The sequence below is a fragment of the Numenius arquata genome, chromosome 7, assembly GCF_964106895.1.
Source record: "Numenius arquata chromosome 7, bNumArq3.hap1.1, whole genome shotgun sequence".
Classification (NCBI taxonomy): domain Eukaryota; kingdom Metazoa; phylum Chordata; class Aves; order Charadriiformes; family Scolopacidae; genus Numenius; species Numenius arquata.
Window position 1 is genome coordinate 1975511 of NC_133582.1, and position 72089 is coordinate 2047599.

At 40.0% G+C, this 72089-nt stretch overlaps 1 pseudogene; it reads left to right on the plus strand.

Annotated features, from left to right (window-relative positions):
- Positions 1-69941: 69941 nt before the first annotated feature.
- LOC141466959 (U5 spliceosomal RNA) lies at positions 69942-70009 on the plus strand (annotated as a pseudogene).
- The last annotated feature ends 2080 nt before the right edge of the window (positions 70010-72089 follow it).

Genomic DNA, 72089 nt, shown 5'->3' on the forward strand with positions numbered 1-72089 from the left:
TGCTTGAGTGCAATTGGGAAATGATTCAGCTGAAGCCTAGCAAACTCTTTTTGAATTTTTTTTTCCTTCTTTTCTTTTTTTTTTTTTTTTTTCCTAATATCTCACTCTGTTGTGTGCAGGTTTGATAATAATTGAATTTCAAATAAAACTGCTAAGCACTTTCCTGGCCCTGAGGCTTTTCTCTTGCTACACCTCCTCCAGGTCATGTATTCTTTAAAACAAAAGTGGATTTGTTGTGAATCACTCCTATGGCTCATAAACTGCTTAAAAATGCAATAGCACTATGACTCGAGGGGGAAAAGGCAAAAGAATCCATTACGGGAGATTGTACTGACCTATGTAAATAGTAGAGTTGGGAGAAACCCCTTTGAATTCCCTATGAAAGCACATATCCCAGAAAAGCAAGAAACCTAGTTAAAATTCACACAGTCCTACCTATGGAAATCAAGAGATGGCTTCAAGAGAAGAGGGAATCCAGCTTTGCTATTGATTGACTGGAAAGGGAGCAGCTTTTTCTCTAGAAAAGGAGGCTACTTAAAGCAGACTCTCAAGTGAACCTACTTGCCAGAGTCTCTCAGATACTCTGAGAAAGCTGGATCATATCAGAAAGGACCTGGATCCAGCTGGTATGGTAAAGCTTCTCTAGGAGTGATGCAAAGATGTTGTAGGAGTCAAATGTAAAAAATCCTACATTTACAGCAAGGCAAAACTCTGGGGTGGTCATATTAAAGCACACTCTGCTATGAAAAGTACCCTTCAACTAGAGAGAGGGGACACAGGCTTTAGCACTTCTGCAGGACAGCAGCAGAATGATGGAAAGGCAGCCTGGGGTTGGCACTAAAGGGAAAGCCACAGCAAGCTTCGTATTTCCATCCCACCAGAGAGCTGCCAGAAATTCTTCTGTGTGAAACAGTGATGCATGGAGGAAGTAATCAGGTAAGAGTGGTGGAACCAGGGGGAAAGAACCCCAACAAATCTTAAAGTAAAATATATGATTTGACCTCACCTGATGACACTGGTTCTGGAATGAAGAGCGATCTAGAATATAGGAATCCTCTAAGGCCAAAATCAGATTCTTTCTAGTTTAACGTTGCTGAGAGCAGGATACATTTCATCAAGGAGAGAGGACTGACACAAGCTAAGAGGGTTTTTTACCATTTGAAAGTTTTTAAGGACAAAGCTGATATGGCCCATAGAGAATGATATGATAACAAGTGATGTGAAACATAAAGCAAGCTTGACTTCCTCCACAGCAGCAGAAGCTGTGACAAAAGGTAAGCAAAAAAAACTAGATTGTTATATTTATCCCCTTTGCTATTTTCTTTTCCATTACTGCCTCATTTACAGCTTTGAAGAGCTCGTATCTTGTAGTTTCTAAGATCAAAATGATTGTCTAATAAATGTAGAGCCAAAGATGACACCATTTCATTAAGCGTTGAGTGGCTGCTTCTTGGAGTGGTGGGGACTTCTCATTGTATTCTGATGGGCTGTCATTTGATGTACAGCAACAAAGGTTAAAAAAGGTCACCTTCATTTCATGTAGAAAAGGAGAGGGGTGGGTGATGACTGAATTTATGCAGGTAATTAACAGGGTAGCAAGATGACTTGTCAATGTCCCTTCAATGCCACCAGGAGTTTTTCCTCACATTCTCTTAAACTTGACATATATTGTAATATTCAAATAGTTTCATTTTCTAACTGTAGAAATGAGGGGACTTTGCTAAGTCTTGCAACGATGACAAGGAAGCGATGACAATCAGCACTAAAACCAGCAGTCAGGAACCAAATGCCATCCTGGGGATGCTGTGAGCATCAGTTTCTAGCCATGTTGACATGTGTTCCCTGTCTGATGTCCAGACTGATTTTTCTAACTATGTAATATATTGTGCCAGCATAAGCTGAAATCACTTCGGGTTGCTATTTTTGCCCTTCTCGTACTACTGTGAAGAAGACCAATGCTGTCTGAAATTGAATGCTTTCTAAAAATTGAAATTGATGAATTGATGCTTTCTAAAATTTTCTAAGAGGAAGCCACAAACTAAGTGCAATTAAGTAGACGCTGTGATTTATCCCAGGGTGAAAGAGGGTGATCAGAGGGCTGGAGCACTTCTCCTATGAAGACAGGCTGAGAGTTGGTGGTGTTCAGCCTGGAGAAGAGAAGGCTCTGGGGAGACCATAGAGCCCCTTCCAGTCCCTAAAGGGGCTCCAGGAGAGATGGGGAGGGACTCTTGATCAGGGAAAGGAGCCATAGGACGAGGGGGAAGGGTTTGACACTGAAAGAGGGGAGATTGAGATGAGATCTGGGGAAGAAATTCTTTGCTGTGAGGGTGGTGAGACCCTGGCCCAGGCTGCCCAGAGAAGCTGTGGCTGCCCCATCCCTGGAGAGGTTCAAGGCCAGGCTGGATGGGGCTTGGAGCAACCTGGTCTGGTGGGAGGTGTCCCTGCCCAGGGCAGGGGGTTGGAACTGGATGATCTTTAAGGTCCCTTCCAACCCAAACCATTCTATGATTCTGTAATTCTATGAAAGCTGGCTGACAACCTGCTCAGTCCCTGTTTCGGTGAGCCATCCACTTCATTCACATCCACCTGCTACCTATTCTCTTTCCATTAGCAAAGCCTGTTGAGTCACATCAGAGAACCAGGCTAACAACATTTCAAGACACGTTGTTCAGTCATCATTTTGTGACTCTTACACACAAGGTTTGTGCCAATTTTGATCTATATTCAAAGTCATAAGTAATTACACGGACTATAATTGCTCAACATGACAGCAGTTGATGCTGGCCAGGACTGTGGGCATGTTGCAGTTCTGTACAAGATTTTTTAACTAATATCTGAGCTTTTATAGTTGCTTCCCATGGAAGCTTACATTCCTCTAGAGCTGAAATTAAACTGAATTTTATGTTTAAAAATTAAAAAAAAGGAACATTAGGAAAGAACATTAGGAAAGAATTTTTCACAGAATGAGTGGTCGGGCATTGGAACAGGCTGCCCAGGGAGGTGGTTGAGTCACCATCCCTGGATGTGTTTAAGAGACGTTTAGATGTGGTGTTGGGGGATATGATATAGGGAAGAACTTTGTAGTGTAGGGTAGATGGTTGGACTTGATGATCCCAAGGGTCTCTTCCAACCTGGATGATTCTATGATTCATGCTAAATAGAGGTCATTTTTGGTGCTGCAGGGCCATATGGAACCATGCCAGCCTCTATGTCCCCACGGTGCTGCTGTCACTGTCAGAAACAGCTGCTATACAAATTTTGTGTAGGAAGATGTTTCTCATGTTTTCTTCTGGTTTATTTGCCTGACACTAAAATTCTGTCACTCTATGCATTTTTTAAAAAAAAATCCTTTGAAAAACCTATTTCTAGACAAAGAAAATGTAATAAGTCTAATTACTTGGTGCTTCAGTGATGAATTTTATGCAGTCCTACACAGAAAATTTTTATCTTAAGTTGGTAAAGAACTTTAAGACATCGAGGAATTTTTCTATATTGGAAATGGCAATAGCAACAATTGGTCTTACTGAATAAAGAGATTATTGAATAGGGCAGAGCTTCTTGCTTGGCATTCTTCAAGGACTCATCTTGCTACAGATCTTATCAAAAGTTTTCTTTAACATCCCAGTACAAAAATTAGGAATATGATGATGACTGATAATGACAAAAACTTGAAGCACTGTTTATAGTGGTGAACTGAATCCTCATAGTTATGATACTTGTAGGAATGGATGGAAAAGAAAGTTGTGCGATGATCATGAAAGGGCCTAATAAGAATTTGCATTAAAATTAGGGAGTTCATCAGCTTGAACTGATGAAGAGTCCAATGATGTTATTCCATCCAGGATGTCTATGAGTGGCTAAGATGACAAGATGGTAGAAAAGCCAAAGTGATCCTAAGACAGATAATTTCTGGGCAATAATTATATTGCTCCACTCAGCCTTGTAAGATCTCATGGAGAATGCTATAAACAAGACAAACTCTGGGTCAAGAAAATATCTACTAAGATAGCAAGGAACAAAGATTCTATCGAGCATGAAGAGATTAAAAGAGCTTCTCTTGTTTCACTTCGCAAAAAGCTGTCCCAAAGTGGATATGATTGCTCTTTGTGAAAGCAGTGTAGTGTAAACACCAAGAAAAAAAAGAGAATTATTTAAACTGAAAGGCAGTACTACCACCAAAACACCAGATATTAGAAAACTATTTATAATTTTATACTAAACTTTATATCAACATATTTAAATTATGTGAACAAAAAAAGGTAGAAGCAAATCAATCAGTTTCACAGTAGTGCTGGATGAGATTCTGGGAATGATTACATGATTTATATTAGATATATATATGATTATATAATATATTCTATATATATGATGAATGCTATAATAAGGGATGAGACTTTAAGTGTTTTATATTAAGGTATATTAAGGTTAAGGTATATATATACACCTATATACCATAGATACCTAATCTTTAATAGTCTAGTTAGTACAATTTAAGCACACAGTAAAATCTTATTGTGCCTTTAATACATGAACTCGCTCAATGGTGTTGCAGTAAGCAAGTGTCAGAAACTGGTGTAATGTTCTATTTGTCTACTTGACACATGCTCATTTTGAATGTATGATTTGATTGTGTTCTCACATGAGTGAAAGGAAAATAAAGCCACAACGTATCAAAAAAAAAACCCAGCAAGGATTTTTTGACTGTAGAGCAGAATTGGAAAATTGACTACACTTTAAATATTGTGGTTTCTCTCTGTTCTCTCTTTTTCTCGGTACTTATTGTAGCTACTGGGGCGTACTGAAAGATCTTCTGCAAGATTATTGAAAGGAGTAATTTTATGTGTCAAGCCAGGTGAAACCTGAAGAAAACCATTGACGCATTGATTCCTCCAGCGCCGTGTGCGGCCCTTTAATTTTTCAAGCATCTAATCATTTTTCTGAGTAGGTTTCTGTTTGTTTGTTTGCTTGTTTGTTTGGTTTGAATCCTTATAGCCAGTGAACTATGCAGCTTCTGAACAACTAACTTCAAGGCTGCCAAACCAGTGAATCATTAATGTTTTCATGTGAGACACTCAGATGTGTGATTGTTAGTGCATAATGGTGTTGACAAACCTGTCCTCCAGCCCTGCGTCCAGCTGGTACAGAATAGCTGGTGTCTGAGTTACCAATCATCAGCAACCTCTCTGAAAAGACAGAATGACCCAAACTGCATATTAAAAGAGGTCCCCAGCCTGTGCTAACCTTTCAGCTATGCGTAGGAATTGTTTGCGATAGAAAAGAATTTGGTTTGGCCCCAAGATGGCCAGGGACTCTTCTATCAACTTGAATGGTGGAAGTGCCCTGGACTCGGTCTCGGCTGTGGTTAAAGTATTGGTACAGCCAGAGCCTCACAGTCCTGTTTGAATCAGGCTTTTCGTGTCCCACACAAGTTATCAAGTGGTGGTTGATTTAAGTGATTCTTATGTTCCTGATTGCACTACAGCTAAATTTAAAGGATCTCCTTAAGCAGTCTTTAAGAAGTGCTTGCCTTAGCCCCAACGCAGCCTCAAGGCTCGTTTTCAACTAAGACCACTCTGTTTCATATTAATGACTTTAAATTTTTTATAGTAGCTGGTTCACTGAAGCCTCACGTCTTCAGTTGCTAATTGTTACACCATGTTTACTGGAGTAATTGATTGCAAAATATGCCTTGATTGCCACTGCTGACTCTACCGTATTCCGCAATGCTGCAGTGCTTGAAACGTAGTCTTCTGATTTGGATAAGGGTATATTTTTCTTAGGCTGAATTTAACTCTGGTATATACCAGTATAAATAAGCAGCTGCACTGATTTCACTGCAGCAGTAACACTGAAACAAAGAAAAGAATGCGCACAGCGTGTGTGCTGCATGAGATTGCGGCACTAACAAAACATAGCGTGCACTTATATAAATTAACCAAGTGGTAAATAGTACAAAGTGACACCATCAATGCGGTTCCTCTCTTGGTTTGTGTCAGAAATCCCCTCCCAGGTAGAACTCGAGTTACACTCTTGTCCCTAAATTCATTGCGCATACAACTAAATCTCTTCCCCTTCACCCCCTTCGCTTCACTGACAACTGGATTACTTCCCCTTCCTCCCCACAGGTATGTCATCCTGGCCATCTGCCTCCATCCACCACGGCTGTGATTCCCCCTTTGATGGAAGAAGGTCTGGCGAGGGATTGTTGGGAGCCTTAGCTCCTGAAATGGAAATGTTCACCTCATGAAATCTCCAATTTGTGAGTATTTATAGCAACCTTCACCTTCTGAAAATCACATGCTGGATAGGCATGTGATTAATAATGCAATAATACAAATCACAATGCAAATTAAATTCAGGAAATAAGATAGCAGATGGTAAACTATTTCTTTCTTCGGCAGACTGGCGTTCTGTACTTGCAGGACATCATAGTTCACATCTCTATTATCAATATATTTAAATACATTTGCAATGACTTTTGATATTTTAAATATAGTTGCCCACTTTTAACAAACAACAGATGCATAGAATTGCAATAGAATGCAAAAAATATGCAATAGAATTATCTATTACCTTTATATGATGTATATATGAATATTCAGAGGATTAAAAATAATTTTTCTTAGGAGCTACTGGTGCGGCATGATTCCATACATCACTTTAAACTGACTCAGAATGTATCTTGAACTGTCAACCCCCCATTTTTATGCAATTCACCAATTAAATAACATAAAAATTACTTAAATTCTTTCCTCCTCTCCCCAAACCTATAAATCCCTGTTGTGTTCCAGTTCTGTGAACATGCCCAACGATGGAATGAATCTTATCCAGAAATTTCAAATATGGCAATTACCAAGAGTGTACAGTGACTGCACTGCAAGCCTTAACAGGTCTTCAGAATATTGCCTGTAATAGGGATTTGTAATATTTTGTTTGACTAGATTACTGCAATCACTGTGTGCGGATAGCTGTTGTCAGAAATGGAAGGAAAATTAGTAGCCTTAATTTAAGGTGGAGAGGAAAGCATGGTTTGCTTTGCTTCAAATTGCTTTAAACGTTACCTGCGGGATGGCCATTTTTCTCAATGATAAATGCAGCACCGATAACCGATTTAGAGAAGTGTGTCACTGCACCTACATACTGCAGAGACACTTGGATGATGCAAGAGAGTCTTTCTGCATTAGACATTTCTCATGTCCTCGAAAGAGAGAGAGTTTTAGAACAGGCTGTTCTTTCACACGTCAGCATTTTTGATGGGCTCCTGCTGCAAACAAATGAGAAGTAGTTTTTTAATTGTATCGCATGCTGATTATTAAGACTTTGACCTGATCTGCAGAGGGTCCAGGTGACCAGTGACCAGGTAGCTGAAGACTTTAGGTAGTATGAAAGCTACGCTGATTATTAAAAATTTTCTTTAACTGAAAGCTATGATCATTAGTAAAAATTCTGTGTCACAGAAAACTACGCTAAATGCTAGAAATCACAGAAAACAATAAGCTGTCTTGATAATTTAAAATTTTATGTAATAATAAAGCTCTAATTATATTGGACTCGATGATCCCAAGGGTCTTTTCCAACCTGAATGATTCTATGATTCTATAACTACAACCCTGTGGCCAGTCCTCATTTTACCAAGGATCCCATAGCCACTTCCAAATGCATCTTTTTCATGCCACTGTGGGAAATTTCCTCAGCCCTCATCTGTACCCTTTCCTTGCTTGCTCAACTGAAGGATAAAGATTGCTGAACTGCTGTCAAATTTATCTGCACCAACTCTTTCTGTCCAGCCTGGCTTCCACACAATTCATTTAATTGAAATGGTCTTTTTCTAAATTTTGCAATGACCTTCTAGCTAAGCTCAGTCTTCCAGCCACCTTTGGTACAACACTCTCCTAGTTTAGGACTCAATACTCTTTCCAACGGTTTCTTTGGAAGGATGGCTACGGAAAGATGGAAGAGATGTTACCAGTAATTTTAATTGAGCAGAAAAAAACACAGCATTTTGGAGTGTCTCTGTTCATGCCAGAACAGGCAGCTCGTGCTAATATTTGTGTCCTGGAAACTAGTCATTCAGAAATCTGGTGGGTATTTTTTCTTGTGTCATAGTACGGTAGGAAGGCAACAAATATTATCCAACCTAGAGATTCAGCAAGTTTTTCTTGTCTCTTCTGAGCCCTCAGAATGAACGTCTCATGAATGAAAATCTCATTTGGGTTTTAATGCTGTTATAGGCTTCCTTTTAAATTGCTCATGAAGGGTACTCATTGCTACTGAATCATTAAAGTGGACTTTTTATTAACAATTGTGTCAGGTCACTGGTTTTGCATCAGAAGCTCTTCTCCGGCAACGTCAATGCTACATCTTTCATAACAACAAAGTATTCAGAACAGAGTGGGTTTTTGTGTCCAGGATGAAGGTTAGGCACATGCAGAGATGGATGGCAGCTTCCTGGTTTTCTTCTTTGTACTACCGAAAAAACTGCAGCATCCTTTGTATATTCAGAATTTTCAAAGTATTTCTATATAGCTTTACATATCTACACTGTGCAGTTCAGTTGGAAAAGGAAAAAAAAAAAAGCTTTATTAATACTTTATTATCTGGCCTCAGTATAAAATTGAGGCAAAACCCCTTGATTCCTTAGAGTTAAGATATTGTATGTCAGAAGCGCACAAAAAACCCCCCCTTTAACCTGTGGAGCAAGAGCTCTTCTCTGAGACTGGCAAGGCAAAAAGATCATGTGCTGTATAAGAGAAATTCAATAAAGCAGTCAACTACTCCTTTGTTCATATAATCCCCAAATGCTTCTAGACGGATAATCCGTCATTATTCCCTGCTGCCAGTAGAGAATTCTTTGCCGTAGTAGCCTATGGTGGCCTTCATCTCACCCACTGCTGTAGACACGTTCGTCTGAGCTGGGTGCTGTAAGGCCTGTTTGTAGTCAGCAGAGAGAAATGTGCTTTAAAACCCATTTCATCTGATGTATTTTAGGCGAGATAAAATCAATCATTCTTTCAAATAACTTATTTATAAAGGGAGCATCAGGCAACTAGCGCAGATGTAGCCATGGCAGATATTTCATCAGATAAATCCCATCGCTAGCTACGTTATGCCATACTTAATTGTTTTTTCATATGTGTAGAACTCTAAGTAGACCTGTGTGGCTACAAAAACATCAATTTCATGGAATTTCAGCTGTGAAAGCTGCCTTTATATTTAAAAGTGAAATGTCCTACATAACTGGTACCTGAAAATTTCCTTCCTTGCAATAATCAGGTGTATAGCTCCAAACCAGCCAGAACACTTTGTTACTTAAAATTACATGATTGACACTTAGTTCACTGTTTCTCATTCATGAAACTTCTTATTTTGAGGGAATATTTTTTATTTTGTCTTTCACTTTTTTCTTTCTTTTTTTCTTTTTTTTTTTTTTTTTTTTTTTTTTAAACAGAGTTCCACAAATCTACAGCTTTACCATAAATGGCAGCACCACAGAGGTAAGGCTGCCCATCTTTTGTTATTAACTGGAGGTCTTTTTGCTACCTTGAGGCTGTGCACAATAAGGGAAAACTTTCAGGCATGGCACAGAGGAGAAATTTCCATCCTGCTGAAGTTCTACACAAATATAAGCAGTAATAATGTGGTGAAAAGCCACTAATAAATACTGCAGGAAGTGTGTATACTTTGTTCTAATGATCCACACAAGAACAGAAACAGGATTATTTTTTTTTTAACATAACAGATTTTGGTGATCAATCAAAATATTGATTCCACCCTAGGATTAAGGTGATCTCTACTGTGGATCACTGAATCGGTGGACACGGTTTCAGTTCAATGAATACAACATATTGCTGTGTTCTTGTCAAGCTCTTCTGCATTTCTCTTTCTTTATAAAACAATTACAGACATTTTGGACTTTACACTTAATTTTCTCCTTGTTTTTACAGTAATTTTCTGCATTAAAAATCCACATGACTATGGTAATTAAGAAAATGCATTGCCTTTGATTAAATAATATTAAGTATTCATTACCTATTGAAAGTCCTTTTTATTTACTACCGACTAATATTAACACATAGAAAATTTATATGTTGTGCTCTGAATCTTTTGAAATTATATGGTTTTGTTTTCGTTACTGAGGGAGAGATCAATTTAGAACAATTTGTGCCTGGGAGAGTAAAATGCAAAGAAGTCAGATACTAATGAGCCTCCCTTTTCAGGCTCTGAGGCTACCTGAGAAGCAGCCTAAGCTAAGTGGAGACCTAAAGAGCAGCAGAAGAGGTGGAGTGGAAGACTCCATGGGTCAGGGAGCTGCCTTCCCTGTGCATCTTGGCTTTTACTCAGGTTAAGGATGTTGTTTCTATTACTCAACTTGCTTGGAAGGAAAACAAAGCAAAAGTGTTTATGCCGTCATTAGCAGGTAGGGTTATCCAATGCTGCATCCATGAATAATTTAATGTGATGAGTTGGGTCAGGCAACAATGGACCCAACCAAGCAGCTGGGGTTTGTGGAGCCCAGTAGCTCAATTTGGCCATCTCCAGAGGAGCCAAACCACTTAAAAATGGGTTTAACTTTCAGTATTCAAAGACTATTTCTGGAGTTTATGACTGGTCTTAAGTTGGATGAGGCACCTAAGAGAGGTTGTGTTTCCAAACAGACTGTGGAATTGCCACTGAGTACTGGATTCATGCCGTGTCTCAGTCACTCGAGGTCTGTAATGCAGCCGATGGAGGGAGAGGCACCTCCTGGTCCTGACTTAGACCTTCACTGGGCACTCCCAAGTCCCAGTTATTTTCTATTCCAGTGTTTTCCATTATTTCAGTACAAAGGGAGACCAGAGTGACTTGGCTTCTAGTTGAAGTTAGTCAGGATGAATCCTGGACCAAATAAATTATTTGGCTTACTATATAAATGTGTATTTTATGTTTCATTGAATTTTGAGGGAAACTGCTATAAAAGGATTTTTTCTTAATAATATGAGGTATAGTGTAATGAATGAAACATAATCCTGAAGAATTGCTTAGAATATGGCCATTTGTCTTCTGGCAGCAGCCCCTGGGCCTTGGTGATGGCTGCAGGATGTCCTTATTACTGTTCGGTGGGAAGATGTTGGCAGGCAAGAAGGCTCATGCTGGTAAGACAGACAGCCATAATTTAAAATAGCCTTTCAAAACATCTGACACATATGCATGTGTATGTGTTTTCAAGTCTATAAACAATCGTGACACTGGTAGTATTTCTGTATTTATTCCTTAAAGAGCGTACTTTCTGACTGCAGATGCAGAATTCTTGTTTCTATTCTGTTATAAAATTAATGAGCATTTTTATATATCTGTTTTATCTTCTCAGGGTAATTATCATGTCATGCTGCTGCATATAGGCTTAGCACAGCATGCTTCAGATAGCAACATATGGAAAAAACAGTGTGGATAAATACAAAGATATCTGTTTTTTTGGCATCAGTTTCCAAATGGATACAAGCAGGGGTTTTGGTTTTTTTGGCATAATCTCCCCTTTATCACTATGCAGTTTTTTTTGTTTTGTTTTGATTTTTTTCTGGAGTCCTGTCTTGCTTTAATTATTGTGTTCTGGAAACTCTGTAACTCTTCTGGCATGAATTACACAGGCATAAGGTTTCCACAGATGTATCACAATGTCAGAATAAATTTCTCTATACAAATAATTACACCACTTTTGTACTGCTTTTCACCTGCATCAGCTTCTCTGTTAATCTTTGCACCCTTTGTTTCCCTGGCATCATTTTGACAGATTGTTTTCTCTCTCTTAAAATGCTTATAGGCAGTCAGGTGCAGCTCCTCACAACTAGCTGGTGGCAGGTTCAAATATTAGGAGCCACATGCATCTTACAGCTGTCTTGGCTTGCTGCTTCCTTGACCCTCTTATCCTATGAGGAGAAGGAGTTGATCAAAATATTTTATTTTGACAAAAATGCTATGATCTCTGACAATTCAAAGTGTCATGTTACAGTATTCCATACAAATAAATCAAATTTTAAAAATCATTTTGTAAAGGAAATGACAAAATATTTTGACAGTGTCTAAACATTTCCCCCTTTTCTCTCCAGAATGAAATTTCAGCAGAATCTACAGGATTTCATTATTTGATACAATTACATTTCTCAGTGGAAAAGTGTTCCAACTAATCTTTTTTTTCCAGCTAACTCTAACCCAAACTGAAGAGAAATCTGTGAAAAGCCAAGTTCTACCAGTAAAAGACATGAAAAATTAACTCATTATCCAACTTGTAAATAAACAGGAGGAGCTGCCAAGGACATCTGAAGCTACTTCATACTCAGGGCTGTGTCAGAAACCCAGAAAGAAAAAGTTGCCTCACTACTCATGCAGAAATCCATCCTGATGTTGCTGCAGAAGATGTCTCTTCGTGTCCTTATTAAACCCTTTGGTGCTCAAGTTCCCTGGATTCTCCTTCCTGCCCTTCTTGAAGGTTGGAGTGATTGCTTTCTTCCAGCCCTTAGGAACCCCTCCAAATTTCTATGACCTTTTGAAGGTAATTGAAAGTGCCATTGCAACCAGGCAGCTTCCTCAGCATTTACGGGTCTGTCTCATTGGGTCCCCTGGACTTGTGTGCAGTTTAAATGTTCACTAACCTGATTCTCCTCCACCTTCCTTGTTGCAGACCTTCCCACTGTTCTCAAGGACCTGGGATCACTGAAGGCTGGTATTACCTTCTAATATATCTGCAAGGAGTGGGGTAAGGAAGCCATTGAGTACCTCAGCCTTGCTCATGTCATTTGTCACCAGTTCTCCTACCCCATTCAGCATCAGGTTCACATTTCCCTAGATTTCCTTTTGCTGTAATTATACCTTCAGAAGCCCCTCTCTCCAGATTTGACTCTTGGTAGGCTTTGGCTTTCCTACTTACACATGGAGAGAATGTCTTTGTACTTCTCCAGAGTCACCTCTCTCTGCTTCTACCTCTACTGTCAGGAGTTCCTTGTTCATCTCCTGTTACCTTTGCTTGATTTCCTGCGCTTCAGGATGGGCCACTCTTGAACTTGGAGGAGGTGATCTTTGAAAATCAACCAGCTCTCCTGGACCTCTCTTGTCACTGGGATAATAACCCATGGGATTCTTCCAAGAACGTCCCGGAAGCATTGCCATTAATACAAGGTATGAGGCTGAGTCAGACACAAAATGCCTGTGGCAGTATTCAGAAATTAGCATACTACGTAGGATTCCTTTAAAAGTTGTTAGCTTGAAAAGGAAGTTATTATGAATACATAATTAAACACTCAAGAGACAATATGGTAGCTAAGATTATCAGAAGAATCTTAATGCTGCATCTTACAAACGTATTTTCTGATAAATATTCACACAGCAAATATATCACCTCAAATCAGGTGTTTCTATGTCTTAGGTATCCTAAAATTATGCAGCTTGGCATTCCACTTTAATGTGTGTAAACCGTGTGGAAGTCAGCAGTGTCAAATGTACAGAGTAAGGTTCCTATGAACTGTCCCACACATTCTTTAAGAGGCTGTGGAAAAAAAAATGAGTCAAATTATACTGGAGACTGTTAAAATAATGCAGACAAATGAAGGGCACAGAGAATGCAACAAAGCTGATCTGTGGGTTTGGAACCACTTCCAGACAGGAAAAGACTAAGTGTGGTTAGAGGGCTTGGCTTGGAAGAGGAGGAAAATATGACAGCAGCCCATAAAATCACAAAACCTATGGCGGTACTGCATCTGATGGTGATTGCTGGTTTTTGTAATCCAAGAGTTAGGGAGCACCCTCTGAGATTGCCAAGGAGAAGGAAGCAGTTTGCAAGCAATGCATAATTCCATCGTGAAACTGGTGCTTAAGGTTTTGGACCAGTAGCTATCAAGGACCCCAAAAGTAAAATTGCATGGAAGAAGGAGAAGGCAAACTGAGAGAGAACATGTCTGTTAATTAGCCTCCAGACGTACTGCTTTGCCTCAGGCACCCATGGATTTCCTCATATCAAGGAAAAGATCACTTCATATTTCTCCCAGTTCCTTCACCCCCTCCCAAAAACCTCTGCTCTTGGACACAGTAAGAGGGAGGAATCCAGGTCGCTATGGCCTTTGTCTGAGCCAACGAACACAAGATGGACACTCATAACTTTACAAAATCCAGGTAGACTATCTAATAGCTGTTATTCTGGAATGAGAGTGCTGGAACATTATTAGAGGGAGAGAAATACTTTTGGTAATTGTGTCTTTAAAAAAGACTATAACCTTCAAGCTACACACTGGAGAACAGATGCTTAAATAAAGATAGGTCCTGCTTTTGCCTTGATGCGACAGGTGACAGATCTATTGACAAAAAGAGACCTTGATCCAAGGAAATGATGCTCCTTTAGACTTGTTTTCGGTCAGTAGTTAAGACATTAGAGAAAATTTAATTTTCTAGGAAAAGAAAATTAGTTAAATCTAATTTGTTTCAACCTCAGTAAAATGCCTGATCCGATTGCTGCAAGGAAAATTATCAGGTTTTCTTAAGAAAGAGAAGCTAGAGGTTAGCAGAATAATTGCAGACTCAGGTTTTCACACAGAATACCAGATGAGCTCATACCGGTTACTGATGCCACAAACTTAAGAAGCGTTGTCACTTCAAAAGAACGCTGGGCTAGAATTCATGAGGAAACGGGTGACCTTGGGAAGTGAGGGAACCGAAGCAGCAAAGTACTCAGTAGTGCAAAACAGGACTCTGTGTAGAAATCCTAAGCCCCTAAAGATGAAACTTGATTTGTTTATGAAATTAGTTATTTGGTATGTTGCCTGCAATAGCTTGTAGTAAGACTGAGGCCTGGTTTGGCACTCCTAAAGCGGTCCTTTCCCTATTTACAGGCTCTGTTTAACCAGCACAGTCTCAAGAATGGATAAATAAAGCTACTAAACGCTGGAGAGCCTTACGTTGGTGTTTTAGAGGAGGACTCATTTCTACAGGTGCACATGAAAGCTCTGTGAGTTTACATTCAAGGTAGTGCTGTAGTTTCTACAGCAAAGGAACATGTAATAGCAACCACCTTGGGCTGGAAAAAGGCCAAATGTTTAGTCCAGGCTGAACTAACCATTTAGGTTTTGGACTATTTGATGGTGGTGTGATTGTCCACAGGCCAGCCTCTGCAGGGAAATGAGACAGAAAAAGGTGGTTTAGTGTTGACTCCAATGGTATCCTTTTATACTGGGTATCTCTGCTGGGTGGAGTTCTTGCTTATTTAAGTTCTGCAACTGGATACAGCACAAGGGTTTATGGGCTCATGGATGTTTCTTCACGCCTTTTTTCACTGGTAGAAGGAAGAAAACCAGCTGTGAGGGCTGTGGGGGACATGCTGGTTGCAGTCGAAGATGTCTTGGGAGGATGCGGTGATGGCCACCCAGAGGATGACAGTTGCACCAGGGTCACCCGATGGAGGTCAGAGGCTTTTGTGGCTTTCCAGATTTTGGCTTTGGTCTTATATCGTTTGATTTGAAGCAGCATTTCTGGGCAATAAGCATATGCAGTTTTGGGTCCAGCTGGCAGGTTTCTGTAACACGAACACAGCCAGTGCTGTTTGCGGTCCCAACACTCCAACTCCTCATTTTGTTTTTTTTTTTACTCATTTGGCTTCTGCGGACCCAGCTGGAAACTCATCTCACCGTGTCCTGACGTGCCTCTGTCACTGCGTTTCACACTGCATGGCCTCTGCTCTCAGTTCTGCTGCTTCAAACATCTGGACTCATAAGGAAATAATACCATTTTCTCCTGGAAGCTTTCTTCATTACCCAAGTATCAATTAATATCATGGTCATGCTGTAGAGGATCGCAAGTTTCTTTTAATGTTCAGTTCAAAGATGAAACTTACTCTTCTTTCCTATAACACAGAACATTTTTTACATAAGACGGTGGCAGGGAACACTTGTCCAGACATAGCCTAATTTCCTTTCTCCTTGAGAAATATTTGGGCATGAACATAAAATTGTCATTACTTTCTATTTTGCTATCTGTTTCTTTTATCTTCAGTCTGCTTGAGGTTACAAACTCCAAATGAAAGCATTGCTGAATTAATATGCTCTTCACTGCTATTTTTTTTTCTGCAGCTAATTTCTCACATGGCATACAAAAAAGGGTGAACATTTAGGTTTGGGTGAACAGAAAAATGTATGCAGAGATGGTAAATATCTTCATACATACTCCTGGACACTTTTCCATGTGATTTTAAAAGCTGGGAACTTGCATTGACTTTAAACCCTAGTATCGTGTCTACTTACCTTGTTTAAAGACACATCCGTTGCTTCAGCTGGACACTGCAACACCACATGGTGAAGATGCTCCCCTGCTCCTGGTCCTTCTGGAGCGTGGCTCCTGTGTGATCACTTGGGGCTACCTATCTTGGCATCACCCTACATAATCCCTGGGTTCTCTGCCCAGAGCATCACTCTGTCCATCGCACAGTGTTTGCATCTTTGCTTTGGTTCCTTCCTCTGGCTTCCTTCTGCACATGGGTAGGGACCATCCCTGCTCCTTTCATAACCAGGAGGGGATTTATTGATTTACATGCATTGCTCTACAGAAGCAGATATTTCTTTTTATTCTGCCGTAAAAGTCATTCATGTACAGGGATGAAATATGATCTTAATCTTTATTCAGGCCGAGCTCGAAATCACAATAGATTCGTTATTATCCTTTTCAGAAAGCCACGGCTGAGGAGGAGTGGCAGCACTGACTTATGGATCACGTTTCCCAGACTGAAATGGTATTCCCGAGAGTGAGGGTCTGTGGGTTAGTATGGTTTTGATGATGCTACAGTCACACATTCTCAATCTGTACTGGAGTTTCTGATCTTCATGCTCTTCTCAGACATATTTCACAACCTAGCAGAATGATCAGGTCCCAGGAACACATCAGAGCCGCAGAGAGAAATGAGAGCCCTGTCCTTTAAAGCAGTATCAGTCAGTAGAATAAATCTTATGTACACTGTGGTGCTGAAACACCTTTATTTTAACCTCTTTCTGCAATTTAATTCTGTGGAAAGAGGTATCAGGCTCTGTGAAGCTATTAACCCTTCCAAGGACAGACTAGAGTCTTAGAACACATTATTATGGTTGTAAACAAGGAAATCCTTTGCCCCCTTCCCCTCATTCTGGGACTCTGAAGCTGGGCATAAAGAAAAAGACCTAAAGGATCAGGGGACCCATGTTGGGAGAGGGAGGATCTCACTGTCATTCTTCAGGAGCCAACCAAATTTGGATCATAAACTTCTGAACTGAATCAAAGTAGGATTTTCCGAACTGGTAGCCTACGTTCTGCCAACCACAGACCTTTTCTGTAAATTTTGCTACTTAGATGTGGTATTATTAATGAGAAAATATTTATTTTAGTGTTTTCACTCTGGATTTCTTCAGGTGCTTCTCTGGGTGCAGCATCTTTGGCTCCCACTTGTTCTGCTGTACTCAGATAAGTGTCACATTAACCTTCAGAAATGTACCTGCTGACCGTGCGCTAAGAGCAGTTCTGATGCTACTGCACGCTCCGGCTTGTTTATCAAGCCCTTTAACTCTCAGAAGCTGATCTTGTGTCAGATCATCTGCAGTTGATTGAAAAGACTATCCGACATGAAAATAAGAAGAAAACACCCCATTCTTTTCCTACTGACGTCTGCTGGGTGTTTTATATCTTTGAAGGACTTTACAGGGCAGTTCACAGGATAGTTTCTTCTGTGTGTAACATGGAAGAAAAGGTATCTTGGTGTTCCTTTCTTTGCTTCTTCTTAAAATTGAATGTTCCCCTCCCTTTCTTTTTGTAGTGTTAAAAATCACCCAGACCTTTTCAATTCTTTCTGCCCTGAACTGAAATCACAAAGATCCAACTGATGAGGAAATCTCCAATGGGAGTGTGGGTTTTGGTACAAGCACTGTTCACAAGGAGGGGGTTTAGGACCCCCTGGTATAGCAATTAGTGCTGTAGATTCACTTGACAGAAGCTCCATTAATTTACAGAGAAAAGTCTTTCTGTAGAGAACTTGAGAAAGAATTCTTCCTTCACTGGAGGTGAGAGAGAAGTAAGGTTTCACGTTAAAAAAAATAATAAATCAAAATCAGTGCAAAAAGCAGACTCAGCTTTGGCTACTGTTCAATGCATTTTCAGGCTGATGAGCATCGTGTACCTACCCAGCCTATCCTTCCAACCCTTGAAACAAAGGAAACTGGATTTAAAATAGGCTAGTAAATAGTGATATGCCTCATTTGCACTTTTCAGGTGGTCAAACAGCTTTCTTTGTGCATACAGACTCTAGGATGGACAGTCCTATGGGTGACCACCAAAGTCAAAACCGGTACACAGCTTCCTCCTGCTGCATGTAGCGAAAGGGCTGCTGTATATTAGCCTCTGAAATGGATTTCATAAAGCAAGTTCAGAATGTTAGCTGGAAGCATGAATGCCCTTAAATCAAAGTTTCCTGAACTCATGCTTTCTGAAGCATCAAATGATGAGAAAATTACAACAGAGAAGGACAGGTAATAAAACAACTGTTCCCTCAAAATCCAGGTCAGGGCCTTATGTTAATTCTGTATTCACCAACCTATTTTTGTAACAATAACTTTCACAAAACTGGATGGAGAAGAGTGATTAAATAGCACATTTGGCCCTGAAATATTATTTCTTGGTGTTATAACTTGAAAAAGGACAACTGCAAATGGCAATTGTGGTATAGTTACTGTGCAATAAATTCTGCTGCTGTGTCAGCAGCTGCTGGGCAGGGAGAGGCGAGGAGAGTGAGCTGAGCCTCCAGCTCATTCACACAGCCTGATTATACACGAGCTTTAATCCAGCTCTCGTTCCACTTCATATTTCCATCTCCATTCAGTTTCCAGTGGAGTGTTCCTGTGTTCTTGAGAAAAAAAAAAAGAAGGCATGATTAGGTAGGAGAACGAAACATGTTCGGTTACGGAAAGCAGCATCATCTCTCCCCTAAATCTGATTAGTTATTGTTCCTTTAAGCAGCACTAACTACGCTCACGTGTTTTGCAGTCCCAGCCATAATGCACAGGCACTGGCCAGACGCCAGCGCAGCAGCCAGCTGATGCCACGTGTAGAGGACAGAGCCTGAAAAGGCTCCAGGGCAGAGCCTCTGGGGAGGCTGAAGCTTTGGCCCATGTTTTCCAGGAATGCTCTTTCTGAGCTTTCTCAATGGCCCTGCTCCCTGCCAGCTCACGCGCATTCTGTCGGCCAGTCGGTGCAGCGTGGGAAAGGAGCCTAAACGTTTGCATCTTAAAATCTGTGGTGTCCGGATTAATTCATTTGATCAGCACGATTTTGTACAATAGAGGAATGGAAGCATAACCACGATTATGCCTACCTTGTGCTGATTTTACACAAGTTTCTGTATGCTCAATTCATTTTTTCTGAACAGGCTGTGTATGCCATGGCAGACACCTTTGGGATTTTGATTCAACACTGCTCTTTGTGAATGTTTCACTTTTTACATGTTGCACTGTGTTAATCATCACCAGTAACACAAAACTCAGAGGACAAGGATAGAAAGGACAAAAGACACTCCCTAAGGACAATCTCCTCCTGTATGTGAGTTTGGAGAGAGCCTTTAAAGGCAGTCAGCTCCACAGGAAGCCTCTTCCTCTGACAACAAGAAACCAGGGGTCTGAAGCTTTGGTGTTCCTCAATCAATTGCCTTAGGAGAGCTTCATTGGGCTAAGAGGTGAAGTGTAGAACAGCAACCACTGGGAGAGAGATCAAGTACACCAGACTGCAGGAGTTATGGGCCAGCTGGAATCATCTAAGGTTTTCCCAACTCCTCAGGGAGCCACCAGGAGTCCTAAAAAAAGGCTTCTCCCTCCCCAGGGAGACCTGAGAGCAGAACTGAGTATGACAGGGACATACATTTGCTGCTTTTGAGTCTCACCATACATTTTGGCTTCAACAGGTGAGGATGGACCTGTGAAGAGACAGATCATAGAGTCATAGAATGGTTTGGGTTGGAAGGTACTTTAAAGATCATCCAGTCCCACCCCCTGCCCTGGGCAGGGACACCTCCCACCAGACCAGGTTGCTCCAAGCCCCATCCAGCCTGGCCTTGAACCCCTCCAGGGATGGGGCAGCCACAGCTTCTCTGGGCAACCTGGGCCAGGCTCTCACCACCCTCACAGCAAAGAATTTCTTCCCCAGATCTCATCTAAATCTCCCCTCTTTCTGTTTAAAAATATTATGCCTCATCCTATGGCTCCCCTCCCTGATCAAGAGTCCCTCCCCATCTCTCCTGGAACCCTTTTAGGGACTGGAAGGGCCTCTAAGGTCTCCCCAGAGCTTCTCCTCTCCGGGCTGAACACCCCCAACTCTCTCAGCCTGTCTCAGATGGGGGACTCTTCTAGTGGATACTAGCATATAAAAAAAAGGAGTCATGGGACCATAAAGGATATTGCAGAGCTGTCAAATAATAGGTATTATCGTGGTTTTGAGGTATATTATCTAAGATGTCAAAGATTTTGTTGATGTTGTTTCTTCTTAAAGTTTAATTTCTTTTTTTGTTTGGCGTTGCATTGCTGTCTGCTTACATCATTAAACCACTGGCGTGGTGTCCAGTCTGGCAGTCTTCTATCGGATGTCTGATGCAAACTGGAGGCTGCCTAATATTCATTATTGGTAATTGCCAAAAGCAAATGGTGGCACAGGTAAGCTGCTTTTGTAGAACTTACGTAAAATACTCAAGCACAGAAATGAAATTACATGTGTGATTTTTTGGGGTGTAAATATTTGTAGTGCTCAAAAATATTCTTTGTGGGAAATTCATAAGTATGAGATTGCCTGACAAATCTCTGCCCAGGGGTTATTTTAGTATGCATTAATTCCTACAGAAAGTGAATCATGAACAGATAGACTGTATTTTGAAATTTTGGTCCAGGGCCTTTAAAAACAAATGTGTAAGTCACAAATGTAAATAGTTTGTATCTGTATAAACTTCGAAACAAATATTTTGTGTTATGTGCATAAATATGAGCATCATGTATGCAAACTAAACTCAAGTATGGGCATCTCTAAAAATGAACTTAAGCAATATAGGGATAAGGACAGTTTGTTGCAGTCATCAAATCAGTTAATAAACTAAAAAATGTGCTGTGAGCATCGCTAAAGTCAGAGTAGATATCATTCTACCCCAAATGGGCATATATGCAGCATGAGAAAGTTCATAAAAATCCAGCTTTCACTTGTCCTAAATTTATTCATTACTTATTTAGTAATGCCATATTACCAGTAGGGAATGAACAAAACTAAGAAAAGTGAGGATTAAATAGACAGGAATATTTGGTTATTTAATTGAGAAAGAAGCATGTCGTGATAGTTCTCTTCTGAAATAAGCTGCCAGTGAACACCAGTGTGTCACAACACACCACAGATTGATTTCAGCTCAGACAGCCTCAGACACAGTGATTAGCACAGATGATAGTTAATGCTGCAATTTGCATACCGTGGATTAATGCCTAACCTGGGTGATTACCATAACTAAGCCGTGCCCCTGTCTCCTCCATTCCTTCTCCTGCAGATATTCAGGCACCACTTCAAACTGGTCCCCAGTGGGCGATACTCATTGCCACAATCAGCAGCACCAAATGAAGTGCTAGATCCAAAAGCAAAGAATCAGCACTAGTTTTATGAATTTAGCATTCAAATCAAGCAGTTTAAGTTGTCAATGTCTGAACTGAAAACACTCTGTAATTATCTATATATCCATGTGAAACTTGCTGCTCTTGCAAAACAGCTAGAGACGTTAAACCAGTGAACATTAGTAATTTGAAAGCCACTACCCAACCTCAGGTTTTGCAGTAATTAACTTTAATTCTGGCAGGGAGAGAGGCAATATTCTTGAGTTCCTTTAAGACTTAAAAAAGTTCAGGTTTGATTCTTATCATTTTCTTGTGGAAGAACTGTGGAAATACACGTTATAAGAAAACCAAAGCAAATTTGAAGGTAGCATCACTGGTAAAGGAATTTTAATGATGGTGTACCATCCACATATTTGATTGAAAAATGTATTTTGAAGATTTTTCACTTTTTTTTTACTGGTTGTAGTGATAGGTGATAACTGCTACGTATGAAAAACCTAACAGATTATTGAACTTTGAAGATCTCAGCCTGAAAATATTCAGTATTTTAAGTAGCTATCTTAATATTTTTTGTGAGGTTTGGAGAGATTTGTTTAAGGGTTTTCTGGTTACATATGGAGTTCTGGAACTGTGATTTTGGGATGTGTGTGTGTTTTGTCGTTACAATCAGTGACCAGGATCTATAACGTCTATCATCCTAGAATTTCTATCTGTGTTCCAAAGAACCTGTAGTAATTTACATACCAGGAAAATTATGGGTCCAGGTGTATGGCTACCAATATTCAAAGATCCTACAGCCCTTTCTGGGCTCTTTACATGTTACAAGCCCCTGAGTCTTTTCAATATGACTGTCCTCTTGTTGAAACTAAATATTTACACTTTAAATGTTACCTCTGAAATGTACCGTATTTTCAGAGGCATCATATATTCCAGAAAGGTATTCTTCAGATAACACCATTTCTTTCCGCAACATTTTACTTTGGAGTAGGGAGTCTCGAAAGGACAAGAAAGCAACAAAACGTTGATATTTGTGTTCAGCTGACCTTGGCGCAGGATATCTATATCTATATATAATCTATTTCGGGGATTACAGCCCACACTTGAGCTCTTCTTTTAGAAGTCAGAGGCAACATCTCCTCTTCTTGTGACTTTCATTGTGATAAGAGCAGTGTTTAGAATGACTTTCTGTATGTGTGCAGTAGAAGTCTTGATGCAGACCTGACACAAGATTGTTGGTTTTATCTGATAAACCGTGGACCATTCTTGCTCAGCGGTGCTGCTGCCAGAGGAGCTCCTTGAAACTCCTGGATCTTTTTTTCTTTGGAAAGGCTGTGCTCAATACATCTACCACACATCTCTCTTGTCACTGCCAATTTACAGCTTGTAAATTCCTGTTTCAGCCTTCTCGCTCATTGTATCTGAGAGTTCAGGGAGCTCTAGCAAAGACGGCAGAGAGAGAAAAAAAAGAGCTTGCTCTCTGTATCCTGTACAACACTGAGTGAGCAGAGAAGCAATGAAATGTCCCTGTTTATAGACCGCCTGACTTCAGAGAACCTTGCACATTCTTTTGCAGCCACTCTAAGGAAGTTCTTCATACCTAGAGAGAGGCAATTCAAAAGAAAAAACACCCAAGCTCTCCATTGCCTGAAACAGTTTTCCTTACGAAGCATCACTGCTTCTTTCAAATCCATAGTTTCTAACCCATAGCAAAAGTGAAAGAAAATGAGGTTTAATTTAAAATGTATAATTTTTTTTTTCCTTATCTGATGTGGGTATTGGAATAATTGTCCTTTTGCAACAACAAAAAGTTGAAGCTATGAGCCTCTGTTTTCACTTTGAAGATACTGTTTCCCTTTCTCTGAAGGAAAAAAACAAACTTCAAGGGTCCTTCAATGATTATATGAAGAAATGCTGTTTAATTTTGCACGCAGTGTAATCACAGAGCATCAGCCAGTACTAAATAGACATGGATTGAAATGAGAACTTTGGAAGACTTGACTCTGTTGGCTGCTGTAGCTTGGAGGAGTTGGCCTTGGTTTGGAAGATAACCTGCTATTGTCACAATGTCTGGAGCTGGAATAGAGCTGACTCATATTGCAAGATTTAAATTGATTTTGGAAAATATTACAGAGGTATGGTTTATTCTGTCAAAAATGATTGCACAGAGAGAAGCTGCTGACTCTGTAATGTAATGTATGCTCTTCTCTTCCTTTCTTTCTTTGATAACAGACTCTTAGCGGTTTTCCTAACCAGCATTTTCTTCTCAAATTGTCTTCTGCTGTAAGGAGGATTGTATCCTGCACTCCAACTCACAGATTTATGACACTTAGGAAAAGCAGAATGCTCAGAAAAGTTTGAGAGCTGTTCATTTACTTGTTTACTTATTTATTTTTGGTGCTCGGTAATTAAGCCTGCCATGATTAGTTTTAATATGATGGATTGCAAAGATAAGAGTGCAGCACGCTTTGTGATGACCATTCATTTCACTTGCAAATGCAGCACAGATCCTCCTTATTGTCTGTGGTGCACTTTCACAAACATAACAATATGTTTACAGAATGCAGAAATAATCTGGAGCCTGTAGAAGTGGGATCAAGTCTGGTGTGAACTATGCAGGCTATTCTTTCCTGGTTTACCTCATTTTTGAAACCAGAGCCGTAACTATGACAGAAGCTGGTTCTTTTGCCCCCGTGTTTCCATGATTCAGCTCTCATCAGTAAGATCAGGAAATAACCTAGGCTGACTCTTCTTCCCAAAGAGGTCTGTCTTCCCATATCTTCATTTATTTTTTTTAATGTCAATCTGTGCACATTTTCTTCTGTAGAACGTTGTCTCGGTTGCATCTAAACAGGTTGTGTTCTGCCTTGCAGTGACTCTCATGTTCTTCTTTGAAAAACAAAACAAACCAAAACAAACCAAAACAAACATGGTAATCTCAAATCATCAGTTAAATAAGGTTGATGGAATTGAGCTTCTTCAGAGCAACTTGGACAGCAGTTCCTAAACTGTTATCTTCAGTGACGATCACTCAGGGGTCAGGGTATAAGACTCTGTATCCAGTTAATTAAACACTGAACAGTCAGGTTGAATTAAGTAACTTAAATATACTGATTTTCTATTTTGCTCTACTCGCATTCACCTCAGCAGAGTTCTTAAACCTTTTCTGCAGACTGAACCACAAGTCATTAAGGATCATTTTAAGGACACCCTCTCCCTTTGTAAGACTATATGGACTACTTTTACATTCCAATCATCATCACAGTATATCCCTGGGGCAATTAGTTTACTTCCATAAAATAAATGTGATTTAATATTAGGAAAGGAGAAGACATGCCACACTGGCCGATCAGCCCAAGTAACTTGATAATTTTTATACTGACTTGGTAGTTTGAAACTCATATTCAAGGTCATATTCAGAGAGAAGTTTCATACTCAAGCTCCTTTTCAGCAAAATATCACTGATTATTAAGTATTGGAGTTACCATTCAGAAACCAATGGGACTAGTTATTAATCACTGATCTTCTGGATGGCTTTGGAGAAGTCCCTTCGCATCTCAGTCTCTACCGATTGTCCTGGGCAAGGACTGTATTATGCAACAGGGTCCTCAAATTTGTAGAGGTTTCTTGGTAGTACTGTAAAATACTGTTTCAAATTATTTGGATTTTCAAACCACTATTCCTTTGTAAGGAAGATAATGGTAATTTTGCTTAAATAGTGTAGTATATTGCTTGGCTGTAAGAAGAGCAGCTCAAGTTAACAACTTGGTTTGATGACTCTTGCTGAAACAATATCCCAGATTACTACAGTAGTTTTGTAGAATACATAACAAAGTGTCTGTGACACATGGAGCTTAAGGAGATACGTTCTTCAGCCTGTGGTTTTTGAATCTTTAACTACCTCTTGCCTTCATTATAGCCAGCAGAACTATCTGAGCAGTGAAAGAAAGCATAATCAGCCACAAATGAGAGCAGCAGCACAGTTCTTAATTCCATAGGACACGCAGCACGGAGCATTGAGCTGGAATCTTTGCTTCTGACGTACACCCAGTAGCCCTAACTCTAACCTTAATTATAGCCCAGGGTTCCAACTCTTCAGAAAATATGTATATAAGGCATGGGACTTAAAAGGATACCTTACCTCTTCCTACTCTCAGGCCCATTAACCCACGGCGAAAAGGGTATTTTACCCTGTCCTAATTCATAGTGTAATTAAATGCAGGGGAGTTATCCCACCAATGAAAGAACTCACCACATACTGGCCATAGTTGACACTAAACCTCTGCCTCACTCTGAGCATCTACACTTTTCTATCTGTGGATAAGCAAATCCTGACACCATTTCTAACTTTAATCTTTCCATTCTAGCCAATGAAATCCAGTCAATCCAGTGTAAAACTGACTTTTTCAGGCTTTAGATCCCCAACTCCTAAAATTCAAGAGAAGGAGGAATCAGGTTGACCCTATTTTCTCTTCTTGGAGACAGGCATGTCACACATACTAATTTCAGATCTGCTTGTTTTCTCTTTTATTTTCAGACATGCTGATTGCTTATTTTAATTTAAAAAAAAAAAAAAATTTCATTTTAAAAATAATTTAAAATCACACATAATTTGCAGGCACAAAGTACCTTATACCAGGCTGTGGTGCCTACCTGCTGGGCACTGCAGAATGCATGTTTTACCTGCCTAATATAGATAGCCAAAATATGGCTTTTGCACAGGTTCACTGGCAAAATGCTTAATGAAAGAGGTCACTGATGTTCCCAAACCTGCCTTTGTAAAGAGGTTTTTGCAGCGATTACTTACAGGGGATAAGGCTGCTTAGTAGTGCTCAGTGGATCTGGTGTTCAGTAATAGCTAAATTCATTACTTCCTAAGATATACATGCTTTATCCTGATGTCTCTGATCACTCCTCTCATGCCACAGTCTATGGGAGAGAACATGAAAAAGATAGATTGGGAGCCTGAATGTTAATGAGAAAGTTAGTGCCGAGGTAGCAAAAAGGACTCCTAAAATAGAGCCCAGCAATCACCAGGAAGGAACTTTATTTCTTCTAATATATATTTTGCCTGCCACACAGTAGTGTTGAGGGTAAATTGATTGATGTTTTAAAGTGCTTTCCGTTCCTTTGACGGAAGTTGCTATGGAAATGGAAAGCATACTTATTAGATATTTGCTGTCACTTTTTGTTAAATCTAATTCTTCTAGGTTCTCTTTATCTCAGAGTGTTGCTGCACTCTTCAGCAGCTAATGTCGTTAACAGACCCACAACAGGAGCTGATGTCGTTAACAGACCCACAACAGGAGCTCTCCTCTGCTGGTCTGTGTATTTGCTTTCCATTTGATGCTTTTCAGCTGGATTTCTAAACGGCAGAGCTATAAACTTGGAGCCCTTTTCAGCACTGGAGAAATCTCTGGAAGTCATCCTAGGGATTTTCATGACAATGTATTACGCAGTTCAAAGGTTGAAAGTGCATTCAATCAATTGTTATTTTAAATATTTATATCTATTACACTATGTATAATATATGTAAATGTAGTTAAAGTATTAGCCTCTTGTAACAACCACCATCAGAGGTGCCATGTCAAGGCGTTTGGGTCCCAGTATGCATGTGCAAACAAATATACCTCTAACACATTTTTAGCCCTTCAGTTATTTATGTTGCTGTGGCTATTCCAGGACTGTCTTTCCTTTTCCTGAATTACAACAGCAGCAGCTGACAGAAGAGAGGAAGGCATCTATTTTTGTTTTTCTTTGACCCTACTTAATTGTAGGCATTCTCCTTGTTATAGATTTAGTTATAAGTTTTGGATTTTTTTCCAACTCTTTTCTGTACTGGAGAGAAAAAAGCCCCATCATTTAATTATCCAGAATGATGCAAGGGTTTGTTTGCTTTTTTTTTCATATTATTTAATGTGTCTTCAAGAGAGAAATTTTTCCCTAATGCCAAGAACAACAAAAAAAGTAGGGTTTAAAAAAAAAAGAGGCTGTCTCTTTAATAGGGTCTAGCTTACCCCTCAGAGGCACAGCCATGAATAACTTCTCCACATGCCTATGCACATGCGTGGAGAACAGCCCTCCAGGAGCATGTGAAAGAGGAGATGAAACTTCACTGGGAAAACAAATCCCCAAAAAATGAGTGCCTATGTTGAGCTTGCACCACTTGCTGCTCAGGAAGGGGGAAGTCTTGGCACCTTTGTTACTTGTCTTTGGCTTTAGTCTTACAAGAAAAACATGCAGGTGCATGTTTTCTTCAGTCCAAGCCTGCTGGGGAGGTGTGGATGGCACCGGAGCAGAGAAAGTCTCCTTTTCTCAAGCAGTGAACTTTTCTTCTCTACAGCCACTCTTGTCTCTCAGCTCTTCCTTGCTTCCCTTTGTTGTGTGTCCTCAAGGAGATGTTAGTGAATAAGTGAAGGCTGTGTTTTGTTATCACTTCCTAAACCTATCCCAGGCATGAATCAAGAGCCCTCATGACTCTCTTGCCCATCTGTTCAAAATCTTGCAGTATAGTGGGGGGAAATACAAGTGGTTTACTATCTCTGCCGCCGAGACTGGCAGTTTCTTAGCACTAAAAGCAGAAAGAAATAAACCCATTCACAGTGAGGGGACAATATCATGAAAAGTGACCTTCATCTGTATTTCATTTTCTTTAAAGCTTCAAGCGAAAAAGGAAAAGCTTGTCACAAACACCCTGCAGGACTGTGTAAAGAAACTTGTTTTCGGGAGGTATTTCTGCTTCCAGGTTTCTAAATGCTTAAGTATTTTAAAAGTTATTCTAGTCTTTCATGGAATCGCGTGGAGGCTGCTAGAGCTGGACCACACTTTTCCATCAAGCTAAAAATAATTTTAACCAGGTTGCCTAATGTTTCTAAGGACTGGACAGTAGTGCTGAAATAACGTCCACAGCTGAAAAACACCCATCCTGTGATTTTTGTTATAAATGTTTGTAGCATTATAAGGATCATTTGGGAAGGAACAAAGATATTGTCAGAGGGAAAAAAAAATGTCTTCCTAACAATTCAATACCATTTCCATTAAAGCGTGAAATACGTAAGTGCATTGTGTATCCTGCAGGATGGATCCTGAGCTGTAGTTAAGGGTCGTCAGGGCAGTTCAGGAGAAAGGCAGAGGAGGGGGAAGAGAGGCTGTGGAAAGGTTACACCAAGTTTACTAAGTGCTTGCTTTCCTTCTGCTGAGCTGTGATGAGATAATTCTTCTCCACATGTCTGAAAGATCTCCTTTTTTTTCCTCATCAGGATGAGGGGGAACGTTTTTAAACTGAAAGAGGGGAGATTGAGATGAGATGTGGGGAAGAAATTCTTTGCTGTGAGGGTGGTGAGAGCCTGGCCCAGGTTGCCCAGAGAAGCTGTGGCTGCCCCATCCCTGGAGGGGTTCAAGGCCGGGCTGGATGGGGCTTGGAGCAACCTGGTCTGGTGGGAGGTGTCCCTGCCCAGGGCAGGGGGGTTGGAACTGGATGATCTTTAAGTTCCCTTCCAACTCAAACCATTCCATGATTCTATGATTCTTGCTGGAGCAGAGTTTCTCCTGTGGCCTTGGTAAGGCTTGATGTCTGCCCCACTGCTGCTCTGGTTGTTTTTGGCTTACTCATAGTAGGTGTTTCTTGAATAGAAGCTGACAGCTGGGGTGTTGTGTAGAGTGAAGACATCTTGAGTGGTCCATGTTTTGCTTTAAGTGAAAAGACATTTTACACAGCGCAGAACCCCAGCCTACATGAGACATATATATGGGAAGGGCCAACATTTTAAAAAATATTTATTTCTAAATTCAAGTGATTTCAGAGTAACTATTTGTAAGTAATATACAAAAGAACAAAATTGTAAATAAATTCAGTTTATAGTGATGGTAAAAAAGAAAAAAAAAAAGTGAAGGGACATTATCAGGAAAACAAACTTCTTTACAGGCAAGAGGCTTTAACAAGAAGGAATATGCTGAAATACCCATTTCAGTACCAACAGATTGTTAAGAGTCATCCAGAATTATTTCACCAGTATCTTTTCAACATCAAAAGATGCTGAACAACACAAGTTTGAAAATTTAACTGTTGACATCTTTTTCAGGTATAACTAATTTGTAAAAGGTGATGGAAAGGTATATGGCATTTATATGCTGAAGGTCAGTACACCACAATATCGTACTACTGATTTTCAATTTCACTAGAGTTTCTCCATCATTTTGCCATAACTCCATTGAAGTTTTGAGCTCTAGAAGAAAATACATCAAGCAAATGGCCCCAGCTTTATTCTTCTGTGAAGCTATTAAAGTATAATAAACAAGTTTGTTGGAGGTAAATCCTCACACCAATAAAAGACGTGAGCTAACGTTATAAAAAGTGCATGTGTAGAGGAACACCTTAAAAGCTGAGATTAAAAAAGTAAGTATTAGTACTTTTTGTCTTTTCATGAGGCATAACAGTGACTTTTTAAAATAAAATGAGATCTTTCGGGTACAGTAAAGAGATTTTAAGAGTGCAATGTCGGAAGCGGGGATACTAGGAGGAGTGCTGGATGAAGCCCTGCTGCTGACAATACGTGCATATGTGTGTACCTTTATTTGTTTGAGTCCCCCCACCTGGCAGTAACAGGAAAGTATTTCAGTGAGTAACGACCAGCAAATCAATCAGTAAGTTGTATAACTGCACTGCAGCGAGCAGGAAGCTAACGCAGACGAAGTTTCAAAGCAGTAGCTGAACAACTGACAAAATATTTTAAACTAGTAAACACCTTGGTTGGTGGTTCATATTAAATAAATAAGCAAACCCCCACTACCAGATGCTATAGTTGCATTTAACTTCAGAGGGAGGTACTTAAGCCAGGAACTTGTCTTTGTTACCAAGCAATAGGTGTGAACTATTTTTCAATGGTCAATAGTAGTAATAAGTACCTTTCCCCTAGCAGTAATATTTTCTTCAAAACAGGTGTGTTCTTTTTTTTTCTTCATCTCATACACTGTCACCCAATGAATGGGAATATTTGGTTCTATTTTTACCAATATAGATGGTACTCTGAGACAGAAAAGCAGTAAAGAATTCCGGTAGCTCTGATTACTGTGTGATATTAGGGATGCTGTTGGCATTTCACCTGAGAGAGTACAATGAGCAAACTCCTCACAGGTATCATTTTTACATAAAGAACTGTGGATGTGCTACAGCTCTCTATTTTTGTGGAGCGAAGTACACCCTTAAACAAATGATGAAAGAAGTCAGGGGGCTAGTCTAAATCATTCAGGACTTTTTTAGTGCAAATGGACATTTTTTTCTTATGTGTACCAAAGGAGAGCTCTTCCTGAAACGAGGACTTCTCACTATCCAGTGGGACATCTGCATTGGTTCAGAAACATCCTCTCTTCCCTTTCATCTTCCCCAGTAATTGTTTCTACATGAAGCCTACAGAAGTTGCTGGAGGGTTTTTATCTTCCGAGTAGTATGTGCGGGAAATGGAGACCTATGAAATCACGGTTCTTTTCGTCTCTGCTTTGGTAAGAAATATCTTTGTGCCACCTCTAACTGAAGGCTGTGTTTATCAAGTTTACAAAAGCTCTAGATCAGACAAACGACTAACATAGACAGCTCTTAAATCTAACATACATTTTTGCGGAGCTTGTCCCTTTCTTTAAGCCAAGATGCAGTGGAGCTTGCACTGGGTATGCACTTTGGTGCGACCAACCCATCTTAAATGTCATCTAAAAACTATCGTGAGTAAAGCTCAGGGAATAAAAAGAGACTAATACAAAATGTTAGATATGGAGGATAGGGGAACTGTTTTTATATACCGGTTTTGGACCTATCCAAGAACTTGTTTGGAATGTTTATTGTATCCTCATCTACTTTCCTCATCCTATTTGTGACATTCTCACTCCTATTATTTAGGTAGCAAAGCATCGCCTTGTCTCAGAAAGAGCGTGCAATTAAAATTTATGTTTCACAGAAGTCACAGATCTCTTAGTATGCCAAAATATTTTGGTATACTGGCCTCTATACTGCTGCTGAGAGAGGTTAAAACTTACATACCTACAAACATAACCTAAATATTTATTACTTTTGTAATCTTTTCAGGCATGGAATAAAATCAGTCACAAATTTAGAAGCTGCTACAGAGGACCTGAATTGAAACTCAGCATAACTACTATTTCATAACAAGATGTCTTGATTATTCCTTCATTAACAAACTTGATTATTTCAGGAGCTAATAGCCGCTTAAACTACACAGTGTCGATCCGCCTATTTCTGAATATTAAAAATGGGACAGGAACAGGGGGAAGAGTTTTTCAGACACCTTCTTCAATATTATTCACTGAGAAAAATCTCAGCCTTAACACTTGTCCAAGGCAGCTGCACGGAGGCATCATGCCATCATAACACGCACTCGCCCTTCCAAGGACACATGAAGCCCTACTCAGAGATTCAAGCAGGACTGTATCTCATGGCAGTAATTTCTTTTTTCCTGACGCATTTCCTCCAACACATCCCCTGTAAGTCACAGAGCTGTGCTTTCACAGTGTATCTCCTCTCTCTGTTCTGCACTTCGCTCAGGTCTAACATAACCGTTTTGTAATTTCACAGAGAAAAATAAATAGCTGAATAACTTCTGATCATTATATCACAGAAAATGCTGTTGTTACTTAAAAGAAAAATGTGTTCTCCACCTCCACTATTGCATTCCTCATTTTTTTTGTATTTTTTGTACATAATGTTGGTGGAAAAGCCAGTGCTCAGTCTATCGGTGTGGTATCCAAGCAGTAGCCAGACAAGTAAAAGATTTCTGCTTACAGTATGGCCAGGTTCCCTCTTAGCCCTTGTTGTACAAATAATTCAATATCACTTGCTTTGCTTCTTCAAAAAGAGGGTGAAAGCTTTTATTTTTTTAAATTTAATTTATTTTTAGTTTACTTAACGTGTTCAGAGGGATTTAAAAATACTTCATTGTGAAGAGAACTTAGTGCAGCAATGTAAGCCCTGACTTTTGCAATGAGGTCTGATGGGACCGTGTACATACCAACCAGTAACAGGCTACTGATAGTCTTAGAGTGTGAGCTCTTCTTAGTTATTAAATAACAATGTCTACTATCAAGGAAAAAAAACACCATTTTAACTAATTCCTAAAAAGATGTTCTGGCAAACAGAAGAATCACTTGAAAAGAGCAGGAAATCCTCCCTGGCACTGGTCAGTAAGGATGGTCCAACTTGTGAGAGTCGAGTGAAAGACTTACGTACTGTTGAATGTCCTTCAACATGTAACTCTGACTAAAAAAAAAGATTAAAACATGGCAGTTTTATTAAGCAACATTAAGCCATGGTGTAATATGTGGGTTATCCTCTGCTACGCTTGCACATTACTGCAGCAGATGTCTCTGGCTTTATAACGTCTCAGGCACTAGTCTGTAGTGACAGGTCCTTAAACTGCCTCAATCACGTTGCATTTAATTTCTTCCTCTAGATTTAAGAGATAGCGCTAAGATGCCCTTGGGGAAGAAACTAATCAGACAGGTAAAAAACTTACTACAGTTTAAATGAAAGCTTTGATTTATCCACTTTCTCTGAATAGAACTTTTTCAGCTGTTGTTGATTTTAATAAAACAACAACAAAAAAAAAACCCAAAAAATAGCTAGTCATGTACTTGTCATTGTGTATCCCTGTTTGCATTATTCTGGAGCTAGTTCTCTTCTTACTGTCTGTATTCAGAAGCACACTGTAAAATATCGCTTGTTCTTTGCTTTTCCTCAGGATGAGAAGAACAAATTAAAAAAAAAAAAGAACAAAGAAATGTTGCGGGCTTGGCAGGTCCTACTGGCTTTGATTAGTTAATTTTTGTGTATCTATTAACAACTGCCTGTTTAAGAGAGCAAATGTAATTTTACTCTGACAATTTCACTGCTGGGGTCTCTAATCTAAGATATTCAGGTTGCATTCTTTCTTGTGACCTTTACCAATCACAGAATCATAGAATCATAGAATGGTTAGAGTTGGAAGGGACCTTAAAGATAAGCCAGTTTTACCTATGGGTTCTGAATATCATTTGTATTTTAAAAAAAGAAATCCTACACTGCCCCTCCTTTATTTATAATTATTCATAAATTAGCCTGTGGACATTTATGTGAATAGAAATTTTGATTGAAACCAAACCAAGTATTAGCAAAGGGAAATCTGCTTTGGCCAACAGTAATGACTCATAAGCCTTGAAGTTTGTCTGAAGAAATTATTTATAGTAAATGAATTAACAAAATTTTGCAGAATAAAACTGCAAAATACCTCGAAAACAAACAAAAAAACAAACAAACAAACAAACATCAAGAGCAAAACCCACATTCTCTGGTGAGCTTTTGACATCAGGCAGTGATTTATCAGGTAAAAAAGTCTTATCTGCTCAGGGTGTGAAGTGTAGGGTCCTTTTGTAGACATATGAGCGGTTGTGTAATTCCGCTCGCTTTACCTGACTGAAATCTTGGCTGCCACATTGCAGGAGCAAGTCACAGTTAAAAATGAGCTGGCAGCAAATGGAGTCCTTCCTTTTGCAAGGAAATGATTCATTCCTCTGCACCAGCCTTTGAGTCCACTCCTGAGCGCCTTTCAAATAATTCCTGTGTCCCATGTCACCTAGCTAAGTAGGGAAAAGGCAGTATTTAATTAAAGCCAGGAGTAGCAACAAGAAAGGAGACTGTTAATGTTTCCTGTGGGCTTAGCAGTATGTCTTTGTGTGAAGAAAAAGAGTAGAAATTAAGCCAATCATAATAAAATTTAGCCTTTGCCTTTCTCCAAAGCACTGCTAAGTCTGAGAAATCTTCATACCGCTGTTGTGAGTTACAGAAGCAATAGATAGCACTAGGAGTCTGAAGAAGGGCATATTTTCCTCTCCGTGCTGGCAAAGAACACGTGAGGACCACATCTGCACCTCCTGCCCCTGCCTCGCTTTTGCTCCCAGCGGGCTGGAAGAGGGGCTGCCGAGAAGGGAACTCAGATGAATTTCTTCTGCTTTTTCTGGCAGCATTCAGCACTGAAAGAATAAATAAGCTCAACTGGTACGTAAGTTCAAAAGCTGTATGCAAAAATTCAGAAGCCCCCTGCAAACAATGCTTTTTAATTTTCCATCTAGCACTGGGAACATTTACATGAAAAAAGAAAAATATTTCTGCTTCTTGAGCATTTATCTAATCCTGCTGCGTTGTCCTCATCTCATACAGGTTTCAGCTGCTCATTTCAGAGCAATGTTTCCCTTTTTTGCTTTTGGAGCAGAGCAGGGACAGGACTGAAGTGAGCCAGGTTGGAACTTTGTGCTTTAGGCTGTGTGAACAGGTTTTTGAGTGTTGCAGGAAACAGCGAGCACCGGTTTTAATGAGTTCATTCTCTAAGCGTGGAAGAACTGTACCAGCACAGCCCAGCTTTGGTGTTCCGCAGCACTACTCCAGAACAAATGGGTTTGGAGGCCAGCCATGCCAGAAGGTCTCTGCTTTTCTCTGTAGCTTCAAAAGTTCTGCCCAACACCATCTGGTGCTGGAGGTCAATACCGTAACTCCTCAGAGAAGGGGAGCACTCTTCTTGGTTGAGTTTGGTGTCTGCTATGCAGAGCACACAGATGACATCCTCCACTTACCAGAGTGTTTTTTCTTCATTCCACTGATGGGTTAAAATCATGTCACAGAATCACAGAATGATACGGGGTTGGCAGGGACCTCTGGAGATCATCCAGTCCAACCCCCTGCCAGAGCAGGGTCACCCAGTGCAGGCCCCACAGGAACATGTCCAGGTGGGTTTGGAATATCTCCAGAGACTCCACAACCTCTCTGGGCAGCTTCTTCCAGGGCTCTGCCACCCTCAAAGTAACGAAGTTTATTGGTTTTAGTTTTGTTTCTGGGGCAATGCCAGAGACACTGAAGGATGGCTTCAGGTGGAGACAGGCTTTTGGTTGGACACTTTAGGGATTTATGGGCACTAAGGATTATGGAACCTTACCTTCATGTATGGTCCAGAGTTTAACTGATGACTAGGTTTAATTCTAGAAGAAATTTCGTCTTGCTAAGATTAGCAGAGATGCTTCTGGGGGGAGGATGTTTGGTTTCTGGTAGTTTTCTATGGTAGAAAAGAATATGGCTTATCTGAAAATGGTTTCTGATGAATTCTCAGTATTGCAGGCAAAAATGGTGCTGATGATGCTCTTTCACGTTGTCCTCATGGCTGTTGCTACTGTGCTTTACAGTTGGCTGTCTACTGCTATGGGTTGTTCTGGGACACGGAGTGGATATTTGCTGGATGTTTTGGAGCTGCCTACTCCTTCCTTTCCCCTTTTCGGTGAAGTACAAGTCTATACTTAAAAGCACACGTAACAAAATAAAAACCTGGACGTTTTGAAGTTGTTTGTACTGAATTTCTGTCTTCCAAATCTCCAAGTGGATTTAAATATGCAAGTATTTCAATTTCTGTACCTTTCTGTCACATTTTGTTTTCCACTTTCTTCAGGCTTCTTTTTCCATACAATCAGTGTGTCTCAGAGTGGTCTCTGTGGTGTTCGCAGGAAGGGAAGAAGTGTAGGAAAAAGGATTTAGATGTGTGGGATGAAAGTTACAGCAGAAAAGCTTTTAGTCAGTGTGCTAATTTAGGCAGTTTGTTGCAGTTCACGGGGACTGTCCACACACTGCAAGTCTTTTTTTTCTCCCTCTGTCTTGATTTTCCTAATTTTGAATGTATATGGTAATAATTCATTGGTGTAAAAAAGGGTTTCTATTTGAAATTCAGCCTTCATCAAGAAGTATTCTGCTGGCTTAGCTGATATTGTAAGAGAAACCCATAGTGTAAATGACCTGACTTTGAACTAACTGAGCCTGGTACTGAGGATGACACCTAAATACAGAGATGGGCTCAGGGGCAACATTATGTCTGTGAGGAAAAGAGAAATTACTTTATGGAAGCCTCACATTTGCACATTGGACTACTGCCCTTTAAAATTGGCTCTTCATCCCATCGTAGATGGATTTCAGCTTGCATTGAGCTACACAGCTGTTCTGCTATGGAAAAAAGAGCAAAGTAATTTAAGGCTGTTTAACTCTACAGAAGTGATACGTGCACCTTCTGTGTTGTGGTGTGGATTTTACGACTGTTAGTTAGTTGCTGTATTTTTGCTTTTTAAGAAAATGCATGCCCTCAGGAAAAACAACCCAAAATCCCAAAGCCAGAAGAACAGCAAATCAAGGTCGGATGGACAATGCTAAGGGAAACACCAAAAAGATATTAGTCTGTAAGAGCACAAAGCTGAATTTTCAGGTTAGAAGCACAGGTTTTGAAGACTGTGGCTTAGAAACAAATCCTGAGAAATTTCCCACTGGAAAAAAGGCACAGAAGAGCCAGGTAGGAACTGATTTTTTTAAAAATCATTAGAAATAAAATCATTAGATTCCTCTGGTGTTTTGATTTGAAGTGTCAAGGCATATTGACAGTGCTTCAAATATAACCATGAATAAATTTCCTTTAGAAGTTTGGCATACAGAGATGAGTCAAATGGCAGGATACTTTTTATAACTGACTGACTATAAAACTGTGTGTAGATTTTAACCAGAAACACAGAGGTCAAAGACTGCATATTTCATTCTGTTCTGCCCACGCAGTTACATCCCATATAGTTTTTTTCATTTAATACTCGATTTGACCTCTTTGTACTCCATTTGATGGTGACTGTGGTTTTTTACTCTTTCGTATGTAATTAGGAGATTCAGAAATTAATGCAGACTTCTAGACCTGTAGCAGCTGCCTGTGCAGAGCCGGAGCATGGGGCACGGAGGCAGTGTTGCTGCTGCTGCTTCTTCTTTTGACTTACTATGAAACTGAGGACATGACAACACAACATTCAGTCATAGAATCATTGAATCATAGAATTGCCCAGGTTGGAAGGGACCTTTCAGATCATCGAGTCCAACCATCAACCCAGCGCTGACAAAACCCATCACTAAACCATATCTCTAAGGTCTATGTCTGCCCGTCTTTTAAATACCTCCAGGGATGGTGACTCCACCACTTCCCTGGGCAGCCCATTCCAAGGCTTGATAACCCTTTCAGTGTAAAATTTTTTCTTAATATCCAATCTGAACCTCCCCTGGCACAACTTGAGGCCATTTCCTCTTGTCCTATTGCCTGTTACTTGAGAGAAGACTCTGACCCCCCCACATCTCTCTACAAAATGCAGTATCTTCCACCACTTTTCCAATTTCTACTGTCTTTTGTTGTGAAGACCAAACAGTTGCCATTTTCATTTAAAATTTTATCAAAAGAAATAATATCAGAAAAAAAAAAAAAAAGGAGAATTAAAAGGAGAATTTGCAATTGCAAGGGTTCCCCCAAATTTTGAGGCTATGGTGTCTTTATTTCGATAACAATATGAGCTCTCTGAGATAGTGGATGAGAGAGGCTGTCAGGTCACTGCATGGGCTGGCTCTCCCATGGGAGCCAGGGAGCTGGGGCCAAAGGTGGGAGCAGGATCACAGTGGTAATGGGGTGAGCCCAAACCCCACACATGAGGAGCCCTTGTTTGCAGCCCCTCCTGAAACACACTGAGGTTTTCAGGAGAAATTTGGTCAGAAATGAGAGCTTCTCCTGCAGCCACAGCCGTGTCCCGTGGATGGGGGCTGACTGCTCGGGGTGAGTTCCTCTGGTGCAGCAGCGAGCGTGGTTTTTTTTCCAGGCTGTGTGAATTTTCATAGCAGTCTTTGGGCTGTTTCTGCTTTTCCTTAGAGTAGGGACAAGAGAAAGATCTGGAGGAACTGGGTTTGTGTATAAACTCTAGGCACTCTGAAGAAAGTACAACACGGCAGCATGTCTTGCCGTGCTGCCTTTAAGCCAAGATAAAGAGAAAAATATACTCCCTTGGAGGTCTTCAATTAACACCCAGACACGATCCCTGCTATGGCTCACTGCAAGTGAGAACAGGTCAGGCTGGCCAGGAAGATGGGTTTTTTGGGGGAAGGAAGGACAGATCTATCCAGAGCAGAAACAATGGACTGATCACTCCCACTGGGACAACATTACCTCTGCATGATGCTGTTTTGGAGGTTTTGGGCTTCCCAGAGGCACTGCAGCCTCCCCTGCTTACTCCTGCATCTCAGCTGTGGCTCCAGTGAAGGGAAATGTGTGCACGGACTGCACACAAAGGTCTTCTGAAGAGGTACCTTTCATTTTTGGTTTTTTTTTTTTTTTTTTCTTCAACAAACTGGGGATAGTGTCCTAAAAACATAGAATTAAAAATGCGGTCCTTTTACATCTTGTGAAAAAAAATTAAAATGCTTGCAAATAGATGAACTTTAGGCTAAAAGCCTTTTTTCAGCTTAAAGAGGAACGGACTTCAAAAGCCTTTCCAGTCCCTTACTCCTTTTATGAAAGCAGAACTGCTGGGCTTTTCCTGACAAACCGGCTTGGCAAGTGTCTTTAAAAAAAATAAAAATAATAAAAAATAGAAAGTAAAACCTCCATTGAGGAAAATTTCAGCAGTTTAACTTTACTACCCTACAGGGTATCCTAAATGTCCCACACTTCAATAATATAACCCATTAGTCCTTGCCCTACCCTCAGTGAACAAGCAGCTTAATCCCTCCTGATTTGTTGGCAACCTTTTACAGGATTGATCCTCTTGTGTAAGAAAAATGACATGAAGAGTTCCTTTACCCTGATATCCCCACAGTATCTTATTGAATTTTTGTCTGGTTTGTTTTCAAAAACCTGCCTTATGAAACAATCCTTGTTTTCTGTTAGTTAGGGAAGGAGTGCTCATAAAAACCTGCCAAAAAAAAAAAAATCCTGTGAAAATAGCTGCTAGCTAATTTCCAGCCTAGCTTTTAAGAACTGCCCTTTCCCCCCACCTTTCCCTTTGAAATGGAAGCGGTAATCATCAGTATTGGAAAGAATGGGGAAAAAAAGGCTGGGAAGAGCAAATATGTGTAAACAGGACTTAAAACAGAAGACAGATCCCCTTTTATGCCATAGATTTACTATAAACATCAGATCCCAGAGGTAATTGAAACACTTGACTAATACAGATTAACTGGTAGCTTGAAGAAAAAGAAATCATAAAAGCTAAGATATGGAACTGAATTTATTGAGATTTGCATAAAGTTAAATATTACCATAAGGGATTCAGACTCCTAACAGTACAATTAACATAAGACTGAAAAAAACCTTTCCTTAAACAAAACTGAAAATTTATTCAAAATTAACGTTATTTGAACACATGGGTTATTCTCTTTGTACTTTGTAAAACAGAAGGAAATAACTTTTTTCTCATAAGAATATTTATGTCAATACTTTCCACCACCTATTTCAATATTTAGTGTGAGAATTAATGGACAAATATATCCCTATTTATATGGAATATAAGCAGTCCCACAGTGCTGTTATATCTACTGCTCTGAAATATTTATTCAAGAAGTGCTGTCTTGCAGCAGAGCTGATACTGTTTGTCTTCCACATTGATTTCTGTGCTGTAGGTTTCTATAATAGGAAGAGGATGACACACATTTTGTTACCAGAGGTACAAGTGAAACCTTTTTTTTCTCTTAGAGGCTCTACATAGTTTTTTTTTTTTTAAAAATCCATGGAATTTTGGTGTTTGGTGTTTTGTTCTAAGATGTCAGACACGGAACAGTGAAAGAATATTAGTATTTCTAAGTAATTACCAGAAAATAATGTGTTCATTTATAACTATGGTGTAATACAGCAGCTCTTGAAATGGTTGCTCAGAGGGTACTGATGTTATTTTTCTTATACCTATTATGAAGTTAAAAACATTTATAAGACAAAATAGTAATAAAAAAAGTAATTTTTATATGCTTGAATTTTATTTAGACTGGTCAGGTGATGCATTTAAATGTGAGATATGAACTAGCTGACAACTGTAAGTAGTTGTCTGGAACGAATGTTTGTATTAAAGCTGCAAGACAACAGGAGAGTAAAAGACCAAATTTGTTTTAGTTTTACAAGCAACTCAGAGTAATTTTTGTTTTATTGAGGACAGCTGAGGGAAAAATTCCTTGCAATGAAATATTCACTTCAGGCTGTTTCAGTTCAATCATATACTGATTGTTTAGTCAAAATTAAAAATTCTTCATCAGGTACTGCAGCCCATTTTGTAAAACAAAATGTTTTTCCTATGCATTGACCCGGGATAACTTTAATTATTTCATACTTCAGCAGATGTGTTCTTCATGTTCTTCACCTTCAAGAAACATTGAACCATTGAATCTTGGCTCCATAGAGCAAAAAAGCAGAAGTTCCTCTATTTTCAGGGGAAAGAAAGAAAGAATAGATGGTTATTTTCATAAGCCCTTGTGTTATATTTAGTGAGGGTTGTAGTTCCTGAGTCACTTAAACACTCCTGAAAATCTTTCCTTGCACAGTAATTATTTTTCACTATCCATTATGCCTTTTCCACATATAAATGAGGGTTGTTGTCCTTGTAAAGATGCTTTAGAAGAGAGACAAATAAGGGCCTTGAAACAAAAGTGAGTTAAAGAGAATAACCCCTGCAAAAGAACAAAAATGCTCAGGGTTCGCCAGGTCCCAGTCAGACTTCTCACTGATGGCGTGTTATTTACTGGGAATTATCTCAATCTGGAGCTGCATTATTGCTGGTTGGAACATGTTCCTATTGCAAAGGAACTAGAGTGCACTCCTGGAAGTCACTGGCAGTGAGCTGAAAAGCAGCAAATAGGAGAAAATTTGCAAAAAACTCTAAATCCTCACCACAAAGCTTGGGCATATCAAGTGTATGTTCTGCGTCTACTCAAAATGAGTTGATTATTGAAGGTTCCTGTTCTTCCTCAGCAGCAGAAAGCTTATTCTAGTTTTACTCATGCTGACTGCAAGCAGGAACTCAGCTTTGGGGTTTTCAAAACGGTCCTTTCCTCTTACTGCTGGTCTTGCTGATAGTTTAGCAAGGACTCACTTCATTCCTACAAGACTGATTCTGTCAGAAACTTGCGCCCACCAGTTCTCCACAATCTTTAGAAATCACTCTGAGCCCATTTTATTTAAAAACTAAACAAATTAATACAGGACTTCATAACTCAGATGTGATTCTGGTTCACAACTCTTGAAAGAACAGGCAAATTCTCGCAATACTATTTAGGTGAGATAAACTTTCTTTTAAAACAGTCAGTATCAGCTTATATCTAGAGCGAAGATTTTGACAACACTGTTAAAAATAGATAATTCAGTGGTGAAGTCAAAGGATCACTTTTAAACTGAAAGCATAAATAGTGATTGAGTCACACATGCAACAAGTAATAGAGATATTTTCAGTTTGGAAGTGTGATCAAGTCAAATGGGATTTAGAATAAATACTTGCTCCTGTAGAGCAAGGAGAACTCAACAGCTGAGAATTGCAGTTCTCTCTGCTTGCACTCTGTGTGCATGGAGTCTTTTTTTTCCCCCTCAGTAAACCTTGGGAAATATAACTATCATCACAAGCTGTTCTTATAAATATACATGGAATTTGTCTGCTAGGGACCTTGTCTTAACAGAGGGTTATTTTGATGTGTTTTTTTCGGCAATCTTTCTTCCAGTGTAAGTAGAACTTATGCAGGGATACATCATGGGAGTTAGCATAGCTCCCCCACATTTGTTTTTGTCTGTCTTTCTTTTCCCCTTCTCTCTTGAGCGCATAACTGATATCCTAAGAAAAATCTTTCCTTGAGGACCAGCTTGAGTTCCTTCAGGACCACTAGAAGAGTGTTAATTTAGACATATCAAATGTTATTCACTAGTGTGATCAGTCTAAAAGTAAGGGAAAAAATATGTTTCTATGTATGTGGATAAAATGCTGACCGTCCCGAACTCCGTGCCAAAATTCCCATAGAATTTAGTGGAAATCAAGACAGTTTCAAAGCACCCAAGAGCAAAGATTAAACTGCACTGAAAATTCAGCCAGGCCCAAGAATGCTAACCACAAGAAATATGGAGGAGAGGAGAGCAGCAAAGCTGCTCAGAGGACGGTGCTTTTCCATTTCTCTGTGGTTAACAAACCACTGAAACTTGGTAGCAAAGACCTCGGCTTCTCTCCATCTGATGGTGACTCCATATGGAAGGGTGTTACAGCTACAGCTGGGTGTTGGCATAAAAGGTGGAAGTAGAGGTTCTAAAAACCTTGCTGGTTTAAGGGAGATGAATTCTGTTTGTTGCTATATGATTTGTCCCTTTCATGCTTGTTTTAGCTGTTGAGGGGCACAGGGGATTTCTCCCTACACGTGCGCAGTATTGGAAAGAGGTATTTGTTAACACAAATATAATTTAGCTCTCTGACTGCACACTTCTTGATGATCTCTTTATTCAATGGTCAGAGTTCTTCTTCCAAAAGACACCATGTGTCTTTTACTTCACAGAGTATATCTGTCCAGTGCACCGAGATGAATTAAGGTCATGTAGAGGAGGCACCTGGGCCCTTGCCTCATTTGATAAGGAAGTTGAGCTTTATGCAGAGAATAATGGGGATGGCAGAAAGAGGAAAGACTCTGAAGGTTAAGGAAGATAAATCTAAGCTTGGGAAATTGGCTTCTATCCCTGCCTCTGCCACAAAGTTGGTATATGAGGAAGGGCAAATTACTTAAGCAAAAATCTTCAGAAATGGACATTGAAAGTGCTTTATCTAGGGATCCAACTTGTGATATCTGAAGCCTCTTTTAAATAATTGCTGAGTAATCACAACTGCAGGCAGAGCTGCTTGGAGATGTGCTTTGAATATATAAATTGCTATGACGATTTTTTTCTATAGCTAGAAGACACAGAAGTATTTCAAACCTACTACTTCCAAGTTAATAGTAACTAGAATGTCATTGTTTGTTCACTAGCTGTAAAAAAGACAATAACAAAACTTAGTCTTTAACCATCTCCTTTTTGTATCAAAACCTGTGCCCACAAAGAGATAGATGAGATTGTGTTCACTGTCTGATTAGAATAGCTGACAGATCTAATGAGCAATGCTGGTTAAAGAGTTAAAAAGACTGGCTAAGGATATCAGGGAACCTTTTAGAAATCATCTTTCATTAAAGTGTAAAAAAAAAAAGTTTGCTGAGGCAGTCACATAATTTACATTTCTCAGATTTTGAATAGTTTATTTCAGGCACATCCTACATTCTTTTAAATTTTAATGTTCTGGGTAACATACTAGCTGGAGTAGTAAAAGGTCTTGCTTCTCTCTAGAAACTTTGTCTTGACAACAGCTTAGATTGCCAAGGTTAAAAATCATATATTAATCTGGTTCATAGAATTGCCCAGGGAAGTTGTGGATGCCCCATCCCTGGAAGTGTTTAAGGCCAGGCTGGATGGGGCTTTGAGCAACCTGCTCTAGTGGAGGTGTCCCTGCCCATGGCAGGGGGGTTGGAACTCGATGATCTTTAAGGTCCCTTCCAACTCTAACCATTCTATGATTCTATGATAATTAATGAATAGGGGTGGTGGGAAGTGTCCTCTGGAGATGGTCTAGTCCAACCCCTCTCTTCAAAGCAGGCTCAGCCAGCACAGATTGCATGCGACCAATGAGATTTCAAGTATCTCCAAGCATGGAGACTCAATGGTCCCTCTAGACAACCTGTTCTAGTGTTTGACTGCAATCACAGTAAAAAGTGGTTTTTACTGTGTTAAAATGGAATTTCCTATAGTTCAACTGTGCTCATTGTTTTTCTCCTTTCACTAAGCACTGCTGAGGATTATGTGACCCTAACCACCATCTCCCATGTTGGTCTATGTTCTGCAGTGGACAGGGTGGGAAGGAGGACAGGGATGAAATGAGAGACGAACCCCAGATGGATTTTCCCACACCACGCTGCCCAGATCCTGTCCACCCAATCTTGCAGGAACACAGAGTATCTGTCATCTGAAGGGACCAAAGATATTACATACAATACCTGTATTCCTGGTTTTTGTTCTGTCTTATTAAAACAGCTATTTTATTAAGCCATTTGTTGATGGCCATTTGCTATTGAGATCCAGAAAAAGCACCATGCTCTGTCTCACCCCCAGTGCAGAACTGTCCACTTCTAGCTCCCACCCACCTGGGGGGCTCATCTCCCCTCACAACAGCCCTTCATCCCCACTTCTCTCTCACATAAAGGGTCCTCACCATCCTGTATAACTGGCATCAGAACAAAATCATATTACTCTGGCAAGGGACATGCCACCAGCACTCTTGTCAGAGGGCTGGGGGTTTATGCTAATCTGTGTTTGAAAACATGATTTCTATAAGAATAATTTCCTTTTCAGTAGCAGTCCCAGTTGATGCCTTGTTCTTGCAAAATAGGAGAAAAGCTTTCAAAATGGAGCTAGGAAAACTCATGACTGAGGCTCCCCAGTCCCAAGGCCAAATGTCAAATGTTGATGAAATTACTCACGCAAAAAGGCAAGGCATAGCAAGTGGAACTGCATGGTTGCAGCAGCATACAGCGTCTTTATGTGGGCAAAGCACATTGTGACAGAAGGACATGTCATATCCAGCACAGCAAATACCTAAGAACTCAGGTGTATGCATTTTCTCTATTTCTCACATTTCAGTGGGGCTAATTTACTCAGACAAACAGAAAAGAAGATAAATTATATTTTTTATTTTTTTAGCATGATAATTCCCAGTTTATTTCTCCAGGTCTCTCAGCAGAAGCATAAGGAGCTTGAAACCAATCTGGCAGCCTTTCTTTTTTCAGGTCTCTGCCATCTAATGGGGGAAACGGGAGCTGCTTCAAGCAACTCAGATGATCGTTTGCACAACTCAAAATGTATATGATGGTTTGAAGCAGCCAGTGAATGCCCACGGCACACTGTGTGTTTGTAAAGACAAAATATCCATTGAAAAATTTGCCTTAAGTTTATTCCATCCAGCCTGATCAAAGAAACAGTCAATTGGAAACATAAATAAGGGACCACACTAGCAGACATTGTCTATTAGAATAAAATGACACAGTGAGGTACCCTGGTAACAGGTTCAACATCAGAACAGTCAGATTTTATCCTCTACTCACACCCTTTGCACAAGAACTGACAAAACTGACTGCAAAATTTAGATAAAGGATCCATAGGATGATAGGAAAAATAAGACTGGAAGAGACCTCAGAAGGTCTCCACTCCAACCTCCTGCTCAAAGCAGGGGCAGCTCCGACATCAGACGTAGTTGCTCAGTGCTTTATCCAGTCACGTCTTGAAAACCTCCCAAGATGGAAACTACACAACCTTTCTGGATTATTTATTGCAGTGTGGGAACATACAGGTGAAAAATAAAGTGTGTTGCTGAATAGCAAATGGGGAAATCCTCTATTGCTTAATTTGTGCTATTACCAGACCAGGGTGCTATCGCCACATGGTGTGCTATTCAGAAATATCAGAGAAGAATCTGGCTCTGTCTTCTGTATACCCTCCCTTCAGATATTTTTATACACTGATGAGATTCCCCTGAGCCTTGCCTTCTCCAGGCTGAAAAGTCCCACCTCTCCAGGCCTTTTCCTGGACTCTCTCCAGTCTGTCCATATCTCTTTTGTACTGGGAAGCCCAGAACTGGACACTGAGCTCCAAGTGTGTCACGCCAGTGCTGAGTAGAGGAGAAGGAGCAACTCCCTCCACTTGCTGGCAACATCCGTTCTAACATGGCCCAGAAAAGTGATACAAGTGCTTTAATAAGCAATCCTTGATGTGTTGCTTTAGAAATATGGGTGATCTTTCACGAGAAGGTTAAGATCATGACATGGAAGCAGATGTTTCTAGTACTTTTTATTACTTAAATAAGTTATTCAGATAATTTGTAGAGTGGGAAAACTTGCAGGGGAAAACATAAATCCTATAACACTACGCTCTTGTGCCCTGTTTAGGATTTGCTTTAGTGATATTTAGTGCAGTTTGATTCAAAGAGCACATTTCATAACGGCTGGATTGTTGTTGGTTGAATACCTTTAAGATATCTCTTCAAGTGCAAATGAAACCTGAAAAAAGATTAGTGTGACTAATGTTCCTTGAGTTACTTCAGAGACAGATGTTTTAGATCCCGACCCTGCAAACGTTTATTCCTAAGTATAACTTGACACTTCTGAGGACCGATCATTTCAACACCTGTTCTGTACAAAAGCCTTCAGTTGCGGATAACTTGGCCCATGCATAAAGCAGTCTATGATTTAGGTTTCACTTCCTCCAGTTTTAAAGATGGATACAGGGATATAGTTCTTCTCCCTGTTCTATTGCTGCTGCAGTTGCCTTTTTAAATTTTTGTAGAAGAGCTGCAATCATTAATTTTAAGCTAATTTTCTGCATCTATGTAATGGTTACAATCCTTTTTTCCTCCTGGTTTCAATAAATTGGAGTCTTAAACCCTCCATGAAATAACAAATATGAAAAATGCAGAAGAGAAGGAAACCTCAGCCATGAGATGAGTCAACTTCCTTTCTCCTCGATTTTCCTTGACATTGGATCTAGGTCAGATTCTCAGACTAATACTGAGGCAGTAGAAAATGGGGAAAAAGTATTTGCATTAGTTGGGAATCTAAATGGTCCTATGTTTTCCTTCAGGTTACTGGTATTACTTATATTGCCTCGGAGATTGCTGAAATTGATTGAGAGGACATGGTTTGATCAGGACACTGTAAGTGACTGGCAGCATAATAATTTATTGCAAAAAGCCTTCACATCGCTGATTTTTTTCTAGCTTGGTTCAGATGATGTCTGTGAGTCTCAACTTCTCTTCTCAGGCTTGTTTCAGAAGTTCTTGGTCAAGAGCTGTTTGCAAGACATAGGATGGAGTGTTGTAGCCGTAGCGATGGAATGGGATCAGTGGAAAATAGTATTTTGCTGTGTATGGAGACATTTGTGACAAGGTACTTGCAGAGAAAAATGTTCTGGAGAAACACAACTTAGGCTTACAGAGTCCTCCTCATTTCCTTTTCCTTAACAAAATAACACTTCTTTGAATCTATTTCCTTATGAATTTATATTCTAACAGCAGATGCGGGCCATATTTCTGTGCATAGTTTATGGGCAATTCAATTCCGATGAAGGAAACGTGTTCAGCTTCCTCTGAGTGCTTCTGCAGTACAGTGATTTGCAGGCTCTGGCTTTCCTTGGAGCCCTCTCGGTAGTGATTGCCAAAGTACTGTCAGTTTAAGAATGTGCAGAGATTTATAAACTAGTTCTGAGGCCCCCTGGGACTCAGCTAATTGTACTCATTCCTTGCCTACACAGTCGAATGGATTTATAATCATTGTAATCTGAGAAAACACTAATTTATTAGTGTTGAACATGGGTTGTTTCACATTAAGATAAAGTAACTAAAGCTAAAGTCAGTGAGAGACTTTCTTCTAAAAGCCCAATGTGCTGAGAGCCCCTGGATAAATTTATATATTCCAGACACCTTAAATTATCTTTAAATGCTGTAGATTCTCCTGTGATTTATTCAGAAACCCATACCACTTCTGTAGAACTCACTTATTTAATTTCTACTCTATTCTACAGAGGTTTTAACCGAAGGAGGGAGTATAGTGTTTGCAATCTATTTATCTATGGGAATTATCCATGAGTTTTCATGTATGCATTACAAAATCTGTTTCCAAATTCGGGCCTGACTCCATTGATCAGGTAACTGTTACCTGAAAACAGGTGGCTGTTCTCTTAGTCCAGAACCTCTAAACACATCCTTTTTCCCCACACTGAGGTGACTCACAGGATGTATACAAATGTTCTATTCTATTTTTACAGACATTTTTGTTTCCTAAACCAAACCAGAACAATATCTCCCCTTCCCTCTGGGCTTCCCTATGTTAAGAAACAAAAAGCACGCGATCCCAGCTTGTAGCAATTCTTTAGCCCACATCAGCAATTAGCTCAGGCAAGATGTAGTACTTTATTTATTTTCTTTTTTTTCAAAACTCCTTTATGCGCATTGTGATGTAGAACCTCCTTCATTTTATAGCCAGGTGAAAATTTACCCATTTACAGCGTTCAGGATCCTGATACTAAAGTTAAACGCAGGAGCACTCGCACCCATCATCAGTTTGGTGACATTTTCGAGTTACTGCAGTTTGTAAGTGACCTTTGGGGTGGCAGAAACGTCTGTGCAGCCACTGCTGTGCTGTCAGCTCTGCTGCAGCCCCAAAATCCCATTGCCTTAAAAATGTATCCCGAAAGACATTACCATTTCCAGGAAATAAATAGCTTGAATTTCGTATTAATTTTCTTTCCCATTTCCTTGCAGCTCCCTGTTGAAAGCAGCCGGGTGAATGAAGCTTTCAAAGGAGATGAGTTTGATGCTGAATTAAACTTCTGTCCAGATGAAATAACTTAGCACTGCATTTCAGTTAAAAAAAAAATAAAATCTAGGTATAATTTTTAAAGTTTAAGCGTTTGAGCTATTTGTAATGCATTTCCAGTCTAAGCGTTCCAGGTTCTTCTCAGAAAGCACAAGGCAAATTTTAAGAGTCTGGTCTCACCCAAGCAAGTCGCCTAGAACAGGAAGAAAAAGTGGCTGTCCCTAAATCATCAGACCCACAAGATGACCACTACATGGAAATTATACTCAAAAGTCTATCCAATAATGTGACGATGAGGGAAATATTGAAATTTGCATATCAGGACAAAACAGCTACTGAATGGTGAGTGCATGTCTTCCTTCTTTGTTTTTCCCCATTGCTCTCCTTTCGATAGTTTAATGATAGAAAAACATCACTTCAGTGGAATTTCATGAACCATTGAGAAATGGAACTCCTGTATCAGGTCACTTTTACTCAATGTCGGTAATGGTATTATGTCTTCTTTTCCTCTTCTCTTAGAGATACTAGTAGGAAAGGTGCACGGGATGTGGGAAGAGCAGCTCTAAGTGTCCAAACCTGTATCATCTCTACCCCAAACCGGAAAAATTCTTAGATCAACCTTATTTTTCGCTGGGCCTGCTATAATCTTTCCCACTGGAGCAATGCGACCCGGTTTCCTTACAAGGGACAATGCATCGTGCACTTAACTGTAAAAAAATGCAAAATACTCCAATATTTTACTGACACTCAGAGTGTTTGCAAAAGTTTCTGGTCAGGACAGAGAGTTCTGAGTTGACAATTTATGCAGAATGAAATGATGCAATTTCGCTAACAGAAGGATAGGAAAAAATTTACATTGTATTAAATGTTAGTAATCAATTATAAACAAAGTTTTTTTTCTTTTTTTTTTTTTTTTTTTGCCAGTGACCTGAAAAAATCCCTTATTTCTATAGTTCTAGTTTACCCACCAAGGAGGTGGTTGTTAGGGATATATTACACTATCACTGTGCCTTATGTTGGTAATTCCTTGAAAAAATACTTAGGAACGCTAATTACTATAAATTTTCACTGGAAGACTTCTGTGAATGAGGAGTTCAGAGTTTCAGAAGTTTGAGCTGCCCATGAATTACTACAATCCTATGGCCCAAAGTGTTATTAATTTGATACGTCTTCTGCTCATTCTCAAGTGAACAATAAAAGAGTTAATTCATTGTTTTAATATGTGTTTTTCACAATTTTTTGTCTTATGCCTGTATTTAACTTGGAAATCTGGATCTCATTTTACATTTAAATACTGACTTACAGGAAATTTTAAATACACTTACAGGAAAGGTAGGGAACTAAAACATTTGTAGTGGGAACAATTATGCTGTAGTAGAATTAGTAAATTATGCAGCTGTTTTAGTTAAAATGAAAATACTGATGGCCATTTTATATGGGTTGTGCCCTTAATTGCTTTTTGAAAGAATCTGGAACAAACCAGCTTTTAAAGGGCAAAATTTCTTCCTCATGACATTGTGGCAAAAAAATAATCCTTCAACATAGTCTTTCACTGGAATAGTTTTTTGGCTTTGTGGGTAAAGTTTGTTGGCTCTTCATTCAGTTGAGTTTTTTTTAAATCTAGATAGCACCTTGATATGGAAAGGAGTAAAAGGAAGAGAGGATATAAGAATAATGCAATACTTAGGGTTTATGTTCCTTTTTTTTTTTTTCTTTCCTTAAGCAGTTCATTAAATTTACAGAAATGTAAATTTTTTATTAAGTTGATTTTTTTTTTATAGTCTTCATGTGTAGCCATGGTGGCATACAGTTCGGCATGACAAGTAGCAATTGGCAAAACTGACTGTTTTCATTTTTAATCACTTGAAAGCATCCATAATTCTACTTCATTAGCTGAAGAGAAATGCCAAAAATCACTTCTGGAGCTGGAACTCTATTCAGCCAAAGAATTCTAAAGCTAGTGATCAACAATACTTCAGTCTTATGCAAATTTTGCAGAAGACTGAATATTCTTCATTGAAAATGCTGCTGCCCTATAAATTTTAAATTCCAGAAATCTTTTTAAATAAACCAAACTTTGGGAGCTAATGCAAAAGCAGCATGTGGACATACATATTTCAGAAACGGCAGTGTAAGTATGTCTTTATGAACAAAATTTTAGAAATTAAAAAGACTTTTTACAAAAATTTATCGGGTAGAAATGGGAGCTGCAAAAATAAACTTCCTTGAATTGGTGTATTTATAGATTTATACATCTGCAGTAGGTGGTTTACACTGATATTCCCTTTTTATGTATACTGAATTCAATGTATACTAACAACTGTGTATTGACTGACCTTGTAATATGACTGAAAATGGTCCCGATTCTTACATGACTTATCAGTGTAAAATCTTGTGGTGGCAGAAGGGTCACTCTCCTGAGACCCCACCTGGAATACTGCATCCAGCTCTGGGGCCCCCAATGTCAGAAGGGCATGGACCTGTTGGAATGGGTCCAGAAGAGGCCACAAAAATGATCAGAGGGCTGGAACCCCTCTGCTGTGAGGACAGGCTGAGAGAGTTGGGGAGGTTCAGCCTGGAGAAGAGAAGGTTTCACTTTAAGTTTGCAGCCTTGATAATGCCACGAGGGCCTGCATTTAAATACACTACATGTACTGCAAATGGCTTTAACGGTTTTACAAGGTCAGAGTGATCCAATTAGGTACACGGTTGTATTTGTAATCACATTATTATATCTCAGATAATATGAGGCACAGGTGAAAAAAGGGTCAAATAATCTAATATACTCTTACACCATTTGAAAATGTCCTCTCTGAACTATGCTACCCTAGGTCTTTTATTCTGACTTTGTTTTAGGATTATTTGTTGTAATGTACTGTACTGAAAAAATCCTCAGAATTTTTTCCTCTCTGTTGTGAAGAGCTGGTTACGGCAATGATCTGAATTTAGATTGAACAGTGGTATGTTTACTTTAATTTATAATCTCATATCTGTGTAAATGGATTTTGTCACAGTTTCTAGGTGTCACTTACGTACACAGTGGTAAATCACTGCTGCAGCAAGATGGGAGTATGAACTCATCCTTGACTCATGTGCAAAGGCAAGAATGTTAGAGATATAGAGAATGTTAGAGATAGGTAGTGAGATCTGAAATGTATATTTCTAAACATAGAGATCACTTCTTTGAATACAACTAAAACTGCCTCATGTATGACACAGGAAAGTCCAGATTTCTTACAGCAGTTCCCGCTCTACTTAAAGTACTGTTCTTTGTATTTTTTGAATGTGAAAACTTGAGTGAGAAATAAAAGCTTCAAAAGGAATACGTATTCCTGAAGTTATTTGTTTGTGTGTGTGTCTGTGGCTGCCCACACAAATACTAGAGGTTGTACATCAATACTTTGCCACCTGTATTCATTTTCCACTTCAGCAATGACTAATCAATTGCAAATTGACTTAAATATATCACATTGTTCATGGATGTTTTCTCTTCATGCTGTTTGTTGTTTCGTATTCACCTGTCACATTCATCTCCATTTAAATTTCTTTGACTGAAGAAAACCTAAGCTGTTGTTTAGCAGAACATTTAGGCCACTAATGTAATAAAACTCAGTGTAAAACCTTAAGGGAAGGCAGGAGAAATTTAAATAAAAATTTATTACTCTTTTTTGTGCTCATTCTCTCATCGGTTTCACTCCCTCTCTCACACCATGTGAAAGACTTTATATGGTCCTGCCATGCTCTGTTACCATTCTACAACAAATGTTGTACATGTGGGTCTTCTTTGGGGCATACATATAATCTGTTCCTGGAATACGAGTCCCCCAGCACAGTGAGTGAGGCAGGCTCTTTTGAAAAAGTAATATATGGTTGCAATGTTGGAGGAGGCTGAATGAAAGCATCGTATATATAAACGGCTGGTGAGTTTGTAATCTATGAGAATTTGCTTCTGCAGTGCTTTAAAAGTACATAGTTTACTTTTGTATAAGCTATGTATGGCTTTTAAAAGATAAACACTCAGCTCAATAGAGCATATGGCATTTTATCCACACCTGCTGGGATCGCCAGCAGGGATGGACACTTCTTCACCCTCTGTTAGACCTTTCCCACTTGAATTAACAAAGCATCTAATGGAATGTGACAAACTGCTATTGCTGGACCCGTGCCCAAGGCAGGCAGGGTGCTGTGCCCTGGATGGCAGAACCTCTGCAGATGATGCCAGGGGACCGGTGAGTACAGGAGCTCCTGTACCATGTCACAAGGTCTTTGGTCCTTGTTTCCTCAAGGGCTCCTGGGTCAGGTCTTTCCCTTTTCCCCAGCCTTTCTTCTCATATTGCAGCCTCTCATTCTTTCTTCAGTCTTTTTATCAACCATTTGTGCTCTTACTTCTCCAGGCTCTCAGTCCCAGGTTTTTTTCACCCATTTATTTACAGATTTCCACTTTCCTAATCTGTTTTATTCTTCTGTGACAGACTCTCTCCATGTTCCTGATTTGTTTCGCTCAGTCTCATTCTTACCAAGAGGTCTTCCTGTCTTTCTCCCCTCATCAGCTCAGCTCCCCTGTACTTCCTCCCCACATTCATTTTAAAGGCCATTTCCTCTTGGGTTCCACCATCATCTTGGTTTTCAATCTTCCTCCTTCTTCCTAAGCTTGGTGGAAAAGTTGCCTTTTCTCCTTTCAATTTTTTCTCTCCTCCTGCATTTCCAGTTAGGTGGCATCATCTTATAAGCCAGTTTAAGAAAGAGGGTACAGTAGGTTGAGGCTGGACTGGAGAAATAAGGAAAAAAATGAGTTCTGTTTGAACCTTCATGTCCCCAAACTTCTGTTCCAGCAAACCCCAAAGTTGCAATGGCAGAAAAGGTTCCAAGGAGCCCTAGTTTACAGTGAAAAATTTCAGTGCTGGCTGACACTTATGAGGAGGAAAAGGGAGACATGAACTGAATCTGTAACTTGGACAATCTACTGAAGCATTTAAAAAAAAATTGTCTTAAACTACCTATAAATGGCAGGTGAAATTTTGCTGCAATTCAACTTTGGCTAAGTTTTAAGCAGGTGAAAATAAGGTTTGGGGAATAGGGGTCAAAAGGATTACTAACGCTACAAAATCCTGCCACGTTGCATTCTGAGTTTGTCAGAAAAGCAGGGTATTAAGCAGTGACACAGTGCTGAGAGAGACAGGGCTCTGATTAAGGGCTCGTAAGCAACAGCAAAATGCAGATAATCAGAAGGAGAATAGGAGCCAAAATTGAGATGTATGAAGTGACTGCAATTCTTAGTAAAATCAGTTTGTTCAACCTGTAAAAGAAATACTGGAACAATTACATACTGGAACCTGATGGGAGAAAAAGAACAATTTATCCTAATTGGTAGAACTGGGCATCTAAAGATGATATTTTATTCAGTCTTTATGAAGAGATGTTTGATCATATCCTATACGTTTAGGCAACCAACTCTAAATTATTTAGAGGAAAGGAGAGGGGAACTAAAAAAGATAAAATAACCCCACAGGCAATATGAAGACACATAAATTTGACTGTAGGATCATGCACTGAAAGTGGAACAGAGAAAAGAAGGTTGGTTGTTGAACTAACATTTTCCCCATAAACTTGTTATCGCAATGTGTCATGGTTGAATGATGGGCGAGGGAAAATTTTTATGATACATGTTTCTGTTCTATTGAAAAACCAACTTTTTTTAAATATCAAGAATTTCCTCAGAGGGAATAAACAAAAAAATAAAGTTCAAGCATTTCCTAAGCTTTTACTGATGTTTCAAGGCTAGATGTGTTAAGCATTCTTCTCTTTTTATATATGCATACATATGTCCCCATAGACAATTTCAAGTTACACAGCCAGTTAATGATGCAGTTTCTTACAGGCAAACCTTCTTTTAAAGATGTTTTATTTTGTATTCATTGAGGTCATCCTCTGTCTCTCATCTTTGAGAGCAGCTTCTCATGCATGTCATCGGCAGTTTAACGAGCTTAAGCTCCATAGCATCTTCTGGTCCCAAATGTGGGATGCACAGCATCCACAAAGCTACCAAGCTCTGCTGCATATGAAATTAATAATAAACAACACAGTGGAGAACTCTATAGAAGGAGATAATAATTGCAGATGTACAGTGACAGCAAAAACCTGACAAAGGAATTGGGAACTTTGACTCATGTGGTACCATCTCCTTAACGGTCTGTTCCTGTTTTGGACAGTCCTGCTTTTCTCAAAACACCAAAGTGAAAATGTAGCTGAAACATAGAATCACAGAAGCACACAATGGTTTGGGTTGGAAGGGACCTCCCCCGGTCCTTCATTCCACTAGTAGTGAGCCTAAAGATTAACTGTGCTTTAAAAAGGAATCAGGTCTGTGTAGTGCAGGATGCTCCGGTTTAGTCCTTTTTAAAAGCAAAGCAAATTCAAACAGAGCCAAGAGTAAAAACCCAGCTCTCTCACAGTTGGCCGCTAACTGTGAGTTAGTTTTATATTTCTGTGTGCTCAGCGTGAGCCATCCAGGAGCAGATCTGTGCAAGCCTTGAGCAACCAGCTGTGGCTGAAATCACTTAAAGGTGCGCTTTGAACATACAAGGTCCTATGAAATGCTAAGTATTCAGGAGGAAGGTGGCCCAATGCTGTTAAATTAGGTGCCTCGCGTTAGTGAATGCTTTTTACAGTTTTAGCTTTTACTTCTTTGGAACGTAGTTCCTAGAGGGTGCAGCAAAGGTAAGACCAGGCAATTGGGGACGCTGTCGAACTCAAATAATTATGGTCTCTGAAGCACTAGATTTATGATGGAGAAGATGAAGGAAAGCACATGCCGAGAGCAACGTATTAGTGTTCAAACTCTAACTGGCTTTTTTTTTTTTTTCAGAAGGGTAAACTATTATTTCTCAATTCAAAAACCGGTACTTATTTTTATGATGTGGAAAATGTTTTCTTGCCCGAGCACTGAGAAGTCTATTTAAACCTTCTCTATTGAACTCTGCTTGGAGCAGACACCTGATATAGCTAGTTCAAATTTAGAAAAATGGCATGGAATGGGCAACAGAATGCCAGCTGTACTGGTCACAAATGGGTTGGACTAGATGATCTTTAAGTCCCTTCCAACCCAAACCATTCTGCAATTCTGTGAAATCACAGAATCACAGAATCTTCATGGTTGGAAGGAACCTTTAAGATCATTGAGTCCAACCATACGTACACAAAAAAAACACCAACCCAACAACCTCAGGCACTAGAGCATGCCCTGAAGTGCCATGTCTATACACTTAAATAGCTCCAGGGATGGCGACTCCACCACCTCCCTGGGCAGGCTGTTCCAGTGCCTGACCACCCTCTCAGTAAAGTCATTCTTCCTAATATCTAATCTAAACCTCCCCTGCCCCAACTTCAGACCATTTCCTCTGGTCCTGTCATTATTCCCTTGGGAGAAGAGGCCAACACCCACCTCTCTACGACCTCCTTTCAGGTAGTTGTAGAGGGCAATGAGGTCTCCCCTCAGCTTCCTCTTCTCCAAACTAAACATGCCCAGTTCCCTCAGCCTCTCCTCATATGACTTGTTCTCTAGACCCCTCATCACCTTGGTGGCTCTCCTCTTCAGCACTTCAATGTCCTTCTTGTAGCGAGGGACCCATTGAAGTTTTGAAGCATTGAAATGCTGCTAGTCTGCCTCACAAACCTGTGTATTGATGCCATTATTGAAGATTACAAAACATGTGTGCCTGTGAGTTTATAGATATACCATTTCTAATCCTTTTTTAGACTGGGATCTTAGCAGAGGTGGAATCTGGACATACAACCGGCTTCGTTAGGGGTGAAATTCACTGCCATGCAGAAGCACAGACTTTGAACCCAGGCTCTTGCTAAACTGCTCATCTGGCTCAGCTCACCTTGTGGGAGGGCAAGCTCCAGGCTGCGTGCAGTACAAGGTCTCAACAGATGGAGAGATGAACTCTTCATCCTCTGATTAGCATAAAATATTTACTTGTTATGGTCTACCGACACTCCCGGCCCTGATACGAGTATTCTCATATTAACACAACAAACAACTTTCAGTCGTTTGATTGTCATCACTTATATTGACAGTGACTCTGGAATTTTCACTTATCTAATTTTCAGACTCCCTTAATTGCCAGCTTTATTTCTCAGCAGCCTGCCATTTGATAAGCACTGTAAGATATATAAGCTTTACCTGACAATCCAGAGACATAAAACGATAGGATCTTCACTGCTGTGTTTTATTTCTGGAAGAGAAGTTAAACTTCTTTTCATGAATTAGAGTTGTCAGAGCTACATACAGTAGGGACCACTAAAATTTTATGGCCTTGAAATTAAGTGTCACTCAGCAGTTTTTGCTAATCTTAACAACCATTCACAACCAGGTCATAAAACACGATATGCTCAGAAAAAACTATGAATAAGTATACCAACTCAAGGAACAAATTTTGGGTAAATCTTGGCACCTGATCTGAGAACATTTCATATTGGGCATGTGGCTCATTGTCAGTGGGTTCATGGAAGCTTGCAGAACTAATCCCAGCAGAGAAGTTGTTCCTGTCAACCCTTAATTCTCTGTAAATCCACTGATACTGACAAAGGGGACGATATGTATGGCTGTATTGAAACATAACAATTGGTAGATGTGGGGGAAAACACTGCTGATCTTTAGAACTTTAAAGTTGTAAATGCACCTAAAGCAAAAGGATGGTCACTTCCAGAGTGATATCAGTTACCTGAGTCTTTTGCCTGAAGCAGCAACAACTTCAATGGTATTCTTCTTCTCGTATGCCTTAATCAAAGAAATTAAAAAAAAAAATACTCATCCAAATCCGGTTCCAAACATTGAACAAATTGTCTAATTACGTCATAAAACAACCTCTGATCAGCTACCATTTTAAAAAGCATGAAATGCTGGATAAATTGCAGAAATTATTTTGAAAAGTGCACAACTAGACCACAAAACTTGTGACTCTCTTGGGGCTAATAGCACATGCTCCGTGAGCAGCACTTAAGCAGTTTTTTGAGATAAAAAAAGAGGAGCTGATGAAAAAACACATTCTTCATGCAGTGTTCTCTGATTTTATCCCTTGTTCCAAGCAACTCAAACTGTAAACAGGTTTTTAAATAAAGGAAGGGTACTCTGACCATAGCTTGATCGGTTTTTTTTCTTACAGCCAAGTCTGGTATGGTTTAATGCACTGCTGTTTTGTAAAAGAGCTTCTGAATTAATTTGTAAAGCCTTAGAGTAACTGTGTTCTACTACTTTAAAAATAATTTTTAAGGAATAGTGTGGCTCTACTGTGAACAGGAGCAAAGTGTTAACTGGAAAATCCTGTTGTACTGTAGCGAGAATTACTAGGTTTCCCAAACTTAACTTTCTATCACCCAGGAAAATGAATAACTCAAATAGTCCAGCTAAAGGAAAAAAATGAAGTAATGCTGTCCTTATAGATTGGATTTAGCCTCCCATGGGCAACACTCTCACTGGAACTAAGACAGATGTGGAAGCAGAATGATCATATTCACTGGGCATTGAGTTTAAGCTAAGTGAGTTTAAGTCAATATTCCTTGCTGAGCTGGACCCACCTGACTTAGACATCTACATATAGTTTATCCACGTGCAAGAAACGTCACCAGCACCTGCAGGAAGCTGACTATGTTTTCAGAATTGTATCTCCTTTTATTTTAAGAATAAAACAGTATTTGTTTGGTCTTAGAGATTGCTTTTTAGTGCTTCTATTATAAAGATACTTTGCATAGAATCATAGAATGGTTAGAGTTGGAAGGGACCTTAAAGATCATCCAGTCCCACCCCCTGCCCTGGGCAGGGACACCTCCCACCAGACCAGGTTGCTCAAAGCCCCGTCCAACCTGGCCTTGAACCCCTCCAGGGATGGGGAAACCACAGCTTCTCTGGGCAACCTGGGCCAGGGTCTCACCACCCTCACAGCAAAGAATTTCTTCCTAATATCTCATCTAAACTTTCCCTCTTTCTGTTTAAAACCATTCCCCCTCATCCTATGGCTCTCCTCCCTGATCAGGAGTCTCTCCCCATCTCTCCTGTAGCCCCTTTAGGGCCTGGAAGGGGCTCTAAATTCTCCCCGGAGCCTTAGTGAACAATGTTGACAGACTTTTGCAGCCTGACCTCCTTTTAAGTAATTTCCAGGGCAACCTCATCACTCTGCCTGTCTCAGTAAGAAACTTCCTCTTATTGCCTACATGGATGATAAAAAAATGAGTGTTCTGATTAACGGAGCACAGAGGCTTTGCCAGCTGGTGGCTTGTGCCCCTATCCACTATGAGCCCACAAGCTCCTGCTCTTGGAAAGTGTAGTGGAACATATATAATACGTGTCTCTGAAATAGCTTACCTTCAGCTTCTGAGGGATGCTTCCCTTTACTCTCTTAACTCAGTTTAATTTAAAGGGAATTATCTCTGGCCATCTCTGGTGACCACAGGCGAGGTGATGAGTCATAGACCTCACGTGAAAGTGCTTCAGTTGATCTCTGCTCTCGTCTTAGAGCCCACAGACAGCAATTTTTTTAGATAGCTAATCACACGAGATTTTCCAAAGGAGATCAAGTGTACTTCAAACCACAGTTAAAAGCAGATTAACGTTCTACTGTGTGATAACATGGTTGCACATGACAAAAGTCACTTTATCATGTCCACCATCAGTCATCTAACAGATGTCAGACTGTCAAGTTGCATCTGTTTGAGTGGTCTAATCCAGAGGTTACAGAAGCACTGTGGCCCACCAAGGTTTATAAACCCTTGGCTAGCTACCCAGAGATGGAAAAAGCCTGGAGAGTGGTGGCTCCAGCTTCAGCAATACAAATGAACTTTCAGAAATTAAGTGCATGTTATAACCAATGCTGTAAGAAATAGATAGGAGGTACATAGATCTGCAGAAGGGTCCCCTGTCCTGATGGAGATGGAGGAAACTATAAACAGATGCAGTTAAATTCTGTGCTTTATTCTGAAGCTAAATCCAGCCCCCAGCAGCTGCAAATTTGCAAATCTGCAAAAACAGATTTCTCATTCTAGAAATTAAGAAATTGATAGGAAAAAACCCTTACCTCAAGGAGAAGTTTGGTCTGTCCTACAAAGGTGAAAATTCTGAAGCATCTCTTTCAAAGGAAGTTTCAGTGTTTTGTAATGAAAGGTTTTTTGGGATCATCTCAGATTTGAAGCACTAGATAATGAGCATGTGTGACTGACCTTTTTTTTTTTAATCTTTCAAGATAAATACATTATGCCAACAGAACAGGAATGATATGTAGGAAAATTGAGATAGAAAGCCTTTTATGACCAAAAGTAATCGGCAAATATAGGAAAAAACACCCTGAAAGTTCTGCAAAAACTGCTTTCTAATACTTTTTCCTCTGTTGTAATGTTTCCCATATGAAGAACTGTCTTTTCAAGCAAAATTGTGAATGAGTCATTGCAAAATGGTGAAATGTTAAATATTAGCCTCATTAAATCTGCATTTTATTGACATTTTAGTGTTTATATCCATATATTAACAATTTTGGTTTATAGCCATTGCTGATTGAGTAGGAATTTATGCCAGTGCCCTGACCATGGTTTAGTATGGATGGAAGGTTGCATGACTCTCAGTAAGAATCAGATTTCCAAAGAAGTTGTAAATTGTGACCTTTCCCTTGGCTGAGAAAATACCTTTCAGCAAATTAAATATTTAAAACTGATCTCTTATACTGAAATTCAGCACAGATTACACAAAATATTTTGGCATAGTTACAGTCAACATTTCTACTGAAAAATTAGTTTCCCTGGCATTCTAACCTTTTTTTTCTCATTGTGGAAGAACACCTTTATTTCCTCCTCAGTGTCTTTTTATTTTTTTAGTTTCTATTTTTTGCCCTGTGCAAAACATTTTTTCCATTTTCCGTAGTTGTTTTCTTGTTGCTGGGAGCCATGACTCTTTTAAAGAAACACATAAGCTGTTTGTTGTGGCTGGCAGTGGCCTTTTGTTTTACAGTTGTGTGTATTTTTAAACACAATATGATAGGTGTATTATTCTACAGTATGTTTGTTTCCACTTTTTATAGAGATGTGCTGTGAGCTCAGAACTCCCTACCACAATTAACATGAGGGTTTCTTTGTTTTAATAGGGACATAAGCAACTTCATAATATGTAAAAAGATATTTTTATTCCTCATCATATTCTATGCACTTCAGGGAATTAAAAAAAAAAAGAAAAGAAAAAAAAAGAAAAAGAAAAGATAATCTATTTCTTTCTCTTGGGTTTTCCTTCCTACTCCCCTCCTTCCTTCCCACCTTCTTTCCTTCCTCATTTTCTTCCTCCCTCCCTCCCTCCCTTCCTTCCTTCCTTCCTTCCTTCCTTCCTTCCTTCCTTCCTTCCTTCCTTCCATGACCTCTACACAGAAAACTGTGTTAATTACATTTGCTGACAATGTGTAGTTGGGAAATCTTCTCTGTTCTGAGAAGCCTGTGGTTTTATTGAAGAAACATCAAATGACTTTGAAGAACAAAGCAAAGAAACTGGGCTGAAATGTAATAGCATTAATTGTCAGTTTATATGATTATGAAAAAGGAACCTCTGTTTTATAGCACAAGATGTCATTAATTGAAAATGACAAGGCACATCCCTGTGTTTGGCTTTTGAGAGAAGGCAGAGGATCTGAGAGCCAGTAGGGAAGACAGGCCAGGAGGGGGACACAGTGGGGTGGGACACTGTTGGTGGCAAGGGCAACCAGCTGGGAGCACTGTAGACAGGTTCCTTCTCAAGACTTGAGTGATCACCATACACCAGGTTGCCCAGAGAAGCTGTGGCTGCCCCATCCCTGAAGGGGTTCAAGACCAGCCTGGATGGGGCTTGGAGCAACCTGGTCTGGTAGGAGGTGTCCCTGCCCAGGGCAGGGGGGTTGGAACTCAATGATCTTTAAGGTCCCTTCCAACCCAAACCATTCTATGATGCTATGATTCTATATTTGTAATATTTTCCTCTGTGCACGCGTGTGTGCATATGCTTGTGGGTGTGTTTTCAGAGCTTGCAGCATCTGGAAATTACCAGGAAGTGTAATTAAGCATCACGGTACTGTCACTGGAACCCACAGACCCTCTGGTACCATTTTTTCATTACCCTTCTTCCCTGCAGCCTTTGGTTCATTTACATCCCACTGACAGGGTAGTGGAGGAGAAAATATCTATGTGGCTTGGCTCTCTCTGGAATTAGTATGGCATCCCACACGCAGCACCTCTGGAGGAGCCTTGTGTCAAGTGCTTGACTTGAATATCACACGGCATAACGCCTCGGGCACTATTAGGGAGCCAAAGATTATGCCACAGCATTGAACCTTCTCAGAAAATGCCAACAGTGAGGGTTAGCATCGTGAGTGGTCCAGGTGTACGACAAAAGGAATTAGTCCGATGCTGAGAACGGTGATTACAAGAGTAAGGTTGACTCATTCACTCCTGTAGAAAATTTTTGGTTTGTGTAGTGAACAAGTCTGACCATGACAAACCTCTGTCAGAGAACAGGGACCAAAACACAAGGTTGCCTTTATTCAGAAACACGAAGTGGATTATTTGTATGGGGTTTGTTTTCTGGTCGGTGATTTTAAACTCCATCTACTGACCTTTACTGATGAATAGCACCTAGTAACAGTCACAGAATAAAAGCCAGGGTTTTACTCAGGTATTACAGCAGGTTAATAACCTTAAATGCTTCAGAAAGGAGATAATCTTCCTGCTACCCTGTGCGAAGGGGCATTTTCTGATTCAGAGAGAGCTGTTTGCTGCAGGTCCAATCCCTTCCCTGTGAACTCCAGCTGCAGCATCCTGCTTTCCCTGGGGCACAGCCAGCTCTGCTAGTGATGGAAGAGGAAGAAGGTGCCCTTTGGGACAGCTTACACCATAACAGTCTGCTCCAGCACCATAGAATCATAGAATGGTTAGAGTTGGAAGGGACCTTAAGTCATCGAGTTCCAACCATCTGCCATGGGCAGGGACACCTCCCACCAGACCAGGTTGCTCGAAGCCTCATCCAGCCTGGCCTTGAACCCCTCCAGGGATGGGGCAGCCACAGCTTCTCTGGGCAACCTGGGCCAGTGCCTCGCCACCCTCACAGCAATCAAAGAATTTCTTCCTAATATCTCATGTAAACTTCCCCTCTTTTAGCTTAAAATCATTCCCCCTCATCCTATGGCTCCCCTCCCTGATCAAGAGTCTCTCCCCTTCTCTCTTGGAGCCCCTTTAGGGCCTGGAAGGGGCTCCAAGGTCTCCCTTGAGCCTTCTCTTCTCCAGGCTGAACCTCCCCAACTCTCTCAGCCTGTCCTCACAGCAGAGGGGCTCCAGCCCTCACAGCATCTCTGTGGCCTCCTCTGGCCTCACTCCAACAGGTCCATGTCCTTCTGATGCTGAGGACTCCAGAGCTGGACACAGTGCTCCAGGTGGGGTCTCCACAGAGTGGAGCAGAGGGGCAGAATCCCCCCCCTCACCCTGCTGGCCACGCTGCTGGGGATGCAGCCCAGCATGGGGTTGGCTTTCTGAGCTGCTGGTGCACATTGCTTATGTTGCTTATTTTGCTTCTCATCTACCAACACCCCCAAGTCCTTCTCCTCAGGGCTGCTCTCCAGCCATTCTCCACCCAACATGTATTTGTGCCTGGGATTGACGTGACCCAGGTGCAGGACCTTGCACTTGGCTTGGTTGAACTTCATAAGGTTCACATGGGCCCACTTCTCACAGAATCACAGAATCTTCATGGTTGGAAGATCATCACCTTTGAGATCATCAAGTCCAACCACAATTCTCAAGCCTGTCCAGGTCCCTCTGGATGGCATCCCTTCCATAGAACAGACTTTTCAGGGAATTATGCTAATTTTATTCTGAGAAATGACAAAGAAAAGAAAACCTGGGTGTGACCTGCACCTATTGTGGCAATTCCAGTCAGTGGGTCACTACTCAACGTTGTAAGTACAAGGGACCTCATGGTTGCTCTATGTAGCACCAGGTGAAACGGGAGGTATAGTTTCTAGGATTGTTGTATTTAGCACACAGCAGGGATGTAAAGCAGAGCTGATAGACAACCTGTGCACAGGCATATAGCTATAAAGCTCAATGTGATTCACTGTGGTTATTTTGGGGGTTAAGAAACGTGCTATGGCTGTGCGCTGCCCTCTGAAATGCTGCGCCAAGGGTGAGCAGGTCACCTCTTGCTTTAAGGGAAATTTTTATCTCTTCAAACTCCCGTCTATGTACTGTGGCATTTCCCGAGCACTGTTTGTGCTGCGTTCCTCCTTTGTTTTCCCCACTTTTCACCCTCCCCTGGGACATGTTGTGTGTGGAGCTAGTTATGGCTGCTGTAATCTGTAAAGTCTTTGAGTTTTGCAATAGACTCTGCTATCATTAAAGGCATCCTTTCATCAGTCTCCTGCCGTGCTTTGCAATGAAGCACAAAGGTGAGGAAGGTATGTCCTTCAGTATGGATAACAGCTAAACGTGTCTGAAAGGAATTGTAGGTTTTGTGCCTCGACACAATGGTTATGTCCTTTCTGCACCAGGGCGGCAGCGCTCTTGCATTCTGATATCCCAGAAGCCTGCAGCAGGCAAGCTTCTCTAATTTATTTATAAATCCTTTCTGAATCCAAGGTAGCTGAAATCACAAGATTTGCTTCCTGGAGTTTAAAGAACTTCCGGTCGCCCCACAATCATATTTCTCAGTGCCCTCATTTGCTTGCTGCTCTGTCCTTACAACACCTTCTAGTTCTTTATCTGGTTGGAGAATGAGATATTAACCCTGATGTTACCTAATTTTATTTAAGGGTTCTAATTATGCTGATTCCTCAGTCAAGTAAACTAAAAACCTGAGACCATGCCAGAATATATATGGGCAGACCACCTTTTTCATAATGTTCATTTCCTGAGGTACCCTTGGATTCCTTGAGTCAAGATAATTAGTGTTTTTTATCAACTGAATCTCCAGTCTGTTTTGTGGTTCAGAAAAAGGACTAAAAATATTCTATTTGTATTAATGTTTACAGAACCCATATTTGACTCTGTTTCTATTTGACTGCATTTTATTGTCACATTTGTGACACACGGTTAGCTGTGCCTTTTATAGAGCTTCGAGTATAGGGATGGTATTGAAGTGTTCATTAAAATGTTTGTTTCTAGGGCCACATGCTGCCAAATCTACTCGACTGTGAATCTCCGCTTTTCTGTTTTCCTTGGCAAGCCCAGTCCTACTCTCTCAAAATAAGCAGAGATCCTATCTCAGGATGAGGCCAAAGGCCACTAAAAATTATCAGTGATCAGTTCTTGACCTTTCCTTTCAGCTGCTGGGAGCATCTCTGACATCCACAGCCACAAAACTTTGATTTTTTTTAGTGCCTTCAGCTACCAGCCTTTCACTTTGTGCTTTACTTTTCCCTACTGAACTTTTTTTTCTTCCCTAGGAAGAAGCCATGTGAAGGAACGAGTTTTGAATTAATAAAAGACCTCAGTTAAGCTTACTTCCATTGAGAGCTAAATCCTCTACACCAAAGATAAAAAGGTCAGGTCTTTGTGCAGCACACGTTGAGTGAAACTGTATCCCCTACCTACATCATATTACGGGAGTTAGTACTTTCTTGAAAGTTCATGTTCTCCGTAGGTCTCCTCTGCTTACAGTAGTCAGTTGACACACTTGAAGACTAATTCCCATCCCTTTGCCAGATTTCTTATCTTGCTGAAATTCAAGGGGGAAAACAATGACCTGAACTTCAAAGGGTGGAAAATTTCTGTAGTTTTCCATTTTGGATGAGGGAAACTCTTGAAAAAGATGCTTTTCTAAAGGATCTTCATTGCGGTGATTCCTGATCTGAGAGAATCACAGGAGTGGGATCTCAAGGTTGAGAGAAGCAACAACTACTGCTCTGTGGGAGCCTCCTTGTCCTATTCGTAGGGGGGTCGATAATTATTTCTCTCAGACAACCCTCCTCTCTTGAAGGAACTCTGCCTGATTAGCCCAAAATCTTGTGGTTCCTAAAGGGAAGTATTTTCTTGTTTCCTTTCTATGTTGGATGTTTCCCAGGAATTTTTAGTACTTCAGCGTTCTCACCGTGTTGTCATCTTTCCAGCCTCTTTCTCCAGCCGCTTTCCATATTGGCAGAAAATGGCTGTATCAACATTTGACTGTGGTGGCTGAGTTGCATTTCCTGACAGAATTCATTATAAGTATGATGTCTCCTAGAATGTCACCGGTGTCAGCAGCGGTGCTCACTGCCCATGCCCTCTGGCCCCACTCCTCATCAGGCAGCTCTGCTTCAAAAGCTAAGGACTTTCAAGGACAACTTGAGTTTTGGTGTATAATGTTTGGATAAAGGATCATAGTCATAGCAGAACATCTAAGTAAAACTCTTAATAGCATGTTTGCTTGCTCGGCTGAATATAAAGTGAAAGAAATTCAGCTTTATGTTTTCTCATCTTATGAAAGATATCATCTGAAACTCATGCTTGTTTACCATTGTGTTGCTCTTACAATCACTTATGGATCACTGCTGAGTCTTCTTCAATTTCTGTGGCCTCACAGTGGGACTATTACTGAAACAAAGAAACATACTCAAATTCCTCCTGGAATCATCTCTCTGTTTTGTTCTTGAAAAGTGGACTGTAGCTTCTCTAACTTGTTTTGTACTTCTCAAAATAACAAAAAAAAAAGAAATTAACCTCTGTTGAACTTCCAAAATTCTATCCTTTTACATGGTAAATAATATTTCACGTGAAGATATTGAAATGTCAGGAGTATTTGCGTTTCTTAGACTTTTAGTGCATTAAAACAACTTTTTCTTTAGTTGTTCCTTTTAGAATTTGGGAAACGGCAATTATTCCTTGAAGGCTGAGAAATTGATAGAGCACAGCTGCCTTTTTTTTTTTTTTTTTAAGGATATCATCAGAAGCCCCTCTTTAGGAAGACAAGAAGGAGGACTTGCTCAGCTGTATGATTAGCTACTAAAAGATTTTTCCCCACTCTACTAGGACAGCCTCTTTTCCCACCTAGGTACAATTCATATCTTAGCAAATACTTTTTGTGAACGCACAGTACCATGAAAATTTGCAAGTGGAGGGCTGATTTGGTGAAACTCATAATGAAGCTCTCTCAATGAAAGATTAGCTTTGCCTTAGACCATTAGTACCTAGGAAAGGTGATTCTCTGTGTGTCTGGTTACCGTGCACTTACACTTTTACTGCCTAAACAGTCTTTGGCAAATGGCTAAAGAGTTAACCAAAAATAGTCAAAGAATATAAGGACCTTGAGTTGACCAGGGTAATTTTGTCAGTGTTTTTACCTTGAAGAGATCACACAAAAGTGGAAAACTGATTTTGAATCTCAGAAGCAAGGTTTTATGTGAATATGAACTAGACCAATGAAGAAATTAAACCAGCGCCCGGGGCAATGAGTAAAGCAAAGATAAGAGTTTCCACATCAACCCATTGTCAGATTGGTTCTTTCTCTTCAGCCTTGCTCTTAACAGCTCCAGTTGTTGTGAACTCTGCACAGCTGCTGGCACATCCTCTTTCTTCTCATTGTTTCTGGAGGGCTAATTCTGGGTTTTCTCCCCATTTGCTTGGCACCTCTCTCTCTTCTGCCTGTCCGCCTCTGTCCCTGGGAAGTTGCTTGCTCTTGGCTTGGTCTTCTTTTTTCCACAATAGGCAAACTCTTGCAGTCTGTCCAGGGAGATCGACTTGGTTCAAAGCACCTCTACCAGGATAAGGCTTCCTCCCTGCTGTCCGGCCGCAGTCATGCAGGAGACAAAATATGGGACATAGCAAACAATGAACAAATTAACCAAACCCCATCCATGACAAATTCTGAGGATGCAATCTAGAAGATTTACATAGGTTAAAAAACCCATTAGAGTTACAAGCAGCATTATGTGGCATTCTGAGACTTACAGTAGTGTCTGTCTGGAGAAATATAATATGCAATCCTACCTGCAGTGCATGTTTGTACAGAAAACAGAACAAGCGGGAAAATAACATGTATTTTTCCATTGTACTATTAAAGCAACTTAAAAGCACACCAGTGATAAGATGTATTATCTTATTTGTTACTTATTAAGCAGACAATTTGCTTCCTTAGAGATCAAAAGTGCATGCTTTTTAAGGTTTTTTTAAGTCTAGAGTCCTCAAGCCATCTGTGTCATGCTGCAGTGCTCCCAGATGAGCCACGTTCTGGGGAAAAAAAAAAAAAAAAAAAAAAAAGGTACACCCCTTACCGGTCACCCATCCAGAGTACTTGGAAACTAAGAGGTTGCTGATAAATTTGAAAACGAGTGTTTGTTACAAAATTTTCCTAGCTGACAGCATCCAGTGTAAAATGGGTTTCTATTCTGAAGGGAAATGCTGGGTAGATCACGTAATGCTGTTTTTCTCTCCCTTCTTCAAGGTTTGTTATTGATTTCAATTTGAAAAGAAGCTGTGAATATTTTGAAAATGGTAAATCCCCATCAAAATAGTTATCGACAAAAGGCTTCAGCAAGTGTGCAACCAACATTCAGAAGATGCAGACTTCATGGTGTCAAAGGTTTGGAACAAAATAGATAATGATTTTTTTCCAAACCACTAAAGATTTTTTTTTCTTTCTTTTTGCTAAGTAATAGCCTGTTAGAGATGCACTAAAGCACTGAAGCATTGGACAACTAATCATACTGACTGACGAGGCAAAGTATATGCTTGACAACTACCATTCAGTAAGTACATCTTAAAGTTAAATTATATGTTTTGAAAAGCAGTGTTTCCTTTCAGGACTTTTTAATCCACTAAACCCTCTGTCATAAGATATCACTGACGTCAAGAATTTACTAGGTATAAAAAATAATGATGAAGCATTTATGTGGATGGAGAGAACATCCATACTCCCATTAGGCTGGACTGAGATTGTTATTATTTTTTTATTAAGAATGTGATATTTGATCTTCTAGTTAAATTGGTGAGAATCACTCAAGACTATAAATTCATATAGAGAGAATAACCAGAGAATTAACCAGCCACCAAATTTATGGAGCAGAAGAAAAAAAAAATCCAAGCTATTCTGCAGCTGTCTACTGTAGGATTTCTTGTGACTTCCTGGTGGGCACCCAGCATGAGCCAAGTTTAGGAGGAAGGTGATGGATTATTTGCCAGCCATTTCAGTAAGTTTAAAGTCATAAGTATTGCACCTCGACTTTCATACCTCTCTCAACAGGTTCTATTATTAAGATTTATAATTTTCTTCTTCTCCTCTCTTCCCATCCCCCAATTTTCCTTCATTAATTTCTCTCAGTGCTTGTGTGTGAAGCTATTTTGAAATATATTCAGGTTTTTCTTACCTGTAATATATGAAATGGTTGTCACTTCTTTTTTTCTTTATTTTATCATTTGCTCAAATATTTGTTTTTTCTTATTCTAAGTCCACCTGCTGGTATTGCTTACTTTTTCAAAATGTTTAACACATTTGCTAATTTTATAATGTCTGATCTTAGACTAGCTCTCCCTTTTTCTTAGAAAATTTGGGAGGGCAGGGGGACTGTCACTGCTCTAGGGAAAGATTTTATTCAGTCATTAGTTTTTAAAGGATTTAGCAGAGGAGGAGAAATAAAACTGAATGTTCTTTTTTTTTTCCCCAAAAATAATGATATATGATCTTCCTCCCTCGCTGCTGTTCTCATGCGGTGTCCTTGCATTGACAATGGTAATAGCACTTGTTAGTACACAATGTTTCTGTAAGCTTATTATGGATGATAAGCTGCAGTTTTATGGCTAAAAGTGGAGTGTCTATAGCTCCTGTTGGTTATTCAAACCTCTTATTTCCCACACACAAAGAAGGGAGGGCACCCGTCTCTTTTCCTGAAATACATATTTTATTTTGTTGTTACATTTCTCAGAATCTCTTCAAAACAGCCGTTTATGGGATGAGTTTGGTCTACTGTGCTTGTTCTTGGAAACTGCAGTAACGCTGGTCCAAGTGCCCCAAAACAGTGATTTGGTGTCAAAAATGGAGAGGAAAACAATCCCAATGGACCCAACTCACTCGTATTGGCTTTTTAGTTTGTCTTTCCAGGCTTTGTCATTTCTGCCTTGGCTTCTGGTTTCTCTTCAGATCATATAAATCTTTCACCTTTTACTAAAGATTTCTGTGGAGAGGAACACTATTTTATTTCCCCTCTACTCTGCCCTGGTGAGGCCCCTAGAGCACTGGGACCAGTTCTGGGCTCCCCAGTTCAAGAAGGACAGGGAACAGCTGGAGAGGGTACAGCAGAGGGCTACAAAGATGATGAGGGCCCTGGAGCATCTCCCTTATGAGGAAAGGCTGAGGGACTTGGGTCTTTTTAGCCTAGAGAAGAGAACACTTAGGGGGGATCTGATCAATGCTTATAAATGTTTAAAGGGTGGATGTCAAGAGGATGGGGCCAGTCTTTTTTCAGTGGTGCCCAGTGACAGGACAAGAGGAAATGGGCACAAACTTGAATAGAAGAAGTTCCACCTAAACATGAGGAGGAACTTCTTTACTTTGAGGGTGGCAGAGCCTTGGAAGAGGTTGCCCAGGGAGGTGGTGGAGTCTCCTTCTCTGGAGACATTCCAAACCCACCTGGACAAGTTCCTGTGCCACCTGCTCTAGGTGGACCTGCTCTGGCAGGGGGTTGGACTAGGTGATCTCCAGAGGTGCCTTCCAACCCCATGTGATTCTGTGATTCTGTGTTTGAAGTTCACTTTGGAGAAGATAAATGAGGCCTTTCTGGCCTGGGTGCCCCAGACGCATTTCTCCCCCCGTGAGAATGAGGAGGTGTCTAAAGGTATTCAAACTCCAACTTGATAGACAGATAGTTGCAGTATCACGGGATGTTGCAGACAGCCCAAATGTGAAGTGATTGCCATTTAGTATTATAAAAAATTGTGATAATGCAGTTACTGATGACTATTAAAAGTTGTGTCTGAATGCACCTTCTGGTTCAGGAAAGCCCTGGCAGTATTTACCATGAGGAGGAAAGCTCTATACTGGTCTCTGCTTTATTTCCAGCTGTCTGCAACCAGCCACACTCAAAACCAGGAGGCTGGATGCGTGAGCCTTTGGAGTAACAGTTGTTACAGCATGTTTGGAAGCTTTCATTTTGACCTTTTTTCTGACCTTCCTCCTTAATCAATATTTGTCCTCTCTTCCTGGTTATTCTTTTTCTGAATGCAGGCAAAATGACTATTGTAAGTGTGAGAGAGGAACCTTTCAGAGAGATATGTTTTCACTCAGGAGAAATTTTGTGTTTGGTGTCGGTAATCACACGCCTGTAAATTGGAAAAACCCTGGTACTTTGGGGGGAGTATATCATCACTATTTACCTTCATTAAAGGACAATCTTTTGCTTTTGTATATCTACAGATCTATGTTGCTTCAGGCTGCTCAAACAGCTCCTGAATCTGCTAGTGAAAAAATACTGTCTAGCAAAAATGACTGCATTCTCCCTTTTGCAAAAAAACCCCTCTGCTCCTTCCATTCTTATGCCCTTGTAATTTTCTACTGCTCATCTTCTACTTTCAGAGTATTTTGACGTGTGTGGAATTGCTTCATTCCATTTGTTACCATGCATCAAGTAATCACAGACAGACTGTTCTCAGAAGGCTAAGGGGTTGCAGTTTTGTGAAAAATGATCCATGGCTATCATAAAAGTATCCCTTATATTGATTACAGGCTACTCTATTATTAAAGTACTAAAATAAATGGTACTGACACATAAAAAGCTGGGACTCACAAAGGGTGAGACATGCAGCCCATTGTCAGAGTAAGAATGTGGTCTTCAAGAACACAATGCAGCCACCGAATTTATATTTAATACTTACATTACATATCACCATCTAAACCGGAAAGAAACCCCCCCAAAATTGAGTGTAATCTGAAAAAAAAAGAGATTCAAATGAAGTTCCCAGAGATATTACCAACTAAACTGCACGTTTCATAAAGAGCTGATTGAAATCCTAGTAAAACATAGAATGGTTGTGGAAAACTTGTGTTATGTCTATTTGACATGAAGTATAAAATTAAAGCAGTAGTTTGTGTGATTCATAATGCACTGATAGACCCGCATTTCAGGCAGCATGTAATTATTTTGGCCTTATGGGAAGGATAGTTGAGGACTGAAGAACTATCAACTATATCTGTGTTAGAAGCCTCCGTGAAACATGGGTTTCTTCATAAAGCCTACCACCTGAATCAAGTGGTCATGCAGCACCATTAAATGTGGTTT